This window comes from Phyllobates terribilis, unplaced genomic scaffold (assembly GCF_046119375.1).
Source record: "Phyllobates terribilis strain yellow unplaced genomic scaffold, ASM4611937v1 Scaffold_12__6_contigs__length_324123572, whole genome shotgun sequence".
Classification (NCBI taxonomy): Eukaryota; Metazoa; Chordata; class Amphibia; order Anura; family Dendrobatidae; genus Phyllobates; species Phyllobates terribilis.
This window is the reverse complement of record NW_027362772.1, coordinates 65,374,889-65,440,603: the sequence shown is the minus strand read 5'-3', so window position 1 is coordinate 65,440,603 and position 65,715 is coordinate 65,374,889. Positions and strand designations below refer to the sequence as shown.

Genomic DNA, 65,715 nt, shown 5'->3' with positions numbered 1-65,715 from the left:
TTTATGATGGTGGAACTCCACAGCATTGCTGACCAAATCTAACTATGTATCATAGGTTCTATTGCATGTTGTGCAGAGTCCTTTATGTTGGTGGGCTCTCCACAGCATTGCTGACCAGTCTAATGATATACTATAAGGTCTATTGCATGTGGTCAGCGTCCTTTATATTGGGTGGAACTCCACAGCATGCTGACAAATCTAACTATGTATCAATAGGTTCTATTTGCATGTTGTCAGAGTCCTTTTATGTTGGTGGCTCTCCACAGCATTGCTGACCAGTCTAATTATATATCTATAGGTCTAGTGCATGTTGTCAGCGTCCTTTATATGGTGGAACTCCACAGCATTGCTGACAAATCTAACTATGTATCAATAGGTTCTATTTGCATGTTGTCAGAGTCCTTATGTTGGTTGGTCTCCACAGCATTGCTGACCAGTCTAATTATATATCTATAGGGTCTATTGCATGTTGTCAGCGTCCTTTATATGGTGGAACTCCACAGCATTGCTGACAAATCTAAACTATGTATCAATAGGTTCTATTGCATGTTGTCAGAGTCCTTTATGTTGGTGGCTCTCCACAGCATTGCTGACCAGTCTAATTATATATCTATAGGGTCTATTGCATGTTGTCAGCGGCCTTTATACTGGTGGAACTCCACAGCATTGCTGACAAATCTAACTATGTATCAATAGGTTCTATTGCATGTTGTCAGAGTCCTTTATGTTGGTGGCTCTCCACAGCATTGCTGACCAGTCTAATTATATATCTATAGGGTCTATTGCATGTTGTCAGTGTCCTTTATATGGTGGATCTCCACAGCATTGCTGACAATCTAACTATGTATCAATAGGTTCTATTGCATGTTGTCAGAGTCCTTTATGTTGGTGGCTCTCCACAGCATTGCTGACCAGTCTAATTATATATCTATAGGGTCTATTGCATGTTGTCAGCGTCCTTTATATGGTGGAACTCCACAGCATTGCTGAACAAATCTAACTATGTATCAATAGGTTCTATTGCATGTTGTCAGAGTCCTTTATGTTGGTGGCTCTCCACAGCATTGCTGACCAGTCTAATTATATATCTATAGGTCTATTGCATGTTGTCAGTGTCGTTTATATGGTGGATCTCCACAGCATTGCTGACAAATCTAACTATGTATCATAGGTTCTATTGCATGTTGTCAGAGTCCTTTATGTTGGTGGCTCTCCACAGCATTGCTGACCAGTCTAATTATTATTCTATAGGGTCTATTGCATGTTGTCAGCGTCCTTATATATGGTGGAACTCCACAGCATTGCTGACAAATCTAACTATGTATCAATAGGTTCTATTGCATGTTGTCAGAGTCCTTTATGTTGGTGGCTCTCCACAGCATTGCTGACCAGTCTAATTATATATCTATAGGGTCTATTGCATGTTGTCAGCGTCCTTTATATGGTGGAACTCCACAACATTGCTGACAAATCTAACTATGTATCAATAGGTTCTATTGCATGTTGTCAGAGTCCTTTATGTTGGTGGCTCTCCACAGCATTGCTGACCAGTCTAATTATATATCTATAGGGTCTATTGCATGTTGTCAGTGTCCTTTATATGGTGGATCTCCACAGCATTGCTGACAAATCTAACTATGTATCAATAGGTTCTATTGCATGTTGTCAGAGTCTTTATGTTGGTGGCTCTCCACAGCATTGCTGACCAGTCTAATTATATATCTATAGGGTCTATTGCATGTTGTCAGCGTCCTTTAATATGGTGGAACTCCACAGCATTGCTGACAAATCTAAACTATGTTTCAATAGGTTCTATTGCATGTTGTCAGAGTCCTTTATGTTGGTGGCTCTCCACAGCATTGCTGACCAGTCCTAATTATATATCTATAGGGTCTATTGCATGTTGTCAGTGTCCTTTATATGGTGGATCTCCACAGCATTGCTGACAAATCTAACTATGTATCAATAGGTTCTATTGCATGTTGTCAGAGTCCTTTATGTTGGTGGATCTCCACAGCATTGCTGACCAGTCTAATTATATATCTATAGGGTCTATTGCATGTTGTCAGTGTCCTTTATATGGTGGATCTCCACAGCATTGCTGACAAATCTAACTATGTATCAATAGGTTCTATTGCATGTTGTTAGAGTACTTTATGTTGGTGGCTCTCCACAGCATTGCTGACCAGTCTAATTATATATCTATAGGGTCTATTGCATGTTGTCAGCGTCCTTTATATGGTGGAACTCCACAGCATTGCTGACAAATCTAACTATGTATCAATAGGTTCTATTGCATGTTGTCAGAGTCCTTTATGTTGGTGGTTCTCCACAGCATTGCTGACCAGTCTAATTATATATCTATAGGGTCTATTGCATGTTGTCAGTGTCCTTTATAAGGTGGATCTCCACAGCATTGCTGACAAATCTAACTATGTATCAATAGGTTCTATTGCATGTTGTCAGAGTCCTTTATGTTGGTGGCTCTCCACAGCATTGCTGACCAGTCTAATTATATATCTATAGGGTCTATTGCATGTTGTCAGCGTCCTTTATATGGTGGAACTCCACAGCATTGCTGACAAATCTAACTATGTATCAATAGGTTCTATTGCATGTTGTCAGAGTCCTTTATGTTGGTGGCTCTCCACAGCATTGCTGACCAGTCTAATTATATATCTATAGGGTCTATTGCATGTTGTCAGCGTCCTTTATATGGTGGAACTCCACAGCATTGCTGACAAATCTAACTATGTATCAATAGGTTCTATTGCATGTTGTCAGAGTCCTTTATGTTGGTGGCTCTCCACAGCATTGCTGACCAGTCTAATTATATATCTATAGGGTCTATTGCATGTTGTCAGTGTCCTTTATATGGTGGATCTCCACAGCATTGCTGACAAATCTAACTATGTATCAATAGGTTCTATTGCATGTTGTCAGAGTCCTTTATGTTGGTGGCTCTCCACAGCATTGCTGACCAGTCTAATTATATATCTATAGGGTCTATTGCATGTTGTCAGCGTCCTTTATATGGTGGAACTCCACAGCATTGCTGACACATCTAACTATGTATCAATAGGTTCTATTGCATGTTGTCAGAGTCCTTTATGTTGGTGGCTCTCCACAGCATTGCTGACCAGTCTAATTATATATCTATAGGGTCTATTGCATGTTGTCAGCGTCCTTTATATGGTGGAACTCCACAGCATTGCTGACAAATCTAACTATGTATCAATAGGTTCTATTGCATGTTGTCAGAGTCCTTTATGTTGGTGGCTCTCCACAGCATTGCTGACCAGTCTAATTATATATCTATAGGGTCTATTGCATGTTGTCAGTGTCCTTTATATGGTGGATCTCCACAGCATTGCTGACAAATCTAACTATGTATCAATAGGTTCTATTGCATGTTGTCAGAGTCCTTTATGTTGGTGGCTCTCCACAGCATTGCTGACCAGTCTAATTATATATCTATAGGGTCTATTGCATGTTGTCAGCGTCCTTTATATGGTGGAACTCCACAGCATTGCTGACAAATCTAACTATGTATCAATAGGTTATATTGCATGTTGTCAGAGTCCTTTATGTTGGTGGCTCTCCACAGCATTGCTGACCAGTCTAATTATATATCTATAGGGTCTATTGCATGTTGTCAGTGTCGTTTATATGGTGGATCTCCACAGCATTGCTGACAAATCTAACTATGTATCAATAGGTTCTATTGCATGTTGTCAGAGTCCTTTATGTTGGTGGCTCTCCACAGCATTGCTGACCAGTCTAATTATATATCTATAGGGTCTATTGCATGTTGTCAGCGTCCTTTATATGGTGGAACTCCACAGCATTGCTGACAAATCTAACTATGTATCAATAGGTTCTATTGCATGTTGTCAGAGTCCTTTATGTTGGTGGCTCTCCACAGCATTGCTGACCAGTCTAATTATATATCTATAGGGTCTATTGCATGTTGTCAGCGTCCTTTATATGGTGGAACTCCACAACATTGCTGACAAATCTAACTATGTATCAATAGGTTCTATTGCATGTTGTCAGAGTCCTTTATGTTGGTGGCTCTCCACAGCATTGCTGACCAGTCTAATTATATATCTATAGGGTCTATTGCATGTTGTCAGTGTCCTTTATATGGTGGATCTCCACAGCATTGCTGACAAATCTAACTATGTATCAATAGGTTCTATTGCATGTTGTCAGAGTCCTTTATGTTGGTGGCTCTCCACAGCATTGCTGACCAGTCTAATTATATATCTATAGGGTCTATTGCATGTTGTCAGCGTCCTTTATATGGTGGAACTCCACAGCATTGCTGACAAATCTAACTATGTATCAATAGGTTCTATTGCATGTTGTCAGAGTCCTTTATGTTGGTGGCTCTCCACAGCATTGCTGACCAGTCTAATTATATATCTATAGGGTCTATTGCATGTTGTCAGTGTCCTTTATATGGTGGATCTCCACAGCATTGCTGACAAATCTAACTATGTATCAATAGGTTCTATTGCATGTTGTCAGAGTCCTTTATGTTGGTGGATCTCCACAGCATTGCTGACCAGTCTAATTATATATCTATAGGGTCTATTGCATGTTGTCAGTGTCCTTTATATGGTGGATCTCCACAGCATTGCTGACAAATCTAACTATGTATCAATAGGTTCTATTGCATGTTGTCAGAGTCCTTTATGTTGGTGGCTCTCCACAGCATTGCTGACCAGTCTAATTATATATCTATAGGGTCTATTGCATGTTGTCAGCGTCCTTTATATGGTGGAACTCCACAGCATTGCTGACAAATCTAACTATGTATCAATAGGTTCTATTGCATGTTGCCAGTGTCCTTTATGAGATGGATCTGCACAGCATTGCTGGGCAGATGCCAGCTGTGTTATACAGCCAGCTTCCAGCAATGATCAGATCTAGCTCTGATAATTACTGTTTAACCATTTAGATGCCGCTGTCATTCACTGACAGCGGAGTTTGAAGGGAATCTGTCATCTGATTCATGCTGCCCAAACCACGGTCAGCATAAATCAGAGTCCGGCTCCACGATCGCAGCCAAGGATATTATTTTATGATTTTCAGAGAAGATCCGATTGGAGACCAGACTAGTGTGGAGCGGCCCCCGGTCGGATCTACACAGCGCTGCTACAGATGATTGACAGGTCTCTCCCATAGCGTCAGTCCTGTTAATCACCGGGAGTGGTGCTGTGACCACAGGTTCAAGTCCTCAAAAGGGCACTAGAAAAAAAAAAAAGTTAAAAAAAAATCCCAAAATAAAAAAAAATTAAAATAATAAACTTATTCGGGATCGTCGAGTCCATAAAAAGCGGATCTATTCAAATTTCTAATTAATTTATTCGTGTGGGGAAAACTGCAAAGAGCAAACAAAACTAAAGCGCAAAAGAGAAAAATGTCCCAGTAAAGATCCTAAAGTATCAATACAGAAACAATTGTTTCCCATAGCAACCAGACTGGTTCATGTGGGCCGCCGTATCCAGGTGACCGTCCTGGCCACTGCACGTCGCCCTATCACAGCCGCCGCTCACTGACACCTGTCACTCACGTGACCGCCTCCTTGGCTGGGCGGGGTCTGATGAAGGGGCGTGGTCGCCCTGTCAGTCTTTCGATGACGTCACTGCAAGATGGCGCCTGCCGGGGAGGAGGAGGAAGAAGGAGCGGAGAGAAACGGACATGCAAGTGAGTTGTAACGGAGCGGCGGTGTCACAGGTGCCGCTGATGAGTAGTGATGTGTGTAGTGTCTGTACAGGGGGCGGCGGGGCTGTCATGTAGCCCTGGGGTCTGATTCCTCTGTGCTGCTGTGTGACCGGCATCTCCTGCTGCACCTAATGATAGTGACTGCACCACTGCCACCCATGTCCACGACCACCATTGTGCCCCCATAGCGGGTACCTTGTGCTCTGCAGCGCCCCCATAGCGGGGACCTTGTGCTCTGCAGCGCCCCCATAGCGGGGACCTTGTGCTCTGCAGCGCCCCCATAGCGGGGACCTTGTCCCCTGCAGCGCCCCCATAGCGGGGACCTTGTCCCCTGCAGCGCCCCCATAGCGGGGACCTTGTCCCCTGCAGTGCCCCCATAGCGGGGACCTTGTCCTCTGCAGCGCCCCCATAACGGGGACCTTGTCCTCTGCAGCGCCCCCATAACGGGGACCTTGTCCTCTGCAGCGCCCCCATTAGCGGGGACCTTGTCCTCTGCAGCGCCCCCATAGGGGGGACCTTGTCCCCTGCAGCGCCCCCACAACGGGGACCTTGTCCTCCGCAGCGCTCCCATAGGGGGGACCTTGTCCTCTGAAGCGCTCCCATAGGGGGGACCTTGTCCTCTGAAGCGCCCCCATAGGGGGGACCTTGTCCTCTGAAGCGCCCCCATAGGGGGGACCTTGTCCCCTGCAGCGCCCCCACAACGGGGACCTTGTCCTCTGCAGCGCCCCCACAACGGGGACCTTGTCCTCTGCAGCGCCCCCATAACGGGGATCTTCTCCCCTGCAAAATTGTCACCTAGTCGCAGTGAGTTGCTTTTGTGCAGCATTTATTATATTGATGTTTATAGAAAAGTGGCAGTGGGGGTGAATACTTTTGCACCTGTCGCTGTGTGATTGTGTCGGGGGTCTCCGCTCTCGGACCTGAGCAGATTAGGGTCTGGCTCGGCTTTGCTCGCTGCTTGTGATTAGGATAACACTCAGCAGGATCCAACACAGCTCAGACTAGAAGCTAGGAGATCAGAGGGGCTGCGCTGCCTTCTGTCATTGTGCAATTTGTCCACTAGGTGGTGCCATCATAATGGGGATCACACATTGTTATTAGTATTTGTTATCACTTATTGGAAAACCAAAGAGAACAATAATATGAAGTATATTGTGCCATACACTCAAAAAGATTATAACGAGAGCAAGGAAGGAGGGTATGGTGTATGCAGGGAACCAAATATCCAATGCAATACAATAAATGCAAAATATGTAAACAACCAAGATTTTTATTGAGATCAAAAACACGCATAGATAAGATGGGGGTCCGTCTATAGTCCGAATAGGTCTCTTACCTGGGGGGCGGTGGAGCTGGGGTCACAGGAGGCAGGGTCCCTCAGGAAGCCGGCAGAAGTGGAGCAATGCTGCGGACCCTGGTAGAAGGGGGTGACCCCGCATCGTGGGGGATCGCAGGAAGCAGGGTCCCTCCCTCAGGAACCCGGCAGCAGCAGAAGCTGTGAAATTCAAAATAAAACAATAAAAAAAAATCAAATATACACATATTTGTTATCACTGGTTTCAGAATCACCCGATCTATCAATATATAAAAAGAATTAATCCGATCGGTGAACGGTGTAACGAGAAAAAAAATCAAAACACCAGAATTAAGTTTTTTTGGTCCCAGCAACATTGCAATAACGGGCGATCAAAACATCGTATCTACCCCAAAATGGTATCAATAAAAACGACAGTTCAGGGCGCAAACAATAAGCTCTCACCCGGCCCCAGATCCCAAAAAATGGAGACACTACGGGTCTCGGGGAAATGGCGCCATTTGTTTTTCATTGCTTACATAAAAAAAGAACCTATACATGTTTGGTGTCTACAAACTCGTAATGACCTGGAGAATAATAATGGCAGGGCAGTTTTAGCATAATAGGAACATGGTAAATAAAAAATCCTATTGTGGAGTTGCACTTTTTTGTTCGCAATTTCACCGCACTTGGAATTTTGTTTCCCATTTTCCAGTACACGATATGGTGTCTTTCAAAAGTCCAACTCGTCCCGTAAAGAAAAAAAACAAGCCCTCACACGGGCATATTGACTGAAAAATAAAAGAAGTTATTGGTCTGGGAAGACGGGAGCAAAAGAAGGCAAATACGGAAAAGACCCCGGTCCTTAAGGGGATAATGCAGACCATCACTTGTGCAATCAGCCATAGGGGGAGTAGAGGAGGACGCCTTTCTTCTACAGAATTGTGCTTATTGAAGACATTGTGACTTATTTAGGTTGATTATATGACTCTATTGTTTGATCACGTCTATATTATATCATCAATAGTGTTATTAATAATCATGACCATTGATCAGTGTATCATTCTACATATTTATTGTCGTTGATATTTCGGGCATATACCATCTCCGCTCCCTTCCAATACTAATAGTCGGACCCCACTGATCTAGAAGTTGTCTCATAGCCTGTGAACTTATACCTGCCGGACTATCCCTTTAAAGGGGCATGCACTTTTTATAAAAAGTTTGGAATAAGGAGCAAAAAAATTAAATGTTGCGCCAAATTTTGCAACTCTTAGAGTAAACCAGGCTTGGTCATCTGAACGCACCCCTTAGGGTCTTTTCAAGGACTCCTTCCTCAGTAGAGGAATTTACTACTGCTGTTAAAGGGTTAAATCAGGTGAGAGGGGGACAGTCATAAGATAGTCGAGGGGCAGCACAGGACACCTGCGGGCAGGGGGGGTGGACAGACGTATCTTAATACCCTTTAATGCCTGTCGTAAAAAGGAATACTGGTTGTTTATGAAGGGTTAATACTCTTGGTAGCTTGGAATAGTAGGGTGATATACAGTCACCTCCAGAGCAGGTGCAGACAGGACATGTATGGGAAGGTGCGCGCCGCTGTCCGTCATTGGCCAAGACTCGCTCAGCCCAGATCCAGATACAAGTTTACAGCAGATGAATGAGTCTGATATAGCAGAGCCGGGAATGACGCCACCATGTGCACAGCTGCAAGATGTAAGTGTCTGATCATCCGCAGCCTCAAGGCTGAATCCCCACAGTTTCACAACCGCGGAGATATCCTTCCCGGGAAGCGTCAGGCTTCTCCTTGGACTTTGGTCGTTCTGCAGGATGTCTGGGATCAGCTGTTGGGTTAGTAGCACCTGTCAGGGCATGCTGGCAGCTGTAGGAAGTTACCTTGCTGGCAGATGTGGTGTGGGGGAGAAATTTGGGCATATTGGATTTTTACTTGGTTGCAGCCCTTCATATTTAGATGGGGTGGTTATCCACCCACATCGTATTGATGACCTACCCCAGCACCCCTACCTGTCCATCGCTCTGGCAGCTGAAAACGAAAGAACAGGATCTGCTCTGCAGGACCCGGCAGCGGCTGCTGCACACCACGCTTTGCAGATTTGTCCAATGTGTTCACAACCGGCGTCTGCCGTACCAAATAATGTCTGATCGGTGGGGGGCGCCCTGTGTCGGACTCCCATCACATGGATAGGATGTCCATATGCTGGGACCGGACAACCCCTTTAAGGATTGGACATCACTTTAAGATCGAAGGCGGTCGCCTCTGAGAATAAAGCGCTGGTTTAATATTGGGTCCCTTTCATTTGGCTCCTCTAATCTCATGAACATTGTGGCCCCCAGGGATTTATAAAGTGATGTCGTATCCTAGATCCGGGCGCGCGGTATGGCGCCTGTGTACAGTAATGTCAGAGTTGTTTATATAAGGGTGAGGAAGCGTGATTGACACCTCATACCGCAGTCGTGCAATCATCACTTCTCACTTGTTCCCTTGTGGTTAGGGAGAAACAACAAGAAAGTCGTCTTGTACAGGAATTAGACACTTCATACATCCAATCTAACGAGACGTTACAGCGCTCCCTAGTGATGGATCAATTTATATACGGTATTGTATGATGTTTTCTGTATGGTAAGGAGTGAATGGACATCCATAGATGTCTAAAACTTTAGTGCCATGTCTGAGCCTGTCCTTTACATCTGGCATGGTGCACCGGCGTCACCCTATCCTCGATGGCGCAGGTGTACGGTATCGGCACACGGTCACCCGATCCTCAGTCTTCCGTTCCGGCCGTATATACAATATTCATGATCACTCTTCCGAGAAAATGGCTGAAGACGCAGAGAGGGACGAAGCGGCCGTCACAGACATGGAGCTTCGGGCTGGTAAATGATGTGGTCCGGGGGGGCTCCGATCACATTGAGGGGAAGGGATTTATAGCCAATTTCCGATTTGCTCTAAAAAAATTGCCGCAAAGTCGGTGATTCAATCCAGCTCCTGCGATGCAGATGAGACTTTTCTTGCAGAAATTGATGCACCATATGGATATTTCTTTTTTTTTTTTCTGTAGATTTTAATCACGGTTTTCACCCCTTTCAGCGTAGATAAAAATGCTGTTTTTACCGCAAAAATCTGCACCGTGTGAACGAGAGCTCGGTTTTGAGTAGATGCATTGATGATATTTCGGGATCTATTGTTTTTCCTCGCATTGATCAGAGGTGCAGCATTATTGATTGCTCCCATCCTGTCATTGTCACTGGTCTTATGACTACAAAGAGCCTCCTGTCCCATCCCCCTCCCATGGAGTGAGCAGCCGGCCGGCCCATCACACCACCCCTGACCCTCTGATCATTGGCTGCGTCTGACCCTTCACTCTCACCAAAATCATGGAGCAGTCAGCAAGCAGCAGCATCCCGGGGTCAGCCCTCTCCGTGCCTGCGGATCGTCACTGTAAGTAATCCCTGCGTCACTTTCTGCTGTCACTCCTGTATCATATCTGTTCCTTTTCTTAGTTCGGGTCCTTTTTTCCCATTTTTTTGTAAATTTGCATTCTGGGAGTATATTATTTGAGGCCGTCGTGCATCTCCGTTACCGGGAGATCAGTGGATGCTTGTTACCCCCTTTTAACTTGCCATCCTTGTTTTTATCGTTTTTTTTATTTTTAATGCAAATGTTGTCCCCCATTGACATCAACGGGGAAAAAAAACCACTGAACTAAACTGTTACGGAAAACTCAGCTTTGCCCTGGAAATATCCAGATTTCCAGGTCCTGCTCACGTGTCCTGTTCTTTCAGCCCCTATACTGATGCCCGGCGGACACCTCTGATGTGACCCTGCGACGTGTCTGAACATGTCCTATACTATATTGGCAAAAAAATAAAATAAAACTTAAGGCATGTAGAATCACAGTCGACTTTTTAAGTCTGGATTTCAGCACTAGAAAAAACTGCTCCAAATCCCAAAAAAATAACGCTATGTTCACACTGATTTTTTTATTTTTTTTTATTTTTATTATTTTTTAGCATCGAAATCTACTTTAAATCCTCTTAAAGGCTCCTGTTAGTTTCAATGGGAGATGCTAATTCCTTGTAGTTTTTGGTGAGGTTTTTAGTTCTGACGCTGCTTTTCACAGTTTCACCTTCAGATTTCAATGACAAATTTCAATTCCTTTTTTTTTTTTTTTTTTTTAAATAAAAGGTATGAATGCACCCGAAATCTGCCGATCTGTTACCTGATCCACACATGGTGGAGTCACATTTTCCCCTTTTGAGCCGATTGATTTTCAGGCAGCTGATCTAGAAGGACCACATCATGTTACAGGATGAGTTACAGGGATGTGAAGGGGGCAAGGGAACAGTCTGCATCAGGGCGCCCTGGCAACCTGGCATCTGCTGCTAATGACAGCAGTAGTGATTGTGCAGGGCGATTACTATGACTTGCTGCCTGTTGTTATTAGTACTGTGTTATGTGGGCAGATCACTTGTATAGATCAGGGCCGGTAGACGGTGAGGGTGCATTGATATATAAAACAATGCCCAGCAATCACCAGTGTTACACTTCAAAGCATTCAGGTGGCGCCTCTGGACTCACGTGCTCATCACTTTTACCTGCTGACTTGCATGCATGAAGGAGGTGCCTCCAGACTCGCATGCATGAAGGAGGCACCTCCAGGCTCTTGCCCTTGTCTATGGCACCTCTCGACCCAATTGCATGAAGGAGGCACCTCTAGACTTGCACACTCGTTGTTGGCACCCCAGGACCCACTTGCATGAAGGAGGCACCTCTGGACTAGCACACTCGTTGTTGGCACCTCCAAACCCACTTGCATTAAGGAGGCACCTCTAGACTAGCACACTCGTTGGCACCTCCAGACCCACTTGCATGAAGGAGGCACCTCTAGACTAGCACACTCGTTGTTGGCACCTCCAGACCCACTTACATGAAGGAGGCACCTCTAGACTAGCACACTCGTTGTTGGCACCTCCAGACCCACTTACATGAAGGAGGCACCTCTAGACTAGCACACTCGTTGTTGGCACCTCCAGACCCACTTGCATGAAGGAGGCACCTCCAGACTAGCGCACTTGTCACTGGCACCTGCGTACCCTTATGTATGAAGATAGTGCTTCCGGACTTGCACGCTCGTCGTTGGCGCCCCCGAACTCGCATGCCTGAAGGAGGTGCCTCTGGACTTGCGCACTTGTCGCTGGCGCCTCCGGACTCTCTTTCATGAAGGAGGCGCCTCCAGACTTGCACACTTGTCAATGGCACCTGTGGACCCGCTTGCGTTAAGGAGGTGCCTCTGGACTACCACACTCGTTGGCACCTCCAAACCCACTTGCATGAAGGAGGCACCTCTAGACTAGCACACTCGTTGTTGGCACCCCCTGACCCACTTGCATGAAGGAGGCACCTCTGGACTAGCACACTCGTTGTTGGCACCTCCAGACCCACTTGCATGAAGGAGGCACCTCTAGACTAGCACACTCGTTGTTGGCACCTCCAGACCCACTTGCATGAAGGAGGCGCCTCCAGACTAGCGCACTTGTCACTGGCACCTGTGGACCCGCTTGCGTTAAGGAGGTGCCTCTGGACTACCACACTCATTGATGGCACCTCCAGACCCACTTGCGTGAAGGAGATGCCTCCAGACTCTCGCCCTTGTCGCTTCCACCTGTGGACCCACATATATGAAGGAAGTGCCTCCAGACTTGCGCACTCGTCAATGGCACCTCCGGATCCGCTTGTGTGAAGGGGGCGCCTCTTGACTTACGCGCAGTCACTGACACCTGCGGACCCGCAGGTATAATGGAGGAACCTCTGGTCTTGCACACTTGTCAATGGTACCTGCGAACCTGCTTGCTTGAAGGAAGCGCCTCTAGACTCGCACATTTCTTGCGCCTTCGAACCCACTTGCATGCAGAAGGCAGCTCACACCGTAATTGGCACCTGCGGACCTACTTGCGTGAAGGAGGCATCTCTAGAATCGCACACCTGTCACTGGCACCTCCGGACCCATCGCTCGTTCTGTCCTCTTTTCATGGATGGAGCTATAAGACTATACTGGATACCCAGTATAGTCTTATGATAGTATTTGGGGCTGTTCACATGTACGAGAATTGTCCATTTTTGATCCCAGTCTACGATGAAACTCGTCAATTAAATAATTCGAACATCACTCGGATGGCTTCCAATTTTCAAGTTTGTTCGATAGAATAAACTTGGGAAATCTTCTTTTGCACAAAAAAAGAAACCTGAAGGGAAAAACTGATATGAGGACCAAAGACGGCTGAAAATCTGAACGATTCTCATGGACCAGAAAAATATATGACGTCTGAATGAGCCCTAACTCACCTGTGAAACCTCGCATGTTCCAGCACCACCGCTCCAGTGGTCCCCACCAGTCCTACATTGATGACATCACGTAAATAGTCCACGTGACCACTAAGGCCAGGATATGATGCACGGCCCATGACAAACCTCAGGTGGTGCGGACCATTAGAGCGGTGGAAATCGGAACAGCGGATGTTTTAAGAGGCGAGTTACGGTTATGTTTTTATGTTATCACAACATTGCCTGCTGTGGGCCAATGTTCCCAGACAATCCTTAATATTCGTGTCCCACTGCAGATGGGGTGGATGGGGGGAAGCTCATGCTGCAGCCATACTATGAAGAGGAGCAAAAGGCTGATCTAAATAGGATAGAAGGAGATTATGATGATGATTCCCACATATATGTTGTCTTGTTAAGTCAGGAGGAAGATGAGTGACTGTCTGTCTGATTTATTCTACGAGTTGACAGCCCTAGAATCCAGCATCTAACGTGTTCCTCAACTCCAGTCCTCAAGAGCCACCAACAGGTCATGTTTTCAGGATCTCCTTCGTATTGCCCAGGTAATCATTTCATCACGCAATACTTAGGAAATCCTGAAAACATGATCCTTTGGTGGCTTTTGAGGACTGAAGTGAGGAACACTGGTCCAACACTAATGGTGGCTTTGGTCTTGATGGTTAGACTATTATGACCCTATGTATTCATTAGTCATCTTGTCTTTTCATTCCATTCTCTCAGATCCGTCATGAGAACTGTTGTTGATCTTACATTTTTTTTACAGTTCATATCCATCTTGCCAAGCGATCCCGTGCTGTTATTCCATCTGATTCATGGGCTCGGGTTGTTCTCTAAGCTCGCACGTGTTTCGCCCATATGGTCTTTGTGTACAGAGGGCAACCCTGTTGTCCTGCTCCTTTCATGGGACAGCTGGAAATGGGAATGTGATGATCGTTAAAAAATGTCTTGTTCCAGGAGTAGGGGAAGTTCTGTTCGGTCTCTAGGCTTCCTAGTAATAAGGTTTAATGTCCTGCCAGAGAATGTGTGGCAGAGAACATTATTCTGGAAACCTGTGCGAAACGTTCAACGGCTCTAAGCTAAACCTGGCTGGTGAAAAGTAAGGGCATTGTTCTACTGGGAACTGGGCAAAATGATACAGTCTTAAAATATGACTAGGGCTATATGTTTAGTAGAAAGTGATCCATAACCCAATATAAAAATTGGGGGGTCTACAGCTCCAGCCTGAAAGAAAAGTCTCCCTAGATGCTTCAAACGTTATCTTGCCTTGGACTTGTAGCTGGGTTCGGAAAGCTCAGCCAGAGAACGATCATTTAGTCACGGAGTCACCCAGGCTACAAAAATACGGTGGTTCCTCCTCTCTGTCTCTTTGGTTTAGTTCAATACCTTATCTGCGAAGACTTGGGAGTCAGTTGACTCTCCTGACCAACCAGACTCCAACTTTGGCTTTGTAGCTGGGTTTGGAAAGCTCAGCCAGAGAGCGATCATTTAGTCACGGAGTCACCCAGGCTCCAAAAATATGGTATCTCCTCCCGTTTCTTTCTTTGGTTTAGTTCAATTCCTGATCTGCGGGGACTAGGAAGTCAGTTGACTCTCATGACCAACCCAGACTTCATCCGTGGATGGACTTGTAGGTGGTTTGGAAAGATCAGCAAGAGAGCAATCATTTAGTAATGGATTCACCCAGGTTCCAAAAATATGGTATCTCCTCAACTCTCTTTTTTAGTTTAGTTCAATAGCTGATCTCCAGAGACTCTCATAGCCAACCCAGACTCCAACCTATGGCAAACTTCTGGTGATGTTTTAAGAAGGGTGCCTGCTCATGGCACTGTGTGCCCAGCTCACCTACTGCCCGCGTGTCATCACATCTTGTCTAAACAGGTTGTGCCGTTCTCGTGTTTATCTGAGGCGGCTCCTGGGAAGTCAGCCATATCTCGCCTTCGCTGCTAGTTTCTGGTCTCACGCTGAGTTTTAGGTAGAAGTCCTCGTTTGATCAGTTTTTACACAATTCTGACGTAAAACTACTTAAAATTTTGCAATATTTTTGTGCAACTCTAAAAAATAAATTTTTTGCATTTTAGACCTGGAGAGCTCTTTTTGAAACGTCGGCTAGAGCTTGAGTCTGAGAGGACATGGCAAAACGCAACCGGAAAATTCATCATAATTTTATGACAAACTGTCTAGCAGCTAAAAAACACGCAAAATTTGAGCATACTCTTCATCAAAATTGGCGTAAAAAACATCCGATGTGTCGGTGGCTGTGTTACTTGGGTTGTCTTTTCCGGATTTCTGATCTTGACGATCATATAAGAAATAACTCCTGAAGGGTGACGGGCCGAAAGGACTATCCTTTGTTTTAAAAGGGGACGGGGGAATGACATAATAAAGGAGTATTACTTACCTGGTACATCCACCGGCGCTCCCCCGTAATTTTTTCATGCCAACACACACCACTGCTAAGGCCAGTGGTTGGCCTCAGAGATTATTTGTATCATTGTCGTAGTGAAGGAAACAAACATCAATGAGTATGTAATTGATACTTCTAAGGGTAGAACACCTTTGAGCGCCAGATGAAGCGTAATTAGAGGCGAAACCGCTATAGCTGTAGTAGTATGACCTTGGAATAAAAAAAGCACAAAATGATGCGCCAGTTGTGAGTGCCGCTTATTTTTCTTCTCGTCTTGTAATTTTTGATAATTAATACTTATGTTATTGTATCCCTGCCCCCAATGATCCTTTTTTTTTGCTTGACAAGCCTCTTAAGACATATATAGATATCAGTGGGGTTCTCCAAGTTGAGATCTCCTTAGCAAAATGTGAATGGGGTTGCATTGGATGAGGATTGTGTATAGTCAGAAGACTTACGAAGGACATGCCAGAAAAGTATGTGCCCCCTTTGTGTTGTTTCCTGCATGTTGTTGTTTTGGATGAAAGACAATGCTCTGCTTTTCTTGATAAAAGGGCAGAAATGTCCTGGCTCGTATCCTGGTCGGGCTGCTGTCGTATTGTGTGCAGAGGGCACTGTGAGCAGAGAGCAGCACCAGCGGGGGACGCGTTCACTTACAACCATGTGATACCGTGGTGCCAGGCAGGACCGAGCCAACTAGGGAAGGCCGGTACCGGTCACGGGGGAGCCATTGTTTCTAAAGGGGCCAATTTAAGAGACCCCCGTAGATTCTGGTTGTTGCATCTTGCCCACGAGCGACATTTAGTTCCAGCTCTCTTCCAGAAGAAAGAAAACTGTCTCTCCCGTTTCACCTGTAGGTAGCCACCCTGCTCATTTTTAATAGCTAAGCCAGCCCTCTTCTCTGTAATTACCTACATGTAGAAAAAGGGGCAGTCTAACTACTCTACTCATTTTAATAGCTAAGCCATCCCCCTTCTCTCTAACAGCCAAGGTATAGAAATATAGGGATTGACTAACTACGCATTTTAATAAGTAAGCCGGCCCCCTTCTCTGTCACAGCTGATGTATATAGAGAAGGGAGCAGGTTTACTGCTCAGTTTAATAGCAAAGCCAGCCCCCTTCTCTGTCATAACCAATTTATTGAAAAGGGTGATGGCTAACTACTCATTTTAATAAGTAAGCTAGCCCCCCTTCTCAATCACAGGTAATATATAAAGAGGGATAGGGCTGGTTGACTGCTCATTTTAATAGCTAAACCAGACCCCTTCTCAGTCTGTGATAGTGGTTGCTGACTTGTAATTTTAATAGCTAAGACAGCCCCCTTCTCAATCAGGGATGGGGTGGTTTACTGCTAATTTTATTAGCCAAGCCAGCACCCTTCTCAATGTTTAGAAAGGTGGGGATTGACTGACTACACATTTTAATAGCTAAACCAGACCCCTTCTCAGTCAGTGATAGTGGTTGCTGACTTGTAATTTTAATAGCTAAGACAGCCCCCTTCTCAATCAGGGATGGGGTGGTTTACTGCTAATTTTATTAGCCAAGCCAGCACCCTTCTCAATGTTTAGAAAGGTGGGGATTGACTGACTACACATTTTAATAGCTAAACCAGACCCCTTCTCAGTCAGTGATAGTGGTTGCTGACTTGTAATTTTAATAGCTAAGACAGCCCCCTTCTCAATCAGGGATGGGGTGGTTTACTGCTAATTTTATTAGCCAAGCCAGCACCCTTCTCAATGTTTAGAAAGGTGGGGATTGACTGACTACACATTTTAATAGCTAAACCAGACCCCTTCTCAGTCAGTGATAGTGGTTGCTGACTTGTAATTTTAATAGCTAAGACAGCCCCCTTCTCAATCAGGGATGGGGTGGTTTACTGCTAATTTTATTAGCCAAGCCAGCACCCTTCTCAATGTTTAGAATGGTGGGGATTGACTGACTACATATTTTAATAGCTAAGCCAACCCCCTTCTCTATCACAGCTGATATATTTAGAGAGAAGGGTGCATGCTTACTGCTCAGTTTAATAGCTAAGCCACCCCCCTTCGCTATTATAACCAATGTATAGAAAAGGGGACTGGCTAACTACTCATTATAATAGCTAAGCTAGCTAGTGTCACATCCAATTTATAGAGAGCAGGGTGGCTGACTGCTCATTTTAATAGTCATGCCAGCCCCCTTCTCTGCCATGGCTAATTTATAGTGAGAAAACGAGGTTGCTGGATGATTATTTTAATAACTAAGCCAGCCCCCTTCTCAATCACAGCCAGTATATATAGAGAGGGATAGGGGTGGCTGACTGCTCATTTTAATAGCCATGCCAGCCCCCTTCTCTGCCATGGCTAATTTATAGTGAGAGAACGAGGTTGGTGGATGATTATTTTAATAACTAAGCCAGCCCCCATCTCAATCACAGCCAGTATATATAGAGAGGGATAGGGGTGGCTGACTGCTCATTTTAATAGATAAGCCACCTCCCTTCTCACTAACAGACATTGTATAGCAAGGAGGGGATTGACTGCACATTTTAATAGCTAGGGCAGCCCCCATCTCTGTCACAGTTGATTCATAGAGAGGGAAGGGTGCAGGCTTACTGCTCAGTTTAATAGCTAAGCCAGCCCCCTTCGTTATAATGATGAACGTATAGAAAAGGGGGCTGGCTAACTACTCATTATAATAGCTAAGCTGGCCCGTGTCACAGCCAATTTATAGAGAGCAAGGGGTGGCTGACTGCTCATTTTAATAGCCAAGCCAGTCTCCTTCTCCGCCATAACTAATTTATAGTAAGAGAATGGGATGGGTGGATGATTATTTTAATATCTTAGCCAGTCCTCTTCTTTCTCTGTGACAGTCAATGCATATAGAGAGAAGGGGGCTGGCTGACACTCATTTTAATAGCTAGGCCAGCTTCCTTCTCTCATGGCTGACGTATAGAGAAGGCAGCTGTCTGATTGCTTAATTTAATAGCTAAACTTACCCCCTTTTCTGTGAGTGTTGACATTTGAAGAAAGAAGGGGGCTGGCTAGGCTATTAAATTAAGCAGTCAGTCCCTCCATTTCATACACAGCACTGGTCACTTGCAAACACAAGTGTCGAGGACAAGTCAAAAGTGGAAGGATGATCACTTCATATTGGGGCCCAAAGCCGACCAGAACCAAGCTCTTCACTAATGAGGAGCAAAAACCCTGGAACAGTCCTGTTCACAGATGGCGGCCCCTGGCCTGGCTGATCTCCCTAGTCAGGGCTATTTTATAGGGTTGCTACTTGTATTTGGCCCTAGAGAGGTAGTTGACCATTTTTTTAGCTGATCTCATTTGCATACTTTTTCCCATGAGTCATTGCCTCTATGGAAACCAATAAGCTAATAGATGGAGGTGATATAAGGCGGATCCAGCGGTGATTATTATTGGGGGACTGGTGCACCCTCATAGCGCCCCCCCCCCCGTGCTTGCAGACATAGACGTCGGTATATTTAGCCAGGCTTGGACGTGTTATGTCAGCGCTGCGGGATTAAGCCGAGGGCAGACAGTGATGGGGCAGTGCCAGGCGAGGTGCCCATATGTCATGCCGGGGCGGGCAGCATCCTCACGAGACTCCTTGACTTTCCAAGTGGGCTGCTCCAGCTGCGGCTCCCTCCTCCCCCTCTGGGTTTATAGCTGTACGAGGAGGAGTCCACTTGGACATTGAGATGTTACTCTCCGAGCAAGCAAAGTCCAGACGAGGCGTCCTGGAGTAGTCTGAGCCCAGGTATGATGATGGGGGTGGTGTTCCTGCTTCTCTCACTTTTCCCTTTCTCCTCGTCCCCCCTCGTCTCCTCTCTGCTGATACTTCTCAGCTTATTGGGCTTCGCATCTGCTCCCCAGATGCGCAGCCCAATAAGTCATTTTCATTACTTTATTCATTTGCGCAAAAAAAAGAAACATGGCTTCTATTCCCGGGAGCAGCGTTATTTTTGAACGGGACTCCAGAAAAGCTGGGTGACACCCAATTCGGGAGCTGTACTGGTTGTCACCCAGCTCTTCCAGATCCTCGGGTGCTGGGGCAGAAATGGCGAAACGTCTCTTTCTTCTCCCGCTGTCATGTTTTGGGGCGCCACACATCCATCCGAGAACCTAAAGTGTAACTTTTGCAATGCAATCTGTTGTCCTCTGTTATCAGCCAGTTATGTTAGCGAGAGACACTGCTGTTCAGGGGAACATATATTTAGCTAGGTAACACTTTTTGGGAACATATAAGGAGGACAACTAGGAGACACGATTCTCCTGGTCAGTCTGATTACGGTGATCCCAAACTTCTGTAGTCTTTATTTTTTATTTCCGACTTTTCCACCCATCGGAGCTGCGTGAGGCTTGTATTTGAGACCCCTGTGGGGTTCGTGCAACGTTTCGATCACTTTTTATTCATCTTTCCTTTTAATTGTTTCTTTATGTTGACGCTTATTATACTTGTTAAGTAGTTATAGATTTGACACAGAATATGTTGATTTATTTATAATTTATTTTTATTTTTTAATTCTTTAACTTTGTAATGGGGGGATAAAGGTGATTTGAACTTTTAGATCTTTTTTTGCCTTTTTTCCATAGTTTTTTGAACTTTTAGATTTTTTTTTGCATTTTTTCCAGATTTTATTAAACTTTTAGAATTTTTTTTTTATATATATTTTTCCATATTTTTGAACTTTGATTTTTTTTGCATATTTTCCATATTTTTTAACTTTTTATATTTTTTTCATATTTTTTTGCATTTGTTTCCATCTAATATCATACACTATATAATGCCGACATCTCCAATCTGTTGCAGGACTACAACTACAATCATTCCCTTACTACCATCTTTCAGCATCTACCATCTTATTCTTCTTCCATAGGGATCCACGATCCCAATGATCAGTTCTGGCTCCCTACTTCTCTCTTTTTAAGCTATTTCATCCTTTGGTCTTCCTAGGTCTGGTGGTTGTGCCCCCCGAGCAGATGGATCCCCGGCCCCTGTTCCAGGCCGTGGACGCCCTGTGCCAGGACAACATCCTTCACTTCGGGGAGTCCGGCTCTGTGGTTTCCTCCCGGCTGGTGCAGGCGTTTTCCCGTATCCAAGAACAAGCCCGGGGCCTGGAGCCCGCCCTGCGTGCCTTGGCTGCTGTGTGCCCGCTGTTCGACCTGGACCCCGACACGCCGGCTAACGGGTACCGCAGCCTGCTGAAGGTGGTATTGGCCTGCGCCCAGCACATCCTACACAAGTGCCGCTATGTCACCACCAGCCGCCGCAGCCTCTTCTTCAGGGCCGCGCACAACTGCTCCGAGCTAGAGGCCTACGGGGCTGCCCTCACCCAGCTCCGCGCCTTGCTCTGTTTCGCACAGCGTCTGCTCACCGCCAACCGTCACGGCGACCTGTTCTTTCGCCAGGAGCGAGGCTTGTCCGAAGAGTTCTTGAAAGAGTACAGCACCATGCACAAAGGCTGCTTCTACGGACGCTGCCTCGGCTTCCAGGTGAGTGCAACAACGTTGGCGAACTCCTGAGGACCCTCATGGCTTCTGATGTCAATTGCTTGCCTAGAAATCTCCTTATGGCTCTTCTTTTGAGTGGCCGGCCAGGCGTGTGACACACGTGATGTCACACCAGGCCGGCTAATGAAAAGAAGGTCCGCCAATGCCATCAAGTAAGAGGCGAAACTTCCGCTCCTACGTAACGGCCACAAACCACCATCACGGCATTTGTGCGAAACCATTTGCTCCATCTCTAGTCTGGATGCCTCTCCTTTAGATTTAGCACCTGTATATTCCATTCCTCTCTCTATCAGTTCCCTATATTCTTTCCCTTTTCTTGCACTCACTCTCTCCGCACTTTCCCCGGCTCGGCGCGTCGTACGCCCTCGACCTTCGCAGCAGCCTTGATCTTCTCTTGGCACGTGTATGGTACGCGCTGACATCACGGAGCCTTATCTGTGCCAGTGATAAGAGGGGACGGAGGTTACACGGGTTTTCCCAGTGACTGTATCTCGCTTACCTCCTGATGCCGGGAAAAGAGCATGAGTCATCAGCAGGACTTCACACCAGGACATGTTTGTATATTGGGTAATGCCGGCTGATTGGACGCTCATGGCACAAACTTAGCCGGTTACTGGCGCCGTCATCCTGTAGTTGTGTAAGGCCGACCGTACACATTAGATGGTTGTCCACCAAACGAGGTTTCATCTGGTTTTGTTCTGGCCTCCTATAAGCATTAGACATGGCGAAACTCATTGATAGGGGGCTCCAGGTGCTGTTACAAGAACAGATTTCCTGCCCAAACGAATGTATAATAAGCCGATCTGTGATCATTCAGAGGTTTGCCACACGGCAAAATGATGGTTGAAAATGATCTATTGATTAGCAATTTGTGTAAAAAGAGATTTTAGGCTGGGATTCTCACATCCGTGTTTTGCCGTTTTAGAAGGACCACAGATCTCCTCACCTAAAATTGTCAGCCTAATAGGCATTTCTCAAGTTTGGGTAAGGAGACCTATGACCCAAGTCTACTCATCGAGGTCACTACTCGATCAGCGAAACACGGTTGTGCGAAACCAGGCTTAGGCTGGGGGCACACTGAATCTGTGCAGCTAGCGTACAATATATGACCTCGGCTCTTTGCCGTGTTGTGATCCCTGCGCCCGCTTCCTATTTATCTGACCCTTGACCCGTCCTCACCTGACTTAAATCCATGATCCCGACCTTTGTCCTGACTTCCTATCAGCTGATTTCTTCCCTCCCCCGTCACCACCTGCTCTGTGTTTTCATTGCCATTATCGATCTTCTCTCCTCAGTTCACCCCATCCATCCGCCCCTTCCTGCAGACCATCTCCATTGGGCTCGTGTCATTCGGAGAGAATTACAAGCGGCACGGATCCGGATTAAGTAAGTGTCCATATTGGATGGGGGAGGGGGAGGGACCGTCCTTGCGTGGCTTGCAGATTACTGACCTCTCATCTCGCTGCATCCCCTGCCGGCTCAGCGTCTGCATGGCGTATTGTGGAAAATGTAGTGTACAGCGCTGCCAAAGTTGTCTGCATATTTATGTTTTTCTTTATATAGAAAAGACATGCTGCGGGGGTAGATTAAAGGGGGAATAAGGGACTATAGCTGGATGTTGCGGCTGACCCTCCTGCACACTAGGTGTTAGGACACCCCCCCCATACATTCAGCTAGTGTCCGTCTAGTGTTGTGTTGTATAGATGATATCTCGCTGTAATCCAGAGAATATTTAAAGCTGAACATGCGCTTAAAGAATAACCGTTGTCGTTGTTTTTATTTCATAAATCAATAGTACACATGAAAATAATAATATATGTATGTATGTATAATACTAGCTAACCCGTTCTACGCCTGGGTGGCGAGCATTTTTATTGGTATATGCTCCCCCATTCTGGTATATGCTTCCCCCCTAAACTGGTCCCCCATCCTGGTATATCCTCCTCCATCCTGCTCCCCCATCCTGGTATATGCTTCCCCCTCACTCATCCTGGTATATGCTCCCCATCCTGCTCCCCCATCCTGATATATGCGCCACCATCCTGGTATATGCTTCCCCCCATGCTTCCCACCCCCTATACTTGTCCCCCATCCTGGTATATGTTCCCCCCATCCTGGTATATCCCCCCCCATACTGGTCCCCCATCCTGGTATATGCTCCTCCATCCTGGTATATGCTTTCACCCATACTGGTCCCCCTTCCTGATGTATTCTTCCCCCTCTTCCTGGTATATGTTTTTCCCCTCATCCTGGTATATGCTTTTTCCCTCATCCTAGTATATGCTTTCCCCCTCATCCTGGCATATGCTTTCCCCCTCATCTTGGTATATGCTTTCCCCCTCATCTTGGCATATGCTTTCCCCCTCATCTTGGCATATGCTTTCCCCCTCATCCTGATTATATGATCCTCCATCCTGATTATATGATCCTCCATCCTGGTCCCCTATCCTGGTATATGCTTCCCTCCATCCTGGTCCCCCATCCTCGTATATGCTTCCCTCCATCCTGGTCCCCCATACTGATATATGCTTCCCTCCATCCTGGTCCCCCATCCTGGTATATGCTTCCCTCCATACTGATATATGCTTCCCCCCATCCTGGTATATGCTCCCCCCCCCCACCATCCTGGTATATGCTCCCCCCCCCCCCACCATCCTGGTATATGCTCCCCCCCCCCCATCCTGGTATATGCTCCCCCCCCATCCTGGTATATGCTTCTCAATCCTGGTCCTCCATCCTGGTATATGCTCCCCCCCCCATACTGGTCCCCCATCCTGGTATATGCTCCTCCATCCTGGTATATGTGTCCCCACCACCACCACCACCAATACTGGTCCCTCATCCTGGTCCCACATCCTGGTATATGCTCCTCCATCCCGGTATATGCCCCCCCTCCCCCCATCCTGGTCCCTCATCCTGGTCCCCCATCCTGGTATATGCTCCCCAATCCTGGTCCCTCATCCTGGTATATGCTCCCCCATCCTGGTCCCCCATCCTGGTATATGCTTCCCATCCATCCATAAATAAAAAAAAAAAACACTCCTACTCCCCTTTCCACCTCTCCCCTGCAGCGGAGTCACCTGCGTTATTTAAATAGAATGACTCCAGAATCAGTGCGTGCGCATACCGCACTATCCGGCACCATTTTGTTAAAGACACTGATCTCCGGAGAGGCAGGAGGAGGAGTGTAGCGCCGGAGTCAGCTCCTACACATAGCGAGATCTCTGGCGCCATTTTCTTGATGACAAATTTGCAGCGTCTTCTGTCCGGAGCCTCTATAGACTGCACCTGCAAAGTATGGCCGGACAGAAAGACACATCAAAGTCAAGGGAGCGGACGATGCTGGAGGAGTGTGGTGCCGGAGAAAGCGGTATGCGTAGGCGCTGACTGCAAACCACAATCTCCGGCGTCAGGGGGGACATACCGTGATCTTCAGAGAGGCCGGAGAAGGACAGAAAAAGAAAATGGCGCCGGGTACCACAGTATGTTCACACGCTGATTCCGGCGCCATTTGATTTTTATTGTCTGCGTTATGCTCAGGCGCAGAGATCGCGGTATGTGGTCAGTGCCTACGCATACTGCTATCTCTGACGTCATACACTCCTCCTCCAGCATCATCCTCCTCCCTGTCTGGGCTGTGTCTTTCTGTCCTGCCACACTGCGCAGTCTATAGAGGCTTCGAACAGACGGACATATCCCTGGTTATATTATAGATATCAGGGAAATCTTTTTTTCTCCTTCTAGACTCATCTTTTGCTCTCAATTACGGGGTAAAATCTGCATTCAGTGAAGACACGTCCCATTACCGAGATAAAACATAACAGTTGGTGCTCACAAGATTCTATGGAGGGGAGGAGCTAGAGGTATCCATAGAACTTTATGAGCACCAACTGTCATCTCCTGTCTGAGTAATGGGGAAATCTGTACTCTCTGAAGACACATTTTAACCATAAATTGCAACTTTTTAAAATGAATGATCAGTCCAAGAGGCGAAAGAAGCAGATTTCTCTGATATTACAAAGTTTCTTATTTTCATGTGTACTATTGATCATGAATTAACAAAAATAAACTGATATTTACTCTTCCCAAGCCAACGTCTGCTCCGGAGACAACTTGAAAAGTTCTCTTTAAATGCTTGTGCAAGGGCAACCTTGGTGCTGTGGGCGCCATCTAGTGGACTATTCTAGAACTTCTTGAGCTGTGGTGTTACCTTACTGCATGGTCATTTCAGTCTGTAGCTTTGCACGGTGAAGATGAACGGCGCCGGGACAATCCTCATTAGTCTGTTACAATGGGCTCCAGGGTTACTCCCACCTATATATGAGAGAGGGGTTAACTTGTTGATTGCTGAAATCCTCAGTTATGCCAAGAACAGGTCTTCTGCTCCATTCATTGTCTATGGGACTATCGGAAATAGCCGAGCACTGGAATCGCCCGTCTCATAAACAATGCCTCCCCTCTTGTCGTCCTGCTTACCCCCCCCCCCCCTACCGCCGCTACCCTCTCGTCTCCCCCGCTGCCGCCCTTTCATTCCCTTCCCCGCCCCATCGCCCTCTCGTTCCCTTCCCCGCCGCCGCCCTTTCGTCCTCCGCCCCGCCGCCCTCTCGTCCCCCTCTGCCGCCCTCTCGTTCCCTTCGCCCCCTGCCGCCCTCTCGTTCCCTTCGCCCCCTGCCGCCCTCTCGTTCCCTTCGCCCCCTGCCGCCCTCTCGTTCCCTTCGCCCCCTGCCGCCCTCTCGTTCCCTTCGCCCCCTGCCGCCCTCTCGTTCCCTTCGCCCCCTGCCGCCCTCTCGTTCCCTTCGCCCCCTGCCGCCCTCTCGTTCCCTTCGCCCCCTGCCGCCCTCTCGTTCCCTTCGCCCCCTGCCGCCCTCTCGTTCCCTTCGCCCCCTGCCGCCCTCTCGTTCCCTTCGCCCCCTGCCGCCCTCTCGTTCCCTTCGCCCCCTGCCGCCCTCTCGTTCCCTTCGCCCCCTGCCGCCCTCTCGTTCCCTTCGCCCCCTGCCGCCCTCTCGTTCCCTTCGCCCCCTGCCGCCCTCTCGTTCCCTTCGCCCCCTGCCGCCCTCTCGTTCCCTTCGCCCCCTGCCGCCCTCTCGTTCCCTTCGCCCCCTGCCGCCCTCTCGTTCCCTTCGCCCCCTGCCGCCCTCTCGTTCCCTTCGCCCCCTGCCGCCCTCTCGTTCCCTTCGCCCCCTGCCGCCCTCTCGTTCCCTTCGCCCCCTGCCGCCCTCTCGTTCCCTTCGCCCCCTGCCGCCCTCTCGTTCCCTTCGCCCCCTGCCGCCCTCTCGTTCCCTTCGCCCCCTGCCGCCCTCTCGTTCCCTTCGCCCCCTGCCGCCCTCTCGTTCCCTTCGCCCCCTGCCGCCCTCTCGTTCCCTTCGCCCCCTGCCGCCCTCTCGTTCCCTTCGCCCCCTGCCGCCCTCTCGTTCCCTTCGCCCCCTGCCGCCCTCTCGTTCCCTTCGCCCCCCGCCGCCCTCTCGTTCCCTTCGCCCCCCGCCGCCCTCTCGTTCCCTTCGCCCCCCGCCGCCCTCTCGTTCCCTTCGCCCCCCGCCGCCCTCTCGTTCCCTTCGCCCCCCGCCGCCCTCTCGTTCCCTTCGCCCCCCGCCGCCCTCTCGTTCCCTTCGCCCCCCGCCGCCCTCTCGTTCCCTTCGCCCCCCGCCGCCCTCTCGTTCCCTTCGCCCCCCGCCGCCCTCTCGTTCCCTTCGCCCCCCGCCGCCCTCTCGTTCCCTTCGCCCCCCGCCGCCCTCTCGTTCCCTTCGCCCCCCGCCGCCCTCTCGTTCCCTTCGCCCCCCGCCGCCCTCTCGTTCCCTTCGCCCCCCGCCGCCCTCTCGTTCCCTTCGCCCCCCCGCCGCCTTCTCGTTCCCCTCGCCCCCCCGCCGCCTTCTCGTTCCCTTCGCCCCCCCGCCGCCTTCTCGTTCCCTTCGCCCCCCCGCCGCCTTCTCGTTCCCTTCGCCCCCCCGCCGCCCTCTCGTTCCCTTCGCCCCCCCGCCGCCCTCTCGTTCCCTTCGCCCCCCCGCCGCCCTCTCGTTCCCTTCGCCCCCCCGCCGCCCTCTCGTTCCCTTCGCCCCCCGCCGCCCTCTCGTTCCCTTCGCCCCCCGCCGCCCTCTCGTTCCCTTCGCCCCCCGCCGCCCTCTCGTTCCCTTCGCCCCCCGCCGCCCTCTCGTTCCCTTCGCCCCCCGCCGCCCTCTCGTCCGCCCTCTAGTTCCCCTCCCCGTGCCGCCCTCTAGTTCCCCTCCCCGCCACCCTTTCATCCCCCCCGCACATCGCTCTGTATAACTGCTTGTCTTGTGTAAGGAGATACTTAGTCTTTGTTACAATGTGACCGTTTCCCCTCTTCCTCCTCCTAACGCTCTCGCTGCAGTGGAGGGAGCACTCTCCACCTATTACGGTAAGCGTGGCGTGCCGCCATACTGTGCCCGTGCCTCGGTAGAGTCTTTCCTCCGTCTGCCGGCTAGCTCACGTCTCATCCCCTCTTTCAGGTGTCGCTGCCAGCTCCTTCTTCATCAGTGGGAGGTACGCCATCGACCCCGAGCTCCGAGGAGCCGAGTTTGAGAGGATCACGCAGAACCTGGACGTAAACTTTTGGAAAACTTTTTGGAACATTACCGAGATGGAAGTGCTGACGGTGAGCAGTAGGCCTGATCTTTTGCTAAATGTATCGGCCTCTGTTTGCTGCTCATTCATTGTGGGGGTCTTGATAAGAGTGAAGCTGATAAATCTTTACATACAAGCATATAGATTTTTTCCTAACTGGATCTGTGTTTTTCTCCTATTTTCTCACAGTCTATAGTTGGCATAGCTTCCACAACCGTACGCATCAACAAGACCCTCACTGTGCCCCCCGAACCGCTGGAGATGCCTCTGTCTTCGGATCCACAGCGCACGGTCACCATTAATCCACCCGTAGCTCATTCAGGACCCGGCCCGGTTCACATGCGGCTGATATCCTACCAGCTGCGGGAGGGACAGGTACGTGACTAGTGTCAGGGGCAACCTGGAAAAGACAAAGACTTGTACAATTGTGTGAGAGTCGGTGTAAGGGCATATTCACACTACAGTTTTTCAATGACAGTCTGATCTACAGAAATAGATGAAAATCTGGCACCTGCCTTGTCTGATAGAGCGGAAACAAAGATCCTTAGAAATGAAGAAAAAATGGTTGGTTCATATATATATGTCATGGGTCCCCTCCCCCTCTTTGATGCGAGCTCAGGTGATCCCGTATTTTTTCGGGCACTTGTGACAGCTTATCTGTACACAGGCGATCGGATGATCGCAGCTTCTAGTCTCCCATGGAGACTATTGAAGCCAGTGTAAAGTGAAAAAAAAAAAAGTTTTTGAAAATATTTAAAAAAGTAAAAGTTCAAATCACGCCTCTTTTGCCCCATTCAAAATAAAATATACATCAAATATACACAGATTTGGTATCGCCGGGTTCAGAATCGCCCGATCTATCAATATATGAAAATAATTAATCCAATCAGTAAACGGCGTAATGAGAAAAAAAATCAAAACGCCAGAATTATGTTTTTTTGGTCGCCGCAACATTACAATAAAATGCAATAACGGCCAATCAAAACATCGGATCTACCCCAAAATGGTATCAATAAAAACCTCAGCTCGGCGCGCAAAAATTAAGCCCTCACCTGGCCCCAGATCAAGGAAAATGGAGACGCTACGGGTCTCGAAAAATTGCACCGTTTTTTTTTTTTATTATTTTTTTTACAAACTGTGGATTTTTTTCCCCCATTTAAATAAAAAAGAACCTCTCCATGTTTGGTGTCTACGAACTCGTAATGACCTGGAGAATCATAATGGCAGGGCAGTTTTAGCATTTAGTGAACATGGTAAATAAAAAACCCAAAAAACAATTGTGGAAATGAACTTTTTTTGCGATTTCACCGCACTTGGAATTTTGTTTCCCGATTTCCAGTGCATGATATGGTAAAACCAATGGTGTCATTCAAAAGTACAACTCGTCCCGCTAAAAACAAGCCCTCAATCAACCATATTGACTGAAAAATAGAAAAAATAAAACAAAGTTTTGGCTCTCGGAAGAAGGGGAGCAAAAAACAAAAATGGAAAATCCCAAGGTGGAGAAGAGATTAACCTCTGGAGGTCAGTCTTAAAAACTGACAGCAACTGCATAGGTGTGAGAAACAGATTAGTGATTGCAGACTAGATGTTCCCATAAACGAGGTCTCCTGTGGGTCAATTTCTAAACCCCCTTTAAGAGATGTCAGACATAAGTATATGTTGGTTTCTTATAATATTCCTCTTTGTTGCAGGAGAGTGAAGAACTTGGCGCTTTCACAAAACCCGAGGGTCCTCTGAGCCTGGACCTTCGACTCAGATCCCGTCCTGCTGCGCTCTCTCCTGACCTGATAATTCACTTCCACGGTGGAGGCTTTGTAGCCCAGACTTCCAAATCCCATGAACCCTACCTGAGGACGTGGGCTCAGGAACTGGAAGCTCCGATCTTGTCCGTAGATTACTCCCTGGCTCCTGAGGCTCCTTTCCCGAGAGCCCTGGAGGAATGCTTCTACGCCTACTGCTGGGCACTGAAACACTGCCGCCTCCTGGGTTAGTACAAATCTGTACTGTACTACACGAATATAACTACTATAATACTGTCTCCTATGTACAAGAATATAACTACTATAATACTGCCCCCTATGTACAAGAATATAACTACTATAATACTGCTCCCATGTACAAGAATATAACTACTATAATACTGCTCCTATGTACACGAATATAACTACTATAATACTGCTCCTATGTACAAGAATATAACTACTATAATACTGCCCCTATGTACAAGAATATAACTACTATAGTACTGTTCCTATGTACAGGAATATAACTACTATAATACTGCCCCTATGTACAGGAATATAACTACTATAATACTACTCCTATGTACAAGAATATAACTACTATAATACTGCCCCCTATGTACAATAATATAACTACTATAATACTACTCCTATGTACAAGAATATAACTACTATAATACTACTCCTATGTACAAGAATATAACTACTATAATACTACTCCTATGTACAAGAATATAACTACTATAATACTGCTCCTATGTACAAGAATATAACTACTACAATACTGCTCCTATGTACAAGAATATAACTACTATAATACTACTCCTATGTACAAGAATATAACTACTATAATACTACTCCTATGTACAAGAATATAACTACTATAATACTGCTCCTATGTACAAGAATATAACTACTATAATACTGCTCCTATGTACAAGAATATAACTACTATAATACTGATCCTATGTACAAGAATATAACTACTATAATACTACTCCTATGTACAAGAATATAACTACTATAATACTGCTCCTATGTACAAGAATATAACTACTATAATACTGATCCTATGTACAAGAATTTAACTACTATAATACTGCTCCTATGTACAAGAATATAACTACTATAATACTGCCCCCTATGTACAAGAATATAATTACTATAATACTGCTCCTATGTACAAGAATATAACTACTATAATACTACTCCTTTGTACAAGAATATAACTACTATAATACTGCTCCTATGTACAAGAATATAACTACTATAATACTGCTCCCATGTACAAGAATATAACTACTATAATACTGCTCCTATGTACACGAATATAACTACTATAATACTGCTCCTATGTACAAGAATATAACTACTATAATACTGCCCCCTATGTACAAGAATATAACTACTATAATACTGCCCCCTATGTACAAGAATATAACTATTATAATACTGTCCCCTATGTACAAGAATATAACTATTATAATACTGTCCCCTATGTACAAGAATATAACTATTATAATACTGTCCCCTATGTACAAGAATATAACTACTATAATACTGCCCCTATGTACAAGAATATAACTACTATAATACTGCTCCTATGTACAAGAATATAACTACTATAATACTGCCCCTATGTACAAGAATATAACTACTATAGTACTGTTCCTATGTACAGGAATATAACTACTATAATACTGCCCCTATGTACAGGAATATAACTACTATAATACTGCTCCTTATGTACAAGAATATAACTACTATAATACTGCCCCCTATGTACTAGAATATAACTACTATAATACTGCCCCCTATGTACTAGAATATAACTACTCTAATACTGCTCCCCTATGTACAAGAATATAACTATTATAATACTGTCCCCTATGTACAAGAATATAACTACTATAATACTGCCCCCTATGTACAAGAATATAACTATTATAATACTGTCCCCTATGTACAAGAATATAACTACTATAATACTGCCCCCTATGTACAAGAATATAACTACTATAATACTGCCCCTATGTACAAGAATATAACTACTATAATACTACTCCTATGTACAAGAATATAACTACTATAATACTGCCCCTATGTACAAGAATATAACTACTATAATACTGCCCCTATGTACAAGAATATAACTACTATAATACTGCTCCTATGTACAAGAATATAACTACTATAATACTGCTCCCTATGTACAATAATATAACTACTATAATACTACTCCTATGTACAAGAATATAACTACTATAATACTGCTCCTATGTACAAGAATATAACTACTATAATACTGCCCCTATGTACAAGAATATAACTACTATAATACTGCCCCTATGTACAAGAATATAACTACTATAGTACTGCTCCTATGTACAAGAATATAACTACTATAATACTGCTCCTATGTACAAGAATATAACTACTATAAAACTGCTCCTATGTACAAGAATATAACTACTATAATAGTGCTCCCTATGTACAATAATATAACTACTATAATACTACTATGTACAAGAATATAACTACTATAATACTGCTCCTATGTACAAGAATATAACTACTATAATACTGCCCCTATGTACAAGAATATAACTACTATAGTACTGCTCCTATGTACAAGAATAGAACTACTATAATAGTGCTCCTATATACAAGAATATAACTATCATACTGCTCCTATGTACAAGAATATAACTACTATAATATTGCTCCTATGTACAAGAATATAACTACTATAATACTGCTCCTATGTACAAGAATATAACTACTATAATACTACTCCTATGTACAAGAATATAACTACTATAATACTACTCCTTTGTACAAGAATATAACTACTATCATACTGCTCCTATGTACAAGAATATAACTACTATAATACTGCTCCTATGTACAAGAATATAACTACTATAATACTGCTCCTATGTACAAGAATATAACTACTATAATACTGCCCCCTATGTACAAGAATATAATTACTATAATACTGCTCCTATGTACAAGAATATAACTACTATAATACTGCTCCTATGTACAAGAATATAACTACTATAATACTGCCCCCTATGTACAAGAATATAACTACTATAGTACTGTTCCTATGTACAGGAATATAACTACTATAATACTGCCCCTATGTACAGGAATATAACTACTATAATACTGCTCCCTATGTACAAGAATATAACTACTATAATACTGCCCCCTATGTACTAGAATATAACTACTATAATACTGCCCCCTATGTACTAGAATATAACTACTATAATACTGCCCCCTATGTACTAGAATATAACTACTCTAATACTGCTCCCCTATGTACAAGAATATAACTACTATAATACTACTCCTATGTACAAGAATATAACTACTATAAAACTGCTCCTATGTACAAGAATATAACTACTATAATAGTGCTCCCTATGTACAATAATATAACTACTATAATACTACTATGTACAAGAATATAACTACTATAATACTGCTCCTATGTACAAGAATATAACTACTATAATACTGCCCCTATGTACAAGAATATAACTACTATAGTACTGCTCCTATGTACAAGAATAGAACTACTATAATAGTGCTCCTATATACAAGAATATAACTACTATCATACTGCTCCTATGTACAAGAATATAACTACTATAATACTGCTCCTATGTACAAGAATATAACTACTATAATACTGCTCCTATGTACAAGAATATAACTACTATAATACTACTCCTATGTACAAGAATATAACTACTATAATACTACTCCTTTGTACAAGAATATAACTACTATAATACTGCTCCTATGTACAAGAATATAACTACTATAATACTGCTCCTATGTACAAGAATATAACTACTATAATACTGCTCCTATGTACAAGAATATAACTACTATAATACTGCCCCCTATGTACAAGAATATAATTACTATAATACTGCTCCTATGTACAAGAATATAACTACTATAATACTACTCCTTTGTACAAGAATATAACTACTATAATACTGCTCCTATGTACAAGAATATAACTACTATAATACAGCCCCCTATGTACAAGAATATAACTACTATAAGGCTGTGTGCCCACGATGCGTTTTTTAAGCGTTTCCGCAGCGGCAAAAACTCTGCAGAAACGCTTAAAAAACGCATGGTAGAAGGTCTGCCATGTTCCCCAATGATAATCCGCATGTGCTGGGCACATGCTGCGGAAATTTCCGCTGCGGATTATCATTGCGGAAAAAAACGCAGCACTACCAATTATTTTGCGTAAGCTCGGCGTTTTCGCCGCCATTGACTTGCATTGAATCGCTTGGATTCCGCATCACTGGATGTGTACATGCTGAATCCAAACGTTCCAATGTGCGCTTGGTACCCGGGTGTGGAGGACAGGAGACTCTCCTCCAGACCCGGGTACCATAGAACCTGTAAAAAAAGAATAAAATAAAAACTAAATATTATATTTACCTTCGGATGGCCCCCGGTCTCCTAGTCTTCCCTTGTCGGCAGATTGCGGTGGACTGAAGGACCTGCGCTGACGTCATAGTTATGTGACAGCAGGTCCGTCAGTGTACCGTGAGCTGCCGGCAAGCCGGGACGGATGGAATAAAGACTCCGGGGGCCATCGGAAGGTAAGTATAGATTTATTTTTTTATTTTTACCATTCTTTAAGGTCACACTATATAAATCCATGCCGGTTGCATGGATTTATATAGTGTGACCAAGTTGTCAAGCACTTTTCCAAGTGATGCTAAAATCGCTTTGAAAGCGCTTGACAACCCGCATGCGGAAATGCATGTGAAGAACGCTTCACATCCGCATGTACAATCCGCATGCGTTTTTTCTGCCAGAGAGATGCAGAAACGCTCAGGAAAAATCCTGAGCATTTCTGCATCGTGGGCACATAGCCTAATACTGCTCCTATGTACAAGAATATAACTACTATAATACTGCCCCCTATGTACAAGAATATAACTACTATAATACTGCTCCTACGTACAAGAATATAACTATTATAATACTGCTACTATGTACAAGAATATAACTACTATAATACTGCTACTATGTACAAGAATATAACTACTATAATACTGCCCCTATGTACAAGAATATAACTACTATAATACTGCTCCTACGTACAAGAATATAACTATTATAATACTGCTACTATGTACAAGAATATAACTACTATAATACTGCCCCTATGTACAAGAATATAACTATTATAATACTGCTACTATGTACAAGAATATAACTACTATAATACTGCCCCCTATGTACAAGAATATAACTATTATAATACTGCCCCCTATGTACAAGAATATAACTACTATAATACTGCTCCTATGTACAAGAATATAACTACTATAATACTGCTCCTATGTACAAGAATATAACTATTATAATACTGCTCCTATATACAAGAATATAACTACTATAATACTGCTCCTATGTACAAGAATATAACTACTATAATACTGCCCCTATGTACAAGAATTTAGCTACTATAATACTGCTCCTATGTACAAGAATCTAACTACTATAATACTGCTCCTATGTACAAGAATATAACTACTATAATACTGCTCCTATGTACAAGAATATAACTACTATAATACTGCTCCTATGTACAAGAATATAACTACTATAATACTGCCCCCTATGTACAAGAATATAACTACTATAATACTGCTCCTATATACAAGAATATAACTACTATATTACTGCTCCTATATACAAGAATATAACTACTATAATACTACCCCTGTATACTAATACATAACCAGTGCTGCAGGTTTTTGATGTTTTTATCTCTTCCAGGCTCCACGGGGGAGCGAATCTGCCTGGCTGGTGACAGTGCCGGTGGTAACCTTTGTATCACAGTGTCGCTCCGTGCCGCCTCTGTTGGTGTCAGATTACCAGATGGTATTATGGTTGCCTATCCCGCCACCTTACTGCAGGCTACAGCATCGCCTTCCCGCCTTCTTACCTTAATGGACCCGCTACTACCTCTCAGTGTCCTATCAAAATGTCTGAGTGCCTACGCAGGTACTGCCCCTTGTGAACTTTCTCTAAAGTATATGCACCCCCGCCATACCTGCGCTGATTACCTTGTCTCCTCCAGGCACCGAGCGCATCCCAGTAGAGGAACGAGTGTTCGAAAGGCATAGCGCGGTCAGTCAGGTGAAGCGAGGGACGGCGCTGTTCCTCAGAGACATCCGGCAGGGTGCTGCCTCCTGGCTGAGCACTCTAATGGAGGGTAGTAAGGAGAAGGGTCCCGGTAAGTGACTTCAGCTGATGATGATGATGGGTTGAGTTGTACGTGGCTGCATAAGTAACTATCGGGAAATATCCATGTTTCAGAAACCGTCAGGAAAAGCGTATCGGAGGCGGCACTGGATGTTGAGGACGGGATTAACAGACGAGTGTCACTGAAGAGCAGGACCACCCAGGATCTCAGCCGCCATCAGTGCAGTGATCTCAGCCTGCAAAATGGACAAATAGGAGCACAGAGCAGCTCAGGAAGGACCCCGCTGTCACTATCCTCCATCCCGGGCGAGCTGCCGTCTCCAATCAGCCCCCAGGAACAGGTCAACTTCTTTCTGCCGGAGAACGACCATGAGATGGAACCCACGACACACTCCAAGGAGAACATTCCCCCTGTGCTCTCACCGGAGGACCGAGCCTCTCTGTACCCCAACTCTCCATCGCTGGGGTTCCCCGAAGGTTTCCAACCACTACGCTCCCAGAGTGGTGTGGCCAATATGACCCTACAGACTTCTGCTATCGTACACAACCCCTACATGTCACCTCTCCTGGCCCCCGACAGCATGCTGCAAGGGCTTCCGCCGGTGCACATTGTGGTGAGTAGGACCACCCAAACCCTTATGGTTCCTGATATTTCCCATGTCTCTCTAATGCCCATTATCTTTCTTCTGAAGGAAAGATCATTTGCATATACAGTGGCTATCGGGAAGGGGTTAATGATGTTAAAGGGTTAAACATTGACTTCTAATAGGTGCCACTAGAGAGACCGCTTTCTTCCTTCTAGAGCAGCATTCATTTCCTTTCGCTGGCCTATAAGGCTATGTTCACACTTTGAGTTTTTGCTGCATTTTTTTTATGCGGATTAAAAGCTTAGTTTTACAGTACCAGCAAAAGCTATGAGATTTCAGAAATTTAATGCACACACTTGGTTTTTTCTTTCCTGACCAAATTGGAAAACTTCTGCGTTGTTGAAAACTGCAGCATGTCACTTTTTCAGCGTGTTTTTCACCCATAGAAAGCAAAAGTGCAAAAAACTCAGATATCAGGTTTTGCTGCGTTTTTAGTTAAAAAAGCAGGTACAGCAGGGTGTAAAACTGATTTGTTTATATGATTTTCCCAAGTTTAAACCATAATGTCTCGATGTTCTCATCTGAGATGGCAGTTAGGATTAGTACAGTTTAATTAAATTAGTGATGTATAAAGAAAACATTGGCCGACCAAGGTGTGAAATCGAAAAATCCCTGAGCAACTTAAGGGCTGACCAAAGTATGAAAGTAAACAGTGTCCTACAATGTCTTAGGTAAACTATTCCCTACCAATTCACCTCCCCCCTCTGTTACATTTGTAATTGTGTATTTTTTCATGAACTCGTGTGAACTTTTTTGTCCAGAATAGTCACTATTTTTTCAGACATAAAAATCTTTTTCCACTAAATAATTTGATCAAATTGTACTTTTTTCCAAAAATGGATTCACATATGTCTTCCATTGGTGACCTGTGTTCATGCTTCTGTGGTGGAAGCAAAGCTGAACTTTGAGATCCTGAAAAACGCAACAAAACCTGCTTTTTATAAGCAGCTTTTTTACTGCTAAGATTTTTTGGTTATCCTACAGAAAAAAACGCAGCAAAAACGTAATGTGTGAATGTAGTCTAAGACGCTTTTGTCATATTAAGTAAAACAATACTCCATGGACTTGTGCGTTGGACATAAAAATATATGTCCACTTCTTGTACTCACCCATGCTTCCAGCGGCCCACAATGCACCGTCTCATGCCCACTAATTGTCTCCCCACAGGCTTGCGCCCTGGACCCGATGCTGGACGACTCTGTGATGTTCGCAAAGAGGCTGCGGTCCCTTAACCGCCCGGTGACCCTAAAGGTGGTGGAAGATCTCCCTCACGGCTTCCTCACCCTCTCCCAGCTTTCACAAGAGACCCGAAACGCCACCAACGTGTGCATAGAACGCATCCGGCAAATTCTCAAAGAGGAGCCGCCCACCCCTCCGCCCGCTGCTCCCAGAAAACACCGCAAGCTGGAGCGGACCCTGGGGAAGAGCCCGGTGACCGAGCGAGAGATCGGTGCTTGAAACCATAAAGTGCAATAACGAACTTGCCTCACTGGTCACTCCCTTCCCGATAGGAAATTACCAGCTAACGCAGCGCTGGGCCACGATGGAGCCCGATGGGTAATGCTGGTTGTGTGCTGTGGGAGAGGGAAGAAGAGTGCCCTATATTGGACTTCCCTCTACATTTGGCCAGGCCCGGGCCTAAGGGGGCAAAGTAACCAGTGCGGAAATATTACTGCGCAGTTTTCTGGTGCTGACAGAGGCGGCAATGAATTTAGGAGAGAAATGTAAGGGAATTTGGATGCGGCCCATGAGCATTCACATCAGATCCATTTACCTCTATTATATATGTTCTGGATGCACTTAGCGTGATCGGAAGTGCCCTCACGTCTAATCGTCATTACTCTTGTTGGGTCTTTAGACCTTTTCGACCCAAGTCGTTGCCTAAAACGAAGAAGTAAAGGGGGAGGGGGGTAACTTTATTACCCCGAGAACCAAGCTCTTCCGAGCCTCCTCTCGAATGGTGCGGTGGGTGCGTGTGCTTCATCCATCATCTATGGGACAGCCCGACCACCAACGCCACTGCGACTAGTCAGAAACGGCACGCTGACTTCTAAAGGGGTCCTCCGTGTGACTTTGATTATCAATCGAATTAAAGGGGTGACCTCTCTCCATTTTAAATTTTATTTATACCTTCATGTTTTATACTTTTGATCAGTATTATATATAGAAACACATCCGATAAGTCGCCAGGGAGGTGACACTTAACTTTTCTTTATTGGTACTACTCACAATTAATCTCCGGGAGAAAACAAAAAATAGTGCAAGCAAACAAATTATTTGGTGGATATATATATATTTTTATGTGAGTTGTAATTTTCTTCAAGACCACGAAACACCTAAAAAAAAAAAAAAAAAAATTAAGTTTTTATTTTGTGTTTTGCACATGGACGTTTTGTGTTGACGCCGTAGGTCTTGGCCGGAGAGATTTGACCACCACATCCATCTATAACCTCAACCTCCACCCAATAGTTTGCCCCTGGTGTCGACAGGTTCTCTGCCTTTGGGTCAGGTCTAGAGTTGGGCAAAAAGATCATTCGCCGAACCCTGATCCAGCGGGACACTTTGATACGTCGTGGCCCACCAGATTCCTGCCAGCATACTAATCAGAAGAGGCACCAGGGATGTCGACAGGTACAAGGAGGCTCCGCAAGGTTCACGAACTACCGACGTGGCCACTTGGATCAGGATCTTGCAAATATTTTTTGCTCAACTCTACTTAGGCTACAGGTTGCCCAAAAAAAAAAAAAAACCCCAATGATTGGCCAATGCCGCAATCTCAACCTGCTGCTTTACGGCTGCTGCAAAACTACAACTCCCAACATGCCCTGGCAGCTGCAGATTTGAGATCACTGCACTTAGAGAAGATTATATACCAGGCGGCGACCCAAATGAACACCATCGTATAGTTCGGGGGATCCTTGCCGACTCCTTTACGGGCACTTAAAGGGAAAATCTTCCATCGTCAGGTCAGATTAATAATATTGTAAGCGATGAGCACTAATATTCTATTTATTCTATATCTAACTCACCAGCTGTATCCTACGTACACATCCTGTATATACCACACCTGTAATTCTGTATATACACCTCTATACTCCCTTGTATATACCTGTAAACACACGGCCTCTGCATAAGTGTATATATCCAGGCCTATACAGAAGTGTAAATACCTATATATATATTTTTATGTACATTTCCTTCTCGACGCTCAGACGCGCCGTCTGAGCAGAACGTCTCCTCTGAGATCTTTTATATACTGCACTCCGGCTCTTATACAGGGGGAAAATCTTATTTTTCTGTGGTTGGTTTTTACCTGTGAATAAAAAAAAAAGTCTATAAGTAATGTCTCGTCTCCTCTTATTATATAAAGTGAAGCTGCAAGTAAGAGTTTGCGGGATTAGTTTTTTAAAGGGAACCTGTAATCTGATGACGAAGAGCAGGAGCCGAGCAGATTAATATATAGCTTTGTGGGAAAAGATTCAGTATATCCTGTATTTTTATTGATTAAAATCCCTGCTGTTTCTTTGCTTGGGAGTCCAGTGGGCGGTCTTATAGAGTGGAGGTGTCAACCAGTGATTGGGGACCGCCCACTGGACTCCAAAACAGAGAAAGAATGGTGGTTTACAAAAGTCTGGAAGTTATCCACTATCCATGAATAAGGGTAACTTCCTGATGGCTATGGGTCCCAAAAATGGGGCCTGAGTCCCATTATAAGCTCATCTGCTCCATTCATTCCTTCTGAGACCACTGGGTGGATAACTTCCAAAATTGAGAATATCCCTTTAAGTCTTAAATTCATGAAGTGCAGCTTTCAATGTAGTCTATAGGAGTCTTAAATATCCCATCCTCCATGCTTTACACTGCATCTTCACTAGTGTTCAACACCTGTGAAAAGCAAGCGCAAAGGGTGATTTGCATTACAACAAAGTCTGAATCAGAGTTCTAGCTTGTGGATGGGGCTCAGGAGTCGGCTTCACACATGGGAAATCCCGGTTGTGTTACATTGCTGACATCTGTTTCCAACAGCAGCAAGCGTAACAACAACAAAGTAATCTTATTTTTTCACGTTTATTTTTTTCATCCCAATTGTAATTTTTCTCATTTTCCATTACATTCTTTAAATGATGGTAATGGGGTCAATTCAAAACTATAAGGGTCTGTGCACACGTTACGTATTTGGTGCAAAAATTTCGGCAGCATCTCTTGGCAGGAAAAATGCAGCTGCAAAAACGCGCCTTTTGGTGCTTTTTTTTTTTTTTTTTTTTTTTAATTGCGTTTTTTTGGTGCAGATTTTCCCCATTCATTAATAAGGGTGAGATCTGCAGAAAAGAAAATGAAAGAATTGACCAAATCTGCAAGGAAAAATAAGCACTGTGTGCACGAGGCGTCAGGATTCTCATTCCCTTTGCTGCCATCAGGATATCTGTATACCCGGATGCAGCGTATATTATCATCTCCTGTTCCTGCCGGACCTGACCCTAATCCCCAGCGCTGCCTCCCGGATTTCTTACTAATCTGTTCAGCTGCTTTCCAGGAAAAGATTTCTGACTGCGAGATAAACTACAGAGGGAGAGATAATAATAATATGCAGAAAATAGTAATACACAGACAGGAATGCAACAACGAGCTACACGCTGTCCAGAGGGGCCCTAATACACCATCTATTCCCCCAAACTTAGGTGAAAAGGTGCAGCCTCCTATGGGTTAAAAAGACGTGGTTAAACCAAGCCGTTTTTTTTTGGGGGGGGGGGGGGGTTATGTTTTTTCTCTTTCGGCTTCTATGATCAGCTGTGAATACAATTTTTTAAACAGAAAATCTCTGTAAAAAAAAAAAATCTGCTCCAAAAAAAGCATTAAAAAAAGGGGGGAAAACGCAACGATAGGAGCAGATTTCTATTGAGTATTTTGGTGCAGAAAAAAAAGCGATTTTGCACTTGGGATTATAATAATAGTGTAATAATGAGGATGAACTGTAATACCAGACAAGACCCATGTATAGGGGTGGCGCTGTTATTGGGACGGACTGACATCCGCAGAAGCTACTATGAGATTCATAGATCTGGGTCCTCATAGTGGGTGGCTATGGTGGGACGAGTAGTTCCCAACGTCACTGTTCACATTGCTGCTAGTGCTGTTTTTTCCTAAAATATGAGGCCAGTATGGGAGGTGCTCCAAGTCCTCTATCTGCCCTAATCTATCAGGTCTTCTTTCCCCCCTTGAAGAACCTGGATTGTGCCCTCTAGATCCTTATCATATCCACTTGATAGGCCTAAAAAAAATTGGTGGGTTCTGACTAATGTTCCCAAGAATAGGGGTTAATAACCATCAGACCTGTGGTTGTAATTAAAGGGGGTTATTCCCATCTTCATAGATGGATACTGTCGGATAGAGCTTGTAAAAACAATCACTTTTGCAATTTACTCCTAATTAAAATTTGCAGCCGTTCCGGAGATATTAACACTTTGCTCGTTGCCTTGGAGACCGACCACCACTGCTCGACAGCAGAACACGAGCAGAGCTTACAGCTCTTTTCTATAAAGCTTGTAAGCGCTTGTTTTCAAGCTGGCCAGGACTGCAACTGTTGCCTTCTAATCCCCGGCCAGCTTCAACGCGGTACTTACAGGTTATAGACAGCAGCAGTGGTCGGTTTCCTCGACGACGGGCTATAAACCAAAGAAAAAAATGTTAATATCTCAAGAACGGCTGCAAATTTTAAGAAATCAGTAAATTGCAAAAGTGCTTGTTATTACGAGCTCTATCCGACTATCCATCTGTGAAGATGGGAAGAACACCCTTTAAATTTCAAGAAGGATTAAACAGTCATTTTTAAACATGAATTATCACAGGAAGTACACTGGCCTCATCAGGTCTAAGCGATCTATATAATGTATGCAATTTGCTTTTGGAAAAAGGTTTACTTTAAGATATTAAAGTAAAAAAAAAAACTGCATGAAAGTCTGCACATGTGAATACAGCCTTATGTATTAGACCCCGCTTATATATTATAGCTCCTGTTATATTGGAAGCCATGATGCCAGTGTGACATATAATTCTGAGCAACATCCTCGTCCTGTGGCCTCGGCATTACACATCTGCTCTATCAGCCTTGGCCATGTCTATATATACTGCGGCCACATCCCCGTTTACAGGCCTCTTTCCATAAGAAATCCAAATGTGCAAATGGAATAGACAATAGATGGAAATTATTGGCAATTATCAAGACACCCTCAATAAAGGAGTGGTTCTGCAGGTGGGGACCACAGACCACATTTCAGTACCAATGCTTTCTGGCTGATGTTTTGGTCACTTGGATGTTGGTTGCGCTTTCACACTCGTGGTAGCATGAGATGGACTCTACAACCCACATAAGTTGTTCAGGTAGTGCAGCTCATCCAGGATGGCACATCAATGCGAGCTGTGGCAAGAAGGTTTGCTGTGTCTGTCAGCGTAGTGGCCAGAGGCTGGAGGTGCTACCAGGAGACAGGCCAGTACACCAGGAGACGTGGAGGGGGCCGTAGGAGGGCAACAACCAAGCAGCAGGACTGCTACCTCCGCCTTTGTGTAAGAAGGAACAGGAGGAGCACTGCCAGAGCCCTGCAAAATGACCTCCAGCAGGCCACAAATGTGCATGAGTCTGCACAAACGGTTAGAAACTGACTCCATGAGGGTGGTATGAGGGCCCGACGTCCACAGATGGGGGTTGTGCTCACAGCCCAACACCGTGCAGGACACTTGGCATTTGCCACACAACACCAGGATTGGCAAAGTCGTCACTGGCGCCCTGTGCTCTTCACAGATGAAAGCAGGTTCACACTGAGCATATGTGACAGAGTCTGGAGACGCCGTGGAGAGTGATCTGCTGTTTGCAACATCCTTCAGCATGACCGGTTTGGCAGTGGGTCAGTAATGGTGTGGGGTGGCATTTCTTTGGAGGGCCGCACAGCCCTCCATGTGCTCACCAGAGGTAGCCTGACTGCCATTAGGTATCGAGATGAGATCCTCAGACCCCTTGTGAGACCATGAGCTGGTGCGGTTGACCCTGGGTTCCTCCTAATGCAGGACAATGCCAGACCTCATGTGGCTGGAGTGTGTCGGCAGTTCCTGCAAGATGAAGGCATTGAAGATAGGGACTGGCCCGTCCATTCTCCAGACCTGAATCCGATTGAGCACATCTGGGACGTCATGTCTCGCTCCATCCACCAACGTCACGTTGCACCACAGACTGTCCAGGAGATGTCGGATGCTTTAGTCCAGGTCTGGGAGGAGATCCCACAGGAGACCATCCGCAACCTCATCAGGAGCATGCCCAGGCGTTGTAGGGAGGTCATACAGGCACGTGGAGGCCACACACAATACTGAGCCTCATTTTGACTTGTTTTAAGGACATTACATCAAAGTTGGATCAGCCTGTAGTGTGCTTTTCCACTTTAATTTTGGGGGTAACTCCAAATCCAGGCCTCCATTGATTAATAAATTTGATTTCCATTGATGATTTTTGTGTGATTTTGTTGTCAGCACATTCAACTTTGTACAGAACAAAGTATTCAATGAGAATATTTCATTCATTCAGATCTAGGATGTGTTATTTCAGTGTTCCCTTTATTTTTTTGAGCAGTGTATATCTGTGAGTATTTTTGTACTTTTCTGTTGTGCACTTCACTTTAATATTTTCCAAAGATTACGCTATGATATCATAGGCGGATTACAATGAGGACGATCTGGGCTACCGCCTGGGGCCCGAGGCTCCGGGGGCCCATGGCCAGATCGCCCTCATTATAATGTTTTCGGCAGAGGCAGAGGGACCACACTGTACCATTAGACGCCGGCCGCATCAGGGAGACAGACGCCCCCTGCACGCTGTGTGCTGCGTCTCCAGGACTGACGTCACACAGTGGCGCCTGGAGCTGCTTCACTTCAGCCTGCAGGAGAGGAGCTCCTGCTTCAGTGGATGGCGGTAAATAGTAAATGCGAGGTCGAGTCCCGGGCAGGATGTCTGGAGTGAGGAGGGGGCTGCAGGACGCTGCTCCCCTCCTGATGAGTTCACAGGATCCCTTACTGTCAGGTTCGCGCCCACTCTGCTGGGGCTTTGTGTGACTTATTGCCGGAGTCTGACATTTGCTGCAGATCAGGTCGCGCTGTCAGTGCCAGGTCATCGGCTCCATCGTCACCAGATCTGCAGGAAAATTCACAGTCCTGCAATAAATCACACTGAGCCCCAGCAGAGCGACCACAGGCATCAGCAGACCGGATCCTACAGTGCCTGTTCAACCCTGAACCTGCAGGACGTCACATACTATACTGCTCTATATATAATATGTGAGGTCCTGTAGACAGGTGTGATCAGTACAGTGTATATCCCTGTACAAAAATTGTCATCCAGTTTAAAGATTAATGTACAGTATACTGTGGTACAGACATCAGATGGGATATAACAATGTGTATAGTATATAACATCTGATGTCTGTATCACAGTATATCGTACTAGCTATTGAACCCGTTCTACGCACGGGTGGCGAGCTTTTTTTATTGGTATATGCTCCCCCATCCTGGTATATGCTTCCCCCCATCCTGGTATATGCTTCCCTCCATCCTGGTATATGCTCCCCCATCCTGGTATATGTTCCCCCATCCTGGTCCATGCTTCCCCCCATCCTGGTATATGCTCCCCCATCCTGGTATATGCTTCCCCATCCTGGTATATGCTCCCCCATCCTGGTCCATGCCCCCCCATCCTGGTCCATGCTTCCCCCCATCCTGGTATATGCTCCCTCATCCTGGTCCCCCATCCTGGTATATGCTTCCCCATCCTGGTATATGCTCCCCCATCCTGGTCCATGCCCCCCCCATCCTGGTACATGCTTCCCCCCCATCCTGGAATATGCTCCCCCATCCTGGTCCATGCTTCCCCCCATCCTGGTCCACCATCCTGGTATATGTGCCCCATTCTGGTATATGCTCCCCCATCCAGGTATATGCTACCCCATCCTGGTATATGCTTCCCCCCATCCTGGATCCTGGTATATGCTTCCCTCCATCCTGGTATATGCTCCCCCATCCTGGTCCATGCTTCCCCCCATCCTGGAATATGCTCCCCCATCCTGGTCCATGCTTCCCCCCATCCTGGTCCACCATCCTGGTATATGTGCCCCCATTCTGGTATATGCTCCCCCATCCTCCTCCCCCATCCTGGAATATGCTCCCCCATCCAGGTATATGCTCCCCCATCCTGGTCCATGCCTCCCCCCCATCCTGGTATATGCTCCCCCATCCTGGTCCATGCTTCCCCCTCCCATCCTGGAATATGCTCCCCTATCCTGGTCCATGCCTCCTCCCCTCATCCTGGTATATGCTCCCCCATCCTGGTCCATGCTTCCCCCTCCCATCCTGGAATATGCTCCCCTATCCTGGTCCATGCCTCCTCCCCTCATCCTGGTATATGCTCCCCCATCCTGGTCCATGCTCCCCCCCCCATCCTGGTATATGCTCCCCCATCCTAGTCCATGCTTCCCCCCATCTTGGTCCCCCATCCTGGTATATGCTCCGCCATCCTGGTATATGCGCCCCCGTCCTGGTATATGCTCCCCCATCCTGGTCCCCTATCCTGGTATATGCTCCCCCCTCACCCTGGTCCATGCTCCCCATGTCCGCATAGCGCGATATCCGGTTTAATTTGAATGAATACAAATGTGCAGAGTGTATTCAACAAAATGGCGCCAAAGTACGCGCATGCGCAGACCACGCGGTCCATTTTGTCGAAGACACTGTTCATATTTGTCTTCACTAAAATAGCGCCGGAAATCGCAGTATGCGCAGGCGCCTATTCCGGCGCCACACTCCTCCCCCGGCCTCTCTAGAGATGACAGGACCGAACAGGTATGTGTTTATGGTGCCTTTGCATACTGCGATCTCCGGATCCCTGTCTGGGATGTAGATGTGTCTTTCTGTCTGCGGCCAGACTGTGCAGGTATTGCACTTGCGCAGTCTATAGAGGCTTCTGACAGACGGACACATCCCTGATTACACTATAGATACCAGTCATGTATTGTCATATAGACTGTACAGGGCCGTACCTAGGGGAATCGGGGGGGCATGTGACCTGGGTACATTCGTCAGGGGGGTGCCTCCGGGCCACCTCATGCTGTGGTCAGAGGTGTCTCCCAGGTAGCTGCATTTTGCATTCGACCATTCTCTGAGCTGGCTGTGGAACCGACAGTCGATCAGAGACGGGAGCTATGTACGGGCTCATAATGTATACAGGGAGCTATGTACGGGCTCATATTGTATATAGGGAGCTATGTGGGTGCTCATACTGTATATAGGGAGCTATGTGGAGCTCATACTGTATATAGGGAGCTATGTGGGGCTCATACTGTATATAGGAAGCTATGTATGGGCTCATACTGTATATAGGAAGCTATGTGGGGGCTCATACTATATATAGGGGACTATGTGGGGGGCTCATACCGTATCTAGGGAGCTATGTGGGGGCTCATACCGTATCTAGGGAGCTATGTGTGCGGCTCATGCCGTATCTAGGGAGCTATGTGGGGGCTCATACCGTATCTAGGGAGCTATGTGTGGGGCTCATACCGTATGTAGGGAGCTATGTGTGGGGCTCATACCGTATCTAGTGAGCTATGTGTGGGGCTCATACCGTATCTAGGGAGCTATGTGTGGGGCTCATACCGTATCTAGGGAGCTATGTGGGGGCTCATACTGTATCTAGGGAGCTATGTGTGGGGCTCATACTGTATCTAGGGAACTATGTGTGGGGCTCATACTGTATCTAGGGAGCTATGTGTGGGGCTCATACTGTATCTAGGGAGCTATGTGGGGGCTCATACCGTATCTAGGGAGCTATGTGGGGGCTCATACTGTATCTAGGGAGCTATGTGGGGGCTCATACCGTATCTAGGGAGCTATGTGGGGGCTCATATTGTATCTAGGGAGCTATGTGTGGGGCTCATACCGTATCTAGGGAGCTATGTGTGGGGCTCATACTGTATCTAGGGAGCTATGTGGGGGCTCATACTGTATCTAGGGAGCTATGTGTGGAGCTCATACTGTATCTAGGGAGCTATGTATGGGCTCATACTGTATATAGGAAGCTATGTGGGGGCTCATACTATATATAGGAGGCTATGTGCGGGCTCATATTGTATATAGGGGACTATGCGGGGGCTCATACTATATCTAGGGAGCTATGTGTGGGGCTCGTACTGTATCTAGGGAGCTATGTGTGGGGCTCATACTGTATCTAGGGAGCTATGTGTGGGGCTCATATTGTATATAGGGGACTATGCGGGGGCTCATACTATATCTAGGGAGCTATGTGTGGGGCTCACACTGTATCTAGGGAGCTGTGTGTGGGGCTCATACCGTATCTAGGGAGCTATGTGGGGGCTCATACCGTATCTAGGGAGCTATGTGTGCGGCTCATACCGTATCTAGGGAGCTATGTGGGGGCTCATACCGTATCTAGGGAGCTATGTGGGGGCTCATACCGTATCTAGGGAGCTATGTGTGCGGCTCATACTGTATCTAGGGAGCTATGTGGGGGCTCATACCGTATCTAGGGAGCTATGTGGGGGCTCATACCGTATCTAGGGAGCTATGAGTGGGGCTCATACTGAATGTAGGGAGCTATGTGTGGGGCTCATACTGTATCTAGGGAGCTTTGTGTGGGGCTCATACTGTATCTAGGGAGTTTTGTGTGGGGCTCATACTGTATCTAGGGAGCTTTGTGTGGGGCTCATACTGTATCTAGGGAGCTATGTGTGGAGCTCATACTGTACCTAGGGAGCTATGTGGGGGCTCATACTGTATCTAGGGAGCTATGTGGGGGCTCATACTGTATCTTGGGAGCTATGTGGGGGCTCATACTGTATCTAGGGAGCTATGTGGGGGCTCATACTGTATCTAGGGAGCTATGTGTGGAGCTCATACTGTATCTAGGGAGCTATGTGGGGGCTCATACTGTATCTAGGGAGCTATGTGGGGGCTCATACTATATCTAGGGCGCTATGTGTGGAGCTCATACTGTATCTAGGGAGCTATGTGGGGGCTCATACTGTATCTAGGGAGTTATGTGGGGGCTCATACTGTATCTATAGAGCTATGTGGGCGCTCATACTGTATCTATGGAGCTATGTGGGGGCTCATATTGTATCTAGGGAGCTATGTGTGGGGCTCATACTGTATCTAGGGAGCTATGTGTGGGGCTCATATTGTATCTAGGGAGCTATGTGCGGGCTCATACTGTATCTAGGGAGCTATGTGTGGGGCACATACTGTATCTAGGGAGTTATGTGTGGGTCTCATACTGTATCTAGGGAGCTATGTGTGGGGCTCATACTGTATCTAGGGAGCTATGTGCGGGCTCATACCATATCTAGGGAGCTATGTGCGGGCTCATACTGTATCTAGGGAGCTATATGTGGGGCTCATACTGTATCTAGGGAGCTATGTGTGGGGCTCATACTGTATCTAGGGAGCTATGTGTGGAGCTCATACTGTATCTATGAAGCTATGTGTGGCACCCCAGGGGTCTGGTTTCCACAGTAACAAGCAATGTTATGTCTGAGAGCAGGTGGGAGGTCTCTTGGTCAGGAATCCTATGCATGCCACACCTCCTGCCCAGTCCTGGGAGGGGAAGGACTTCCCCTATATAAACCTGGGGCTGAGGCAGGGTTAGAGAGTTCAGAGGGAGAGATCAGCCAGGAGGGCTGACAGGGAGCTGTGGCTCCGGCTGGGCCCAGCTCCTGGGCCATGCCAGAAGTAGAGACAGAGAAGAGAGGCAGCTATGGGAAGAACAACAGGAGCTCTGTGGGAGCAGTGTTACAAGGAGTCAGGGGCTGGCAGCTGCAGAGTTCGCCCTGACAGAGAAGATTTCTTACCGGACCCGGAGTCCGAGGCTGTGGGGACTAACTCTTACCCAGCAGCAGAAGCCGACCGGCAGGGGATTTCAGGTCCTCAGGCCCAGAAACCCGAAGGCAAGGTCACACGCGTGGGACCAGCACCGCCATCGTGGAGCGGAAGCCATTAGAAGGCCCCGAGTCACCGGCCATACGGGTGAGCACCACACGGCACACTCAGGGACGTGGGCTACTTATATCCGCTTCTAGCAAGGTAGCCAGAAGAGTACAGTCAGTTTGGGAGGCCTACAACTCCGCCTGGCCAGGGGAGATCCCATCTGCTCAAGGTCTGACCAGGCCCCGTTCGCTAGCAAGTACTCCGGGAGGGTCTATCGTTGTTACCAGTAAAGACCCTGAATTACACCGCACCGTCTCTGAGTGGTTCCTGCTACCCCCATCTTCCACGTCGGCTGCCCTGAGGCCATACCCCTCCCGTTGGGGGTTATACTATCACGCTGCACAATTCTACACCGGCCTCAGCGGTCTGCCCTGCAGCGGCAGCTCCATAGCTGCAAATCAACGGGTGGCGTAGTCGACACTCAAATAACACCTATCAAGACTGCCACACACTGAGTTTGACTCCCTGGGCATGGACCGGGTCCCCGCCACTCGGAGACTACAACCCTCATCTGATCCGGTTCCGGGTAAGCCCCTGTGCGCGAGACGCTGCGCGACACAGCAGGCCCAGGGGCGCGTCAACTTTGGCGTAGTCGGCAGGATTTCGTGCCCGCAACCACCGGGTACTGCGTGCCTGAAAAGCAAAGACTGTTCAAACTTACCAGTGGTGAGGTTTCCCTCCATCCGGCGCCATCTTCTGCCTTCTTCCCACCATCCGTGGAGTTTTCCCGCCATTGGACGCCATCTTGAGGACGCCGCGCGGGAAGAAGAGGGGCGTGGACTCCGAAAGCGCGCGAGAACTGAAGCCCCGCCTCACGTCCGGACGTTGCGTAAGGTCCTGGAAGGAGCCCAGCAGACGCCGACGTCACCGGAGCGCGACGGAAGGTCCTCAACCCTGACGATCTACTGCGGAGCCGCGGCCTACGGAACAGGATCATCGCAAGGTAGGCCACGGTCCACTAGGGGGGAGGAAGATGTCGGATGCGGAGGAGAGCTTCACTGCCTCAACCCCCGCCAGCGCCACCGCTGCTGCAGTTATGCCCTTCACCATGCCCTATATCCCGGGAGCAGCTTGGCTACCCCAGTACTCAGGGGAGTCACATACCCTGCATGACTTTAGAGAAAAGCTGGATAGCCTCTTCCAGGTGTACCCCCTCACAGAAGAGCAAAAAGTGAGCATCCTGGTGGCCCAACTAACCGGGGCAGCCAAAAGGGAAGTAAAATCCTGGCCACCTGGGAGGAAGACTGTCGCAGAGATACTAACCCAGCTAACCGAGGAGGAGCTGCAGTACTACCAATACGAGGAAAGCCAAGAGGACCCGGACGGGTCTGAGGACTACCCTCAGGAGGGAGCACAAAGAGGACATAGCTACTGAAGGGAAGTAGCGTGAATAAAGAGCTGTAAATAGTTACCCGTAAGGGTACAAGGACTGCTGCTAATTAAAATATGGTCCCCGTTGGGATTAGTGAATTGTTCCCCGTGTGTCCCTATCCCTTACCAGGCTGAGGACTGTGAGCAGCCATCCCCTATCCCTTACCAGGCTGAGGACTGTGAGCAGCCAATCCTTATCCCCACTGGCCGAGGACTGAGAGCGGCCATATCCTGTAAATAATTATGTGTTTCTAGTAATTTATAGGAGTCGTTGGTGGATTTACCGGGAATCGTTTGTACAGTTAGTGGAGCGTAACCCAGGATGGACTAAAAGACTGTTAAGGACTCGGGGCAGGACAGACCCCTACCTGGTTACGTCTCCCTGTTTTGGTGAAATGGACACCTTTGTTTCCTTCAAAGACTGCACCCGGTTGCGGACATGCCGTGACCACCTTTATGTGTTTTTCTAATTGTATTGTTATTGTTATATCTTGTTATGTTTTTCTAAAATATGTTTAGTCCCGGAGTACTAAATTTCACTAGGGGGGAATGTGGCACCCCAGGGGTCTGGTTTCCACAGTAACAAGCAATGTTATGTCTGAGAGCAGGTGGGAGGTCTCTTGGTCAGGAATCCTATGCATGCCACACCTCCTGCCCAGTCCTGGGAGGGGAAGGACTTCCCCTATATAAACCTGGGGCTGAGGCAGGGTTAGAGAGTTCAGAGGGAGAGATCAGCCAGGAGGGCTGACAGGGAGCTGTGGCTCCGGCTGGGCCCAGCTCCTGGGCCATGCCAGAAGTAGAGACAGAGAAGAGAGGCAGCTATGGGAAGAACAACAGGAGCTCTGTGGGAGCAGTGTTACAAGGAGTCAGGGGCTGGCAGCTGCAGAGCTCGCCCTGACAGAGAAGATTTCTTACCGGTCCCGGAGTCCGAGGCTGTGGGGACTAACTCTTACCCAGCAGCAGAAGCCGACCGGCAGGGGATTTCAGGTCCTCAGGCCCAGAAACCCGAAGGCAAGGTCACACGCGTGGGACCAGCACCGCCATCGTGGAGCGGAAGCCATTAGAAGGCCCCGAGTCACCGGCCATACGGGTGAGCACCACACGGCACACTCAGGGACGTGGGCTACTTATATCCGCTTCTAGCAAGGTAGCCAGAAGAGTACAGTCAGTTTGGGAGGCCTACAACTCCGCCTGGCCAGGGGAGATCCCATCTGCTCAAGGTCTGACCAGGCCCCGTTCGCTAGCAAGTACTCCGGGAGGGTCTATCGTTGTTACCAGTAAAGACCCTGAATTACACCGCACCGTCTCTGAGTGGTTCCTGCTACCCCCATCTTCCACGTCGGCTGCCCTGAGGCCATACCCCTCCCGTTGGGGGTTATACTATCACGCTGCACAATTCTACACCGGCCTCAGCGGTCTGCCCTGCAGCGGCAGCTCCATAGCTGCAAATCAACGGGTGGCGTAGTCGACACTCAAATAACACCTATCAAGACTGCCACACACTGAGTTTGACTCCCTGGGCACGGACCGGGTCCCCGCCACTCGGAGACTACAACCCTCATCTGATCCGGTTCCGGGTAAGCCCCTGTGCGCGAGACGCTGCGCGACACAGCAGGCCCAGGGGCGCGTCATATGTGCGGGCTCATACTGTATCTAGGAAGCTATGTGTTGGGCTCATACTGTATCTAGGAAGCTATGTGGGGGCTCATACTGTACCTAGGGAGCTATGTGCGGGCTCATACTGTATCTAGGAAGCTATGTGTTGGGCTCATACTGTATCTAGGGAGCTATGTGGGGGCTCATACTGTACCTAGGGAGCTATGTGTGGGGCTCATACTGTATCTAGGGAGCTATGTGGGGGGCTCATACTGTATCTAGGGAGCTATGTGGGGGCTCATACTGTACCTAGGGAGCTATGTGCGGGCTCATACTGTATCTAGGGAGCTATGTGTGGGGCACATACTGTATCTAGGGAGCTATGTGTGGGGCTCATACTGTATCTAGGGAGCTATGTGTGGGGCACATACTGTATCTAGGGAGCTATGTGCGGGCTCATACCATATCTAGGCAGCTATGTGCGGGCTCATACTGTATCTAGGGAGCTATGTGTGGGGCTCATACTGTATCTAGGGAGCTATAGGCGGGCTCATACTGTAACTAGGGAGCTATGTGTGGGGCTCATACTGTATCTAGGGAGCTATGTGCGGGCTCATACTGTATCTAGGAAGCTATGTGTGGGGCTCATACTGTATCTATGGAGCTATGTGCGGACTCATACTGTATCTATGGAGCTATGTGCGGGCTCATACTGTATCTAGGAAGCTATGTGTGGGGCTCATACTGTATCTAGGAAGCTATGTGGGGGCTCATACTGTACCTAGGGAGCTATGTGTGAGGCTCATACTGTATCTAGGGAGCTATGTGTGGGGCACATACTGTATCTAGGGAGCTATGTGTGGGGCACATACTGTATCTAGGGAGTTATGTGTGGGTCTCATACTGTATCTAGGGAGCTATGTGTGTGGCTCATACAGTATCTAGGGAGCTATGTGTGGGGCTCATATTGTATATAGGGAGCTATGTGGGGCTCATACTGTATCTAGGGAGCTATGTGGGGCTCATACTGTATCTAGGCAGCTATGTGTGGGGCTCATACTGTATCTAGGGAGCTATGTGTGGGGCTCATACTGTATCTAGGCAGCTATGTGGGGGCTCATACTGTATCTAGGGAGCTATGTGTGGGGCTCGTACTGTATCTAGGGAGCTATGTGTGGAGCTCATACTGTATCTATGGAGCTATGTGGTGGCTCATACCGTATCTAGGGAGCTATGTGGGGGCTCATACTGTACCTAGGGAGCTATGTGTGGGGCTCATACTGTATCTAGGGAGCTATGTGGGGGCTCATACCGTATGTAGGGAGCTCTGTGTGGGGCTCATACTGTATGTAGGGAGCTATGTGTGGGGCTCATACTGTATCTAGGGAGCTATGTGGGGGCTCATACCGTATGTAGGGAGCTCTGTGTGGGGCTCATACTGTATGTAGGGAGCTATGTGTGGGGCTCATACTGTGTGTAGGGAGCTATGTGTGGGGCTCATACTGTATGTAGGGAGCTATGTGTGGGGCTCATACTGTGTGTAGGGAGCTATGCGGGGACTCATACTGTATCTAGGGAGCTATGTGGGGGCTCATACTGTATCTAGGGAGCTATGTGGGGGCTCATACTGTATATAGGGGGATGTCAGCATACTTAATTCTGCTAAATATTAAGTCATACAATTAATATATTTATTTTATTATTTTGTTAATATTATTAATGTAGAGCAGAATTAATTTCAGCCTATTGGTGCAGCTTCCACAACAGTCACAGTCTCTCATGCGGCCCTCAAGGAAATTAATCTCCCACCCTGCTCTATTATATATAGCGCTATGTTATGTATAGGGCTGTACATAATGGAAACAAATTTCCATCATTTTCCATCTACAGATGTGACCAAAGCATCTGTGTGTTACTCACATGACCTATCACAGGATCTATCAAAGGGGATCATGTGACATGTCACGTGATACATCGGGTACCTGTGGGGGGGGGGGGGGTGGGGGCACACCTTCTAAACTGCCCCGGGGCCCTGACTACTCTTAATCCACCCCTGTATGATGTAATAAAATAAAGTTCTCACTGAAAACTTTTTGGAACAATTTTCTGCTATACTCAAGCTGTCCACCAGATGGCGCCATTGACTCAAAAGAGAAAGGGCAATCAAGCAAGTTGTTTATGGACTTTGGCAAAATAAATTTATTCTCAGCACCCACTGTGAGTAGTAGTTAAACGGTGCTGTTCCAATTTAATATTTTTGCTACATATATATATATATGTATATATATATATATATATATATATATATATATATATATATACATACACACAAAATATATGTATGTTAATTGAGATATATATATATTTTCATTATATATATACACACGTGGTCAAAATTGTTGGTACCCCTCGTTTAATGAAAGAAAAACCCACAATGGCCACAGAAATAACTTGAATCTGACAAAAGTAATAATAAATTAAAAATCTATGAAAATGAACAAATGAAAGTCAGAGATTGCTTTTCTGCTTCCACAGAATTTTTAAAAAATAACCTCATGAAATCGGCCTGGACAGAAATGATGGTTTTCTTCTTAACTTAATATTTTGCTGAACAACCTTTTGAGGCAATCACTGCAATCAAACGATTCCTGTAACCGTCAATGAGACTTCTGCACCTCTCGACAGGTATTTTGGCCACTCCTCATGAGCAAACTGCTCCAGTTGTCTCGTGTTTGAAGGTTGCCTTTTCCAGACGGCATGTTTCAGCTCTTTCCAAAGATGCTCCATAGGATTTAGGTCAGGGCTCATATTAGGCCACTTCAGAATAGTCCAATGTTTTCCTCTTAGCCATTCTTGGGTGTTTTTAGCTGTGTGTTTTGGGTCATTATCCTGTTGCAAGACCCATGACCTGCGACTGAGACCAAGCTTTCTGAGACTGGGCAGCACATTTCTCTCTAGAATCCCTTGATAGTCTTGAGATTTCATTGTGCCCTGCACAGATTCAAGACACCCTGTGCCAGATGCAGCAAAGCAGCCCCAGAACATAACAGAGCCTCCACCATGTTTCACAGTAGGGACAGTGTTCTTTTCTTGATATGTTTCATTTTTCCGTCTGTGAACATAGAGCTGATGTGCCTTGCCAACAAATTCCATTTTTGTCTCATCTGTCCATAGGACATTCTCCCAGAAGCTTTGTGGCTTGTCAACATGTAGTTTGGCAAATTCCAGTCTGGCTTTTTTATGATTTTTTTTCAACAATGGTGTTCTCCTTGGTCATCTCCTATGAAGTCCACTTTGGATCAAACAACGACAGATGGTGCGATCTGACACTGATGTTCCTTGAGCTTGAAGTTCACCTTTAATCTCTTTAGAAGTTATCCTGGGCTCTTTTGTTACCATTCGTATTATCCATCTCTTTGATTTGTCATCAATTTTCCTCCTGCGGCCACGTCCAGGGAGGTTGTCTACAGTCCCATGGATCTTAAATTTCTGAATATTATGTGTAACTGTAGTCACAGGAACATCAAGCTGCTTGGAGATGGTCTTATAACCTTTACCTTTAACATGCTTGTGTATCATTTTCTTTCTAATCTCCTGAGACAACTCTTTCCTTTGCTTCCTCTGGTCCATGTTGAGTGTGGTACACACCATGTCACCAAACAGCACAGTGAGTATCTGTAGCCCTATATACAGGCTCACTGACTGATTACAAGATTGTGGACACAACTTGATTTAACTTGTCCCTTTTGTCACATTATTTTCAGGGGTACCATAATTTCTGTCCAGGCCGATTTCATGAGTTTAATTTTTTTTTAAATTCTGTGGAAGCAGAAAAGCAATCTCTGACTTTCATTTGTTCATTTTCATATATTTTTAATTTATTATTACTTTTGTCTGGGTTTTTCTTTCACTAAATGAGACGTACCAACAATTTTGACCTCGTGTGTGTATATATATATATATATATATATATATATATATATATATATATTGTGACAGAGTCACTGGTTTTATATGTGAGGGGAGGTATATGTCACTCAGGATGCTCTCCTGTGTGAACTAAGACCTACTTTATTTCTGCCAGCATGTTATATGCTGGTGGGTTTACTCTGTTAAAGGGTGTGTGGTTTTATGGGAATGGCAAAGAGGGCGGGACACCATGCCCTCTACCTCCCCTCAGGGTGTGGCTGAGCAATGTGTAAAAGCTCAGTCCTTTTTTTTCCTCTGGAGTGTGGTCTGGAGAGGGAAGTCTCCAGACAGTGTTGTGGGAGCTGCAGAGCTTGTTACCTGTGCAGTTTATACTAAAGAGAGCGGGTGGAACCCGCTCATCTATTGACTGAGCTATACTTTGTTTTGTTTTTCCCGTTTAACCCAGTGGGGTCTTGTTTATTTCTCCTGCGGAACCCTGCACGAGTTTATGCCATAATAAACCAGCAGAAAGGTTACCTGAGAACGTGTGTCCTGAGTCTGCCTCCAGGAGAGCCGAGCGAGTCGTCCTGCCACTATATATATATATATATATATATATATATATATATATATACACATACATACAGACCTTTCTTTTCATATATACAGTGGCCTCTCTCATCTTTTTAAGGGGGAGAAATTGCACAATTGGTGGCTGACTAAATACTTTTTTCCCCACTGTATTTATATATCAAAATAAATATACATAAATCTTCTATTATATTTTATATATAGATTTTTCATATATAAGAAAAAAATATAATTTTTTCTGTCATATATATGAAAAAAAATATATTATAATATATATATATACACACACACACACACACATATATATATGTTGTTTTTTTCATTTTATATCTCTTTTTTTTCATATATAATTTTTTTATATATATTTAATCTTATTATAGACTTTTTTTTTTCATATAACAGCTCAGTCAACTGCAGTAATGTGGAGGTCATCTTGGAGATCTCATCAGAAACTCCCCAATTGTGCTAATGGCAACATTGGTGTCCAGCCCGATCCTCTTTCACCCTCTCGTGCTCCACCATATAAATACATGTGAGCGACAGAGATTTAACATGACATAACGTACCTTTATGGCACCCTCCACCATTAGCAGCTGGAGCAGCTTTTGCATTCACTGCATAGGCAAACACTATGGGAGACCCACTTCAAAATAATGGGAACTTTGTTTTAAGCAGGCTCTCCGACCTCTACGTCTCTTCCAAGGGGCATTGGAGTGCCTCCAAATTTTTGGCAGCTTTTGCATTCACTGCATAGGCAAACAGTATGGGAGACCCACTTCCTAATAATGGGAACATTGTTTTTAGGAGGCTCTCCGACCTCTATGTCTCTTGCAAGGGGCATTGGAGCTCCTCCAAATTTTTGGCAGCTTTTGCATTCACTGCATAGGCAAACACTATGGGAGACCCACTTCCTAATAATGGGAACATTGTTTTTAGGAGGCTCTCTGACCTCTATGTCTTTTGCAAGGGGCATTGGAGTGCCTCCAATTTTTTGCCAGCCCTGCCACTCACTGCATATGCAATAACAGTATAGGAGATCCACTCGTTAATAATGGGAACAACAAAGCATAGCCGGCTGATGGCTCTCTAACAATAGCGAGGGCCGACTGCTGGCCCTTTAAGAATAGTAAGGGCCGCCTGATGGCCCTATAAAAATAGGCTTTGTGACTTTCAGAATTCCTCCATCATAAATGAAACAGGATGTGTCAGATGATGTGTCACACACCACATGGCCAGATAAGGTTGTAAAATGTTAAAATGACATTTCCTGGTGAATGCATTTGTCACGATTGAAAGCAATGCAACAGTGCAAAAACACATAAAAAACGCTACGTGTGAACATAGCCCAAGGTGTGGAGAACCATTTTTGTTTTTGTATATTTATTTTGCCTTATATACAAGTCATTACCCTGGAAAGGATGTTCCTTAACATATTTCCCAGGAAAATCCATTTTGGTTTGGTTTTTGTATGTTTTATTGTGAGTCCGTAAAAGTGGCGTAATAATCTTACAACGTTGTTGACAGAAGTGACCTGGGAGTCAGAAATGCTTCCAGGGGTCTTCCCCATGCTGTTCCCATGTCATTTGAGCACTGTACCCATCGATTTGGGCATTTTTTAGGCCTCTGCAGACCGCCGGGGGGAGCCGCCTGAAAAATGCTCGAGTTTCCCATAAACTTACATTGTGCTCGTTGCTCGGGTCGAGCACCCGAGTATTCCAATGTGCTCGACCCGAGCAACGAGTACCCGAGCATTTTAGTGCTCTCCCATCACTAATTGATAGTAAAAAATATGGAAAATGTTTTTTTATCCCAGTAAACTACAAGCTGTCATTCAAACAGTAACCACTAGATGGCGCAGTGTCTCCCATGTTCTTTCACATTGCTCCATATAGAATTTTTTGCAGCACAGCAATGAATGATGATAGTGGATAAATAGCTTTACATGTTTATGGGCTGAAATCCTACTATAAATGTCACAGCTGCCGATATTTATAGTAAAGGAAACCAAGTAAGGCAGCACGTATAAGGCGGATGGGATCGGGGCTCTGCAGCCTTGTCCTGGATGATGCTTCTTTTGCTTCAATTTTTTTATACACTTTCCTAATTTTTAATCGTTTGATTAAATGTGATGTTTTAGATCCATATTTTTTTTTCTACTAATGCTAGATCAGCCTTTTTTTCTCCATGTACACAAAAGCACCATTCAGGATTGGGCTGTAGAGCCCCGATCTTGGGATCGTTTGAGATCCCAGCAATTGGGGATAACTTGATTTTTTGGGGCAATAATCCATATAATATCATCCGAACCCACCAATTGCAGGAAGACTGGCCAACCCTCTAACATACATGGTGCCCTCCTAAAAAATCTGTGGTTTCACACACCCAAACATATACTGGTATCTTTATCAGGGTAAACCTGACCATGATTGAAATGACTGGTGCAATATCAGATCGAGCCTATGGTGGCTGTTGGCGCCATTTTCTCTTTCTAACCTCAGAGGACCCCTTTAAAAACAGGAGACGACTTCCTATCCTCTTATTTATACCGTTTATACGTAGAAATATCTGGTTTCCAGTCTTTATGGCTCTGTTTAGTTTTTTTTTTATGGTCCGATACATTGTGAAGTTTCGCCGTCACACATTTTTACTGTCGGGGTTGGGTTTTATTGCCGGCCCATAAGGAAGTGACAATCCCCAGTTTTCCCTCCATTGCCCATCCCCATGAAATTACTGTAAGGGAAAAAAAAAAGCTCCAGCCCCCGGGTGCCTGATTTCCTAATTTTTATCGTGGATTATTAAATTTCCACCTGCAGAATCCTGTAAATAATTTACTGTCTGTTCTGAACTAAGAGGAAAGAAAATTAGGCCAAAGAGAGAGAGAGATAAAGTTCTCGGAGGAGAGAATTTTACTATCTCTGCCACCTGACGATACTCTGACCCATGTATGTAAAAGACGTATCACACATTATTAGATTACATATTTATATAAAATTTCCATTGACGTCTATGTAAATCAGCTCTTTATAATAATTGGCGCTGTGATGGCAGCTGGGCAGAATCGGTGCCACCTGCAGATCCTTACTTCCCATTTCACTAAAAGCTCCCTGTCCCCTCTCGTACGGTCTGATGCAAACCACAACTGCTGCCTTCGTCCCCCTCATGTGGGCCTTATCAAGTATAACAGCCAGGGTGGGGTCGCGCAGATCCCGCCAATGTCACAAGTTCAGGAGAACGCTGTTCCGCTGACTCCAATCGTCAGGACAATTACGCAATTGACTGACGAGTGATGGACGAGACCGTGGCTGCTTCCACTACCAGGCCAGTTATTGGGGAACTCACAGTGAGCGTATGGTATATACACCTCTGATTCCAACTTATGGAATATATGTATATACCCCGATACGGTCACTCCACAATAACAAAAGAACTACTAACTGCCACCACCAATTGTTTATACAGGCCGATTGGACACTTGTTCCGTGACACTTGTTCAGGGATGCGGTTTACAGAACAAGAGGAGCAGAGCTATTCAATTTTATATATTTAATCCGGAAAAGAAGGCAGTGTTAATAAAAAATATATAAAGATGATAGAAAATGGGAACAAAACAATATGATATATATACAGTACAGACCAAAAGTTTGGACACACCTTCTCATTTAAAGATTTTTCTGTATTTTCATGACTATGAAAATTGGACATTCACACTGAAGGCATCAAAACTATGAATTAACACATGTGGAATTATATACTTAACAAAAAAGTGTGAAACAACTGAAAATATGTCTTATATTCTAGGTTCTTCAAAGTAGCCACCTTTTGCTTTGATGACTGCTTTGCACACTCTTGGCATTCTCTTGATGAGCTTCAAGAGGTAGTCACCGGAAATGGTTTTCACTTCACAGGTGTGCCCTGTCAGGTTTAATAAGTGGGATTTCTTTCCTTATAAATGGGGTTGGGAGCGTCAGTTGTGTTGTGCAGAAGTCAGGTGGATACACAGCTGATAGTCCTACTGAATAGACTGTTAGCTGCTTTTTTCTTGCCATAATACAAATTCTAAGTAAAGAAAAACGAGTGGCCATCATTGCTTTAAGAAATGAAGGTCAGTGCGAAAAATTGGGCAAACTTTGAAAGTGTCCCCAAGTGCAGTTGCAAAAACCATCAAGCGCTACAAAGAAACTGGCTCACATGAGGACCGCCCCAGGAAAGGAAGACTAAGAGTCACCTCTGCTTCTGAGGATAAGTTTATCCGAGTCACCAGCCTCATAAATCGCAGGTTAACAGCAGCTCAGATTAGAGACCAGGTCAATGCCACACAGAGTTCTAGCAGCAGACACATCTCTACAACAACTGTTAAGAGGAGACTTTGTGCAGCAGGCCTTCATGGTAAAATAGCTGCTAGGAAACCACTGCTAAGGAGAGACAACATGCAGAAGAGACTTGTTTGGGCTAAAGAACACAAGGAATGGACATTAGAAAGTGGAAATCTGTGCTTTGGTCTGATGAGTCCAAATTTGAGATCTTTGGTTCCAACCACTGTCTTTGTGCGACGCCGAAAAGGTGAACGGATGGACTCTACATGCCTGGTTCCCACCGTGAAGCATGGAGGAGGAGGTGTGATGGTGTGGGGGTGCTTTGCTGGTGACACTGTTGGGGATTTATTCAAAATTGAAGGCATACTGAACCAGCATGGCTACCACAGCATCTTGCAGCGGCATGCTATTCTATCCAGTTTGCGTTTAGTTGGACCATCATTTATTTTTCAACAGGACAATGACCCCAAACACACCTCCAGGCTGTGTAAGGGCTATTTAACCAAGAAGGAGAGTGATGGGTTGCTACACCAGATGACCTGGCCTCCACAGTCACCAGACATGAACCCAATCGAGATGGTTTGGGGTGAGCTGGACCGCAGAGTGAAGGCAAAAGGGCCAACAAGTTTAAGTATCTCTGGGAACTCCTTCAAGATTGTTGGAAGACCATTTCTGGTGACTACCTCTTGAAGCTCATCAAGAAAATGCCAAGAGTGTGCAAAGCAGTCATCAAAGCAAAAGGTGGCTACTTTGAAGAACCTAGAATATAAGACATATTTTCAGTTGTTTCACACTTTTTTGTTAAGTATATAATTCCACATGTGTTAATTCATAGTTTTGATGCCTTCAGCGTGAATGTACAATTTTCATAGTCATGAAAATACAGAAAAATCTTTAAATGAGAAGGTGTGTCCAAACTTTTGGTCTGTACTGTATATATATATATTACATAAAATATTACATAAAATAAAATGGATAACAAAAGAAAATTACTAAACCTGATGTCACGGAAATGTCTCAGAGCTTAGCGGAGGGAGGTACTCCTTAAGAAAATGGACAGGACTACAGCAAGCTGCTGTACCTTCCAGGACTGACAAAATTACCAAACCCAATTCTGCTTTTTATTAGATCAAAGTTACGCCCACATACCTCTTCTTGGTGAGCTCATGTGGGGGCTGGTTGTGGGATGTGCTGGGTCTTTCACAATTTTATGAGATCCCCAATTTACAGGATATCTTTGCCCCTGGAGGTCCCAGGCAGTAGATATTGTTGTTATGTTTCCTATTACAATTTTATCTATATATAGAGATGAAACATAGACGCACCTTAGTTTAGGATAAGTTCATTCTTAATTTTTTTTTTTGTATTTGAGAGCAGATTCAGCTCCAAAATTCGCATCAAAAACAGTTTCAAAGGAAAACTTGCCATATGTATGTTAACACACAGTTTTTTTCAGGAGTTTTTTAGAGCAGAAACTGAGCCAAAATTCTCCAAATCCTCCTCAAAAACTCAGTTTCTGCTTGTTTTCCACTCCAAAAACTCAGCAAAAAGCTTCAGTGGGAACATACCCCAGAGTGCACATGGTGCTGGTTTTTTAGTTGTTTTTTTTTCTCCATGTCAATCATTTGTGCTTGGGAGAAAAAAAAAGTTCCAAATTTAACTAGTGCATTATAAAAATAGTATAAAAAAAAGCCCAATACACAATAAATGCGGCAAAATTTTACACAGCGAGCCCTCTGTGACGTCGACAAGGCCATCAACCTCAGAATCAGTCACAGAGTTTCATGTATAGGAAACCATGACAACAAAGATGGCACCGTCACACTCTTAGCAACCAGCCGACTGGTTATTATGGGCAACGGGCTGTAGTAACAGACACAGCCACTGACAAGAGAGTGGCGCCGTTTCTGGAAAGCAGATCCTTTGTATTCAGAGTGCCAGAGCTGTACAAATAAGTGAGAGGTTCCCATAGCAACAAGTATTAAAAAAACATGGCTGCTATCGTCCTGATTGTCGCTGGCAATCTTTGACGGTAGCACTGAAGTACTGTCATCCCGGTAGGCCACCGTTTGGGCACCCATAAGCCTCCAATGTGATTGCAGGAAGCTGATAGGTTACCATGGCAGCCGGGATCTACTGAAGGCCCTGAATGCCGCCATCTTTGTACTCATAGGAGATTGGTAATTTCACTACATACTAAAGTATTGATGTATAATTGTATTTTCTACAAGCAATTAAATGATCCCAAGGGGAACATAAAAAAAAAATTAAAAGCGTTTTTAAAAATAATAATTTAAAAATGTTTTTTTTTTTTAAATATTACAGAATTAAAAAAAAAAGTTTGAATCACTAAATTGACATTTTTTCCCATTAAAAAAAAAAAATTAAAAATCATATTTGGTGTCGCCAAGTCAACAGAAGTCCACCCATCAAAATGTAAAATTATTTAACTTGCCGAAAAGCAAATTGAAATGCCAGAATTTTTTATTTATTTTTTTTTGCACCAAACCCCAAAAATTAAATAAAAAGGGATCAAACCATTGCATATATCCCTAATTGTATCAATGAAAACTTTAGTTCATCGCAAAAAAAAAATTAAGGGTCTCAAAAATGGCAACACAAACCAATTTTTTTTTAAACACTAATATATGTACAGTTGTGCTCAAAAGTTTACATACCCCGGCAGAATTTTTCCTTTCTTGGCCTTGTTTCAGAGAATATGAACAATAACAAAAAAAAACGTTTTCTCCGCTCATGGTTATTGGTTGGGTGAAGCCATTTATTGCCAAACTACTGTGTTTTCTCTTTTTAACTCTTAATGACAGCCAAAAACATCAAAATGACCCTGATCAAAAGTTCACATACCCTAGTGATTTTGGCCTGATAACAAGCACAGAATTTGACACAAATGAGTTTGAATGGCTACTAAAGGTAACATCCTCACCTGTGACCTGTTTGTAACCAGTGTGTGTGCATAAAAGCTGAGTGAGTTTCTGGGATCCAGACAGACTCTTGCATCCTTCATCCAGCCACTGACGTTTCTGGATTGTGAGTCATGGGGAAAGCAAAAGAATTGTCAACAGATCTACGGGAAAAGGTAGTTGAACTGTATAACACAGGAAAGGGATACAAAAAGATATCCAAGCAATTGATAATGCCAGTCAGCAGCGTTCAAACTGTGATTAATAAATGGAAAATCAGGGGCTCTGTAAAATCCAAACCACGGTCAGGTGGACCAACAAGAATTTCGGCCACAACTGCCAGGAAAATTGTTCGGGATGCAAAGAAAAACACACAAATAACATCAGTTGAAATTCAGGACTCTCTGAAAACTAGCGGTGTAGCTGTTTCAAGATGCACAATAAGGAGGCACTTGAAGAAAAATGGGCTGTATGGTCGAATCTCCAGAAGAAAGCTATTACTGCACAAATGCCACAAAGTATCTCGCCTACAATACGTCAAACAGCACAGAGACAAGCCTCAAAACCTCTGGAACAAGGTAATTTGGAGTGATGAGACCAAAATTGAACTTTTTGGCCAAAACCATAAACGTTACATTTAGAGAGAGGTCAACAAGGCCTATGGTGAAATGAACACCATTCCTACAGTAAAGCACGGAGGTGGATCGCTGATGTTTTGGGGATGTGTGAGCAACAAAGGCACAGGAAACTTGGTAAAAGTTGAAGGAAAGATGAATGCAGCACGTTATCAGCAAATACTGGAGGCAAATTTGCACTCATCAGCCCGGAAGCTGAACATGGGACGTACTTGGATGTTCCAACATGACAACGATCCAAAACACAAGGCCAAGTCGACCTGTCATTGGCTACAGCAGAACAAAGTGAAGGTTCTGGAGTGGCCATCTCAGTCTCCTGACCTCAATATTATTGAGCCACTCTGGGGAGATCTCAAGCCGCAGTTCATGCTAGACAGCCCAGGAATTTACAGGAACTGGAGGCTTTTTGCCAAGAAGAATGGGCAGCTTTACCATCTGAGAAAATAAAGAACCTCATCCACAACTACCACAAAAGACTTCAAGCTGTCATTGATGTTAGAGGGGGCAATACACGGTTTTAAAAACAGGGGTAGGTGAACTTTTGATCAGGGTCATTTGGATGTTTTTGGTTGTCATTAAGATTTAAAAAGAGAAAACACAGTAGTTTGACAATAAATGGCTTCACCCAACCAATAACCATGAGTGGAGAAAAAGATTTTTTGTTATCATTCATATTCTCTGAAACAAGGCCAAGAAAGGAAAAATTCTGCTGGGGTATGTAAACTTTTGAGCACAACAACATACTGTATATAAATTTGGTATCGCCATAATTATACCTATCTCAAGAATCTTATTACCAGATCATTTTTAGCCCACAAT

At 45.6% G+C, this 65,715-nt stretch overlaps 1 protein-coding gene across 4 annotated transcripts; it reads left to right on the top strand.

The window, feature by feature from the left end:
- Window positions 1-5,623: 5,623 nt before the first annotated feature.
- On the top strand, window positions 5,624-38,968 carry LIPE (lipase E, hormone sensitive type). 4 transcript variants are annotated; one of them, XM_073655896.1, is made up of 11 exons: window positions 5,624-5,715; window positions 20,737-21,275; window positions 22,589-22,679; window positions 27,640-27,666; window positions 27,758-27,903; window positions 28,062-28,247; window positions 29,567-29,861; window positions 35,453-35,680; window positions 35,757-35,912; window positions 35,996-36,495; window positions 37,696-38,968. In XM_073655896.1, exons 1-11 carry the CDS (start codon window positions 5,661-5,663, stop codon window positions 37,984-37,986), a joined length of 2,514 nt encoding a protein of 837 aa, XP_073511997.1. In that variant the 5' UTR covers window positions 5,624-5,660; the 3' UTR covers window positions 37,987-38,968. The 4 variants fall into 4 exon arrangements, with proteins under 4 accessions (XP_073511997.1, XP_073511996.1, XP_073511998.1 ...); XM_073655895.1 differs by lacking the exon at window positions 5,624-5,715 and adding an exon at window positions 10,392-10,487; XM_073655898.1 differs by lacking the exon at window positions 5,624-5,715 and adding an exon at window positions 19,451-19,539.
- The last annotated feature ends 26,747 nt before the right edge of the window (window positions 38,969-65,715 follow it).

Excerpts from the sequence above, each read along its gene's own strand:
- LIPE (XM_073655895.1), top strand. The coding sequence starts at position 10,424 with ATGGAGCAGTCAGCAAGCAGCAGCATCCCGGGGTCAGCCCTCTCCGTG. Across the intron at positions 21,276-22,588 it reads GACGCTGCCTCGGCTTCCAG|TTCACCCCATCCATCCGCCC; the intron begins GTGAGTGCAACA and ends TTCTCTCCTCAG. Across the intron at positions 35,681-35,756 it reads ATGTCTGAGTGCCTACGCAG|GCACCGAGCGCATCCCAGTA; the intron begins GTACTGCCCCTT and ends TGTCTCCTCCAG.